This window comes from Mytilus californianus, unplaced genomic scaffold (genome assembly GCF_021869535.1).
Source record: "Mytilus californianus isolate M0D057914Y unplaced genomic scaffold, xbMytCali1.0.p SCAF_13, whole genome shotgun sequence".
NCBI lineage: Eukaryota > Metazoa > Mollusca > Bivalvia > Mytilida > Mytilidae > Mytilus > Mytilus californianus.
In genome coordinates this window covers 16,553,721-16,625,809 of record NW_026262615.1, presented here as the reverse complement: position 1 = coordinate 16,625,809, position 72,089 = coordinate 16,553,721, and the positions used below count along the sequence as shown (strand labels likewise).

The following is a 72,089-nucleotide window of genomic DNA, read 5'->3' as shown; positions in this document are numbered from 1 at the left end:
GGGTCATAAACCTTAATGTATTCTGTTCTGGATTTCAAACTTTTAGTTCCAGAAAATTACTTTTAAAGAATTAAAGATTTCACAAATTTTTCATGCATAATAAGGTTGGATGGGAAACACATGATGACTCTTAACCATTTCTTCATGTTGGTTTATTTATTTGAGAAGTATAACATTTTTTCATTGACTTCTTTTAATATTAAATGTTTCTTTTCAGTTCTTGGATTCTAGGAATTTAAAGTCATCTAAATTGGTATTAGATAGGGAAACCAGACACTATATGCCATTATATGGATTTTCAACAATGCTAGACAAGAGTATATACAGTCAGGACAAAAGTGAGTTCCCACTGAAAAAACGTCATATCATTTCAACTAAAATCAATATTTTTCAAAGAAATTGTACTTTCAGTACCTATTTAAAATGCCACAAAGGTCAGTAAAAGACATTTAATTAAACAAGGAGGTTATAAACACCATCTCCTTGAGTTTACTAATATAATAAATTGGGACCATGGTATCTATTTGGAAAGCTTATTATATGTAATTTCCTTTGGTTTTAGTTCATCATAATCATTTGGCAAAGTTGGCTGTGTTTACGCAACAAATGTAATTTTCCTTTTCAAAATCTAAGGACTATGGGTAATCTCATTGGTTGTACACCAAAAAAAAACAACATTATATCATTGATTAATTTCCATTTTTAAGATTTTTTTAAACCAATTATAATGTTTTTTGTGTATGCGTTTGAAAATATTACAGCAAATAGATCACAGAAAAACCAGCTGTGCAGCTGAAAAATGCATATATATATGGAAAAGTAAATTGAATTTTGTATTTCAGAGAATTTAAAAGACTATCCACAACATTCTCATTTTGATGAATTGTTAAACCACAGAAACTTGAAGAAGACCTACAGAAAACCAAGGCTGTATAGTATATACAACAATATAAAAGAATCGGCCAGTTGTGTTCATCTATAAGGTTTGTATTGGTTGAATATTACATTTCCCTTCATCAATTTTCAACATTAAAATGATTTTTTTTTAAGTACAATATTAATTACCTTGCTTATTAAAAAGGCTTTGAAAGGCATAAACATGTTGAAAATATACTGCACAGCCCTGTGTTTTGAACTTTGTAAAGAATAATAGTGCATATGAACTTAAGATTCCAGGATATGATTTTTGTCTCGCTTGACAGAGTAAAAAAGCGAGACATAGGTATGCTGTTTTTGGCGGCAGCGACGTCAACAATATGTATTAGTTTGTGATAAGGTCTAGTTTATGGGGAACCTCTAGTAGTAGGTTAATGATAATAGGTCTGCAGTTGTATAAGCATTGGCATATCTCATTTCCATGGAGACTATTTGGCCCTGCCCCCTTAGTTATGGTCTATTGACTTTGTAATTTTTGCTTAGTTTTCATGTATTAGTTTGTGATTAGGTCTGTTTATGGGGAACCACTAGTGGTAGGTCAATGATATTTGGTATGCAGTTGTATTAGCATTGGCACATCTCATTACCATGGAGATTATTTGACCCCATCCCCTCAGTTATGGTTTATTGACTTTGAAATTTTGCTTAGTTTACATGTATTAGTTTTTGTTAAGTTTGTTTAAAGGAAACTACTTATGATAAGTCAATGGTATTTGGTATGCAGTTGTATTAGCTTTGGTACATCTCATTTCCATGGAAATTGCTTTGCCATGTACCTTCAGTCAGGGTTCATTTACTTTGAATAATTGCAAAACATAATTGTTAAAGTGTTGCTATTTTAACTTCAACATTTGCATTATTGAAATTACAAAAAAGCAAGACATATCTCTATGATAACAGTTTATTTACGAAACTTAATAGTAATTTTTTTTTTATCCTTAAAAGGAGTTCCTTTTGGAAATTGCATTGTCTATATTTACAGAGGTTCAACCTATAAGCTAACAAATCTGAACAGAAAGAAAAAACAAATGACTGGGTTTGACAGTATAAATAATACTGGTATTAATAAGATGTGGTATGATTGCTATTGAGACAATTTCTGTTTATAAACAGCCATAGGTCATGGAACAATAATCATAATCAAAGTCACTTGCATGCAAAAACAATTTTGATCGGTTATTTTTACAGGACAATATTAATATCTTTTTGAGATAAATATACATGTACTGTAAATTCAGAAATTGTTGCGTGCATTTATTATTGCGAATTTGTCATTTTAGACTAAAATGCAATTTTATTTTTTGTGATATTGAGAAAATCCTGTATAATAAAAACATTGCAATAATTTCTAAATTTACAGTATTAGAATTTAAGTGAAAGATAGCAATGATTAAAGGAGATGCATCAAAGAAAACATATGACCATGATGACTGTCTTAGATTGAAATTTTTTAAAGAACCAGAAATAATATAAGTTTCCACCCTTTCAAATATTATATACAAAACTGATATTTTTCAGGAACCCCAAAAATTGAGCAATGACCTTGAAGAGTAAGCAATGTGTACAGTAAGATATCCATCTTTGTAGTTACCAAAGAGTGTGGTAAGAACCTCGTCTATAATTATACATGGTAAATATTTTTTTGTTGGTTAAAAATTATGCATCAGGACACTATAATTTTTTTCTTAGATCCTCATTAGGAAAAAAGGGGATGCAGGTATACATCAATGAAGCAGCAACCCAACGAAAGTATTTTTTTCATATCTCAAAGCCCACCCTAATAGAAATGAATTGAAGAATGCTCAAATTTTTAGACCTGTTGATATGAAAACTTGTGCAATGCCTAAATCAAACTACATAATTTCAAGCAGAATTATTTTTTTGAACGGCTTCAAAGTTTTAGATTTGCTAATTTATGTTCTTTTAAACAAAACTACCAGATGCAACTAAACATTTTTGAAAATCTATGAGATGACACCAAGAGAAAAAATTCAATCCGGTTATTTTTTTAAATACTTTATCATTGGCCTTTAACATTGTTAATTTATCAATTGCTCTGGTACTTTAATTTATTTAAATTTTTACAAGTGAATGGAAGTTGTTTTGATGAAAATCACCTTTTATCAATGGGAGGTAACTTTGATAGCTTTTTCTTGTGTGTTTTTAAATGAAGCAAAATTTCATTTTTAAAAGAAACTGAATTTCTTCTCTCATATGTTCCTATTTGTAATGTCTTTTATATTCATAATTGATAACTGAAGATAAAGAATTACAGAAATTGGTTATATAACATAACCCTTTGCCATGCTTACATCAACACATTTTTTTTTCATTTTCCACAAAAATAAGGCAGTGATGTAGGATGTCATTCTAACAAAACATCACAGCATGGAGACCCACATCATCACACTAACATGTCAAAAGTGTATCCTACTTCATAATGCAAATATTATTTAATAATGTTAATATACAAATTTGTGAAAAAGAATTTTTATTTAAAAGATTTTACTCATTTCTACTCTGTAGAGACTATTTCACCAGAACTTTGACTGATGCACAGAGACTTCTGACAAATAAGTACTGGTACTCAATAGAGTTGAATGCACTATTGGCGACCGGGTTTGAGGACGTGGAAAACACTCAATCATTGTTGGTAGTTTTAAGTGCTTTGATCTCTTAGATGAGGTCTCACATAGAAACATATGTTCCTTAGTTTCATATAAATGTTCAGTGCATTTTAACTGCCAGACATCTGATTGACTTTGACTGTAGACTTATTTTTAGTGTCTGCAGAGTTTAAATGAGTTTGATTAAAATCCTGAGCTTATCTATTCCAAGTGTTTTGATTTCAATATTCCATTAATTTATATTTTTTACTTTTGATAGCAAGGCTGAGGGTTTATGCACTAGAGTAAACTTTTTTGGACAAAGAGGTTGTCACTGTTCCTCAACAAAAATTAACGAACAAATTTGTAAAGCTAAGCTAGAGACACGCTTAGGAAAGACTATCTTTTTCTTTGAGGTTGAAATGGTTATAAAAAACGTTTAATTATATTGTGTATTTTAGCCAGCTTCCACTCTTTTCTTTAAAGTTTGAAAAAAAAAACATTTAGAATATTTATCCCTTAAAGGGTAACAGGATTTTTTTTAAACATTAATTAAAATAAAATAATGAAGTAATAATTTGATTTAAGCAGCCACTTGAGTAAATTTTGTAAAATTGAGCTTAAAAACATAGCTGATATATTATTGTTTTCCAAGACAAAAATTGAACCTCATTTTGGTCTGTATTGCATGCAACATTTAATTTGACCAATAGTAGTGGATGGTTGCACATTATGTACAGCATGGTCAGATCTTTGAAGTAAAGAAATGTCAAAATTTAATAAAAAGGAAGCAACCACAAAAAACAGCATCCCTGACTAATTTGGTCCCCATAGAATATTCTTTCACAGGTAAAACTTAAATTTTTATGCTTCCATTTTTGACTAGCTTGAGAGAAATTTTCTTCGAAAGTAAAAATCTTATAATGTTTTTTGACACAGTGAGTCTTTTCCCTGCAAATTTTATGGTAAAGTGAGGTAAAAAAAACTTTGAAAAAAAATAATTCAAGTTTCTATAAAGGTTTAAAGTTACTTAAAAGATCTAAAAAAAAGGTTGTTTTATATATAATAATCTTTTTTTTTATATGTTTATGTGTAATGTATATTGTATACTTATTGACTGTGTATGAATGTAGTAGTAAGTTTATTGTCCCTCATGGTGCAACTATTGTCCTGAGGCGTAGCCGAGGGCAATAGTTGTATCCGAGGGGACAATAAACTTACTTTTCCACAAATATCCAGTCCGTCAGTGTTTTATTATATAAAAAAAAGACAACAGACAATAAATGGCTGCGATAAATCAACTATCGTAATATATAAAGCAGAAACCCAACCATAACGTTTACTTCTTAAATATTCTGAAATGCTAAGGCTACATCTTGCACTGATGTCAACCCTAGATACAATAGGTAAAAATTTCTCTCCCCGGTATTTTCAAAATCCTCCATTATAGCTGATTGGAAATCCCGCGAAATATAATGAAGCTTGCAGTCAAGTAGTTTCAACGAGGTTAAATAGTTGGATACTATTGACCGGTCCAATAGTTCAAAGCTTGTAAGTCAAAATATTGTGTACTTATTTTATATAGAAAATGATAATTGAGGTATAATAAATATTTATATTTCATTTCAGGGGGCAAAGTTACTTCAAAGAATTGAAATAAGGTTGGTTGATCCATTTTATTTTATGTTTTTATGTGTAATGTTTTATATGTATTTCTATTTCATTTTAAGGTTTACCACAGACATTTAATTTATGAATTTTATTTTTGTTACAGATGCAGCTGGGAGGATGTTTCAGTCATAGACCTTGGATAGACTCCGTTGTAGCAGACTAGGGAGAGTAGCATATAGTTCTCGTAACGCTATACAATAGTAACAAGATCATTCTACTCTGAGATTGTTAAAGGGCCTGTTTGATAGAAGTGACACCAACGTTCTCCAAAACTACTAATTTATGAATTTTATTTTTGTTACAGATGCAGCTGGGAGGATGTTTCAGTCATAGACCTTGGATAGACTCCGTTGTAGCAGACTAGGGAGAGTAGCATATAGTTCTCGTAACGCTATACAATAGTAACAAGATCATTCTACTCTGAGATTGTTAAAGGGCCTGTTTGATAGAAGTGACGCCAACGTTCTCCAACACTACTAATTTATGAATTTTATTTTTGTTACAGATGCAGCTGGGAGGATGTTTCAGTCATAGACCTTGGATAGACTCCGTTGTAGCAGACTAGGGAGAGTAGCATATAGTTCTCGTAACGCTATACAATAGTAACAAGATCATTCTACTCTGAGATTGTTAAAGGGCCTGTTTGATAGAAGTGACGCCAACATTCCCCAACACTACTAATTTGTAAATTTAATGTTTGTTACAGATGGGGGCCAGAGGCAGATTCAGTCATAAACCTTGAATATGGCTAATTAGAGATCTGCTTCGATGGAATTGACAACAATTTTCTCAAACACATCACTATATAATCTTTATTATCTGTTTCCATTACAGAGTTTATACAGAGAATATAGGTATACCGTATTTTTAATTTTTTTTGGGTCCTATGTAAGTTTCTCATAAAGAAATAGTATGTGGTATTAATGTCAATGGGATTAAACACACAGACAAAAGTAAGTTAAATACCTTTATAAGTATGGATGAAGCAAGAGAGACTACCCCATAACCAAAAGAAAGGACAGACAAAAATATACAAAACAATAAAACTAAAAAATGTACAACAACCCAATCAAAGACCAAGGATGAACTCAGGTGATCCAGGAAGTTTGGAACCAAAAGAAATGACAGACAAAAGTCTACAAAACACTAAACTGAAAACTAAAAATGTACAACATCAAGCCAACCAGAGACCAGGGGATGAACTCAGGTGACCCAGGACAGAAGTACTACTAGGATTGGTTTTTTACTACCAGGACAGGACAGAAGTGGGTAAGTAATTGATATGTTAACAAATTTACAAATTGAGAGTCTAGGGTGTTTTTTTCATTCATTCTTCAATTCTAAATTTTAAATGTGACAAGATAAAGATGGCACATAATTTTCAAATATAGTTTTTTAGAATTATCATTCTTTGTTTGTTATTTTGAAGTATCTTCATGTTTGACAAAATTTTAACTTCAATTTAACTTAAAAAAAATATGCTCCAAAATTTATTAAATTGATGCACCTTTTTTTCACAGAAAATATTGGTTATCTATTTTAACATTCATGTGAGTCAAGTTAAGATAATGATGACTCGGTCTTACTCCATGAAAACACTGGTATCTTGCATTATGAGGGGCTTTAGCAAGGGGTGCTACCAAAATTTGTGTAAAAAAACTTCCACTCACTTTGAGTCAGAAAAAATTACTCATTCATTCCAGAGTTCTGATAAGAGTGAATCAAATTCCCACGAAAAATAAAGTCCTTATACTGAATTCCCTTTGGCTTCAAAAAGAATTAACCTTGAAGTCTGTAAAAAATCCTTATGCCCCTCCATGATAGAAAATTTAAAATTTTCACTGAGTGAAGGGGAGGTAACTCATATGAAATGAATTTATAAATTTGAAAGAATTTAAACTACATGATCCAATTGAGCTATACATTTGTAAAGTAAGACCCAGGGACCATGCTCAGAGAAGTCATTTGTGTATATTATTTTACATTAGGGAAGTTGAGTCAGTACAATGTGTGGATACGGCCATTTTGAAAAGGGGCCTTAAGGGGGGTGCCAAACCTAGGAATACCATGAAACGTTCACATATTAAAAAAAAAGAGGAATCAGAATAAAAGGAGGGATTCCAACCCCCAGACTCAAAATTTAGATATTTATGTGAAGTATTTATCAATTGAAAAAATATGACTGGGTTCAGATTATTTAAATTTCATATTTTTACTCTTAATATGTATCGGTATTTAGAACAAAGTTTGAATGCAGTAATTTTTTAAATATCTCAACTTTTGATGATTTGAAAATGCCCACATTTACTTCTACTACTACTCCTATGTGGTTAATCTGCAGGCAAAATTTCTATAACACAGATGTACTGTGTGTGTCATCCAGTACACCCCAAGTTAAAAATACTTTAATTCTGAATAAGTTATTTTTATATGAAAAAGTCTTCTTTTATATTTGTTATAAATATATATTCACCATTAAAATTTCTAATATTTCTGAAGGATTATGATGAGCAATTTTTAATTGTGAAAGTTTACATGTTATTTATTACAGCAGTAGCCAAATGATCATTTGATCCATGATAGCCAAGTACCTGTACTCAAAACATGTCTATCTTTTCTTCTTGAATGCAGTAAAAGATTTGTCCATAATTTTCAATAGTTAAATTATGCATCTATTAATGTGCAACAACATAAGAAGCAAAATATAGAAGTTTGAGATTAACCCAGGGTATAACGCCTTCTTTATATTTGGGGTGTTAATTTAATATTAAAAGTTATCAATACAGAGATGATGATAGTTGCAATAACTTCAGATGAGGTTTATCCTGGTTATGATTAATTTCTCTGTATTTTCACCACTACAGACTGTCATTTGATCCAACGATTGAAAGTTTTTTTTAACATTGTCTTAAAGGTCTATCAGTGCTTTTTTTGTGGTGAAAAAAAAAGTAAAATCACAAAAATACTGAACGAGGAGGAAAAGTCAAAACGGAAAGTCCCTAATCAAATGGCAAAATCAAAAGATAATGAGTAAATGCATTTTTTTTGGTTCTTCGTTAAAAAAAAAAGATGTCATTTAAATTAAAATTTCAGATTTATAATGAAATAATTTTCCTAAGACATTTAAATTAAAATTTAAGATTTCTAGTGAAATAATAATTTTCCTAAAATTTTTACATTTTCAAAGCATTGTAGTTGTCAGATTATAGAATAACATAGTACTTGAAATTGATTTAAACTCGTAGTCTAGTGCATGTAAAGTTCCAAAGCAAAACATTCTTTATCTTCAGAGTTTTGGTGTAGACTTAACAAATATCAAATGATCATTTCAGAAATACATTATGCTTGGAGCGCTGCATGTCTTTACTAACATATAACAAAGTTGTTTATTTGTGTTTAAGTAGTAGGGTTGGTTATATCTTCTGTTTGTTTCAGTTGTTCATTGGATGGTTCTTTGGTTTTGAGGTATTTAGGGTGTGGTGTTTACCATTGGAAGGAATCCATATATGTAATTCTGAAATGAAAAATATTTGATATTTCTAGTCATAAAAAAAATAATCAAATGTTTGAGCATAAAGCTGCTTTGAACTTTGAAAATGTACGATTTTCATACTTCTTTAATTAATTTCTTATTTTCAAAATTGAAAATGAATATCTTCAATCAAAATCAAAAATCTAAATTGTATTTGACATATTATGATGAAATGGAAAACTAGAAAACATATTCTCGTAATTCAGTTGAATTCAGGGGAAGTGGAAAATGATCCCAAAATTTTTTTAGATATACTTTATCTTCTTCAAAATTGTTTCTGGGTATCTACATCTTTAAAGCACTGATCGCTATTAAGATAATAAAGAAGTAAAAATACATTTTTATAACAGTCAAGCCATAACGAAAATTCTGCCATACAAAAAAGAATTTGGATGTTTAATCTACATTTATCATAGAGTTGTAAACATAATCGCAAAAGTTATTAATTCTTACATGACTGAAAGCTTGTACAAGTCTTAATATTTGGTGAACAATAATAAATTTCTATGATATATATATTATTATCACTATTCTACTGAATTTTCCTTTGATCTTACTGATAAATTCCTTTCTCAGCATAGTAGAAAGATATGGAAAGTATCTCTAGAAACTAAGGCTGCACGTGCCATTGTCAATGTAAATTTCAACGTCGTCATAAGCAAAATAGCGATAAACAGATTATCATTGGTCATCTCAACGGAAAATCAATCTCGTTGAGATGACCAACAAATTTATAATGATTTCCAATACCCTCAAAACTTCATTTTGAGTTATCTGAAACTATCATCATCTCCAAGTGAAGAGTTATCTAACTTATAAATCCCGATATCTTACAGTAGTTATCTCCCTTTGCTTCAAGCTTCTCAACCTTGGGTTAATTTTCAACTATCACCTTCAACACTAGGTTTTCATCCCATTTAACAATTGCTCATCGTAATTTGTAAAATTAAATTGTCGAGTCTAAGCATTTCTTTGTAAAAATTTCCTGTTTAATAGAAAATTAATCTTTTTAACATCCCAAGCCATTCTGTGATCAATATATTAAAGGATAATTTTGTCCAGCTTCTTGAAGCAAATTTTTCTTTTTTGCAATCAAAAGTATTGACAGTGAGCAGGATCATTTCAAGATCACAAAAAAGGAGCTGAAAACTGGTCTATTTTATTCTATTTATCATGTGTACATGAAAAGGGGTAGATTGTACAACACAAAAATTTCAAATTTCAAATCATAAGTTTGTTGAAATATAGCTCATTTTATACAATTTAGATCTTTTATTGAAAAAGGTATTAGACTGATCTTAACACTATCATACCGTTTGAATTACAACATAAATTAATTTGCTCCTTGGTATCAAACCATTCTATCTTTTTCAAATTTGGTAATTACAATATAGGTGAAGCACTTGCCATCATAAAATACTTTAAAAAAATAAAATAAGTAAAACCAATTATCAATAACTGACTGCAGCTATTCTTCTTTGGATCCTTTATGAAACTCATGGCCAGACAAAGAGTAATCTAAGAGCTTGACTCTTAATAGGGATCCAACTTTAGCCTCATTAGTTCAAAGGAGTTTTCCATTAGTCCATAATAATTAAGAAATAATTGTTGCAAGCCATACTTTATTGTAGTTTTAACATGGGTAGGCATTATTTACGTTATTATTTTAGCCTGAGCGATAGCTTACAATCAGTTCTGATAACCAAGCAGTTTTAGATTTATATTAGACCCTGTTTCACACTTTGGGGATTTAATCACTAAAAAAGTGAAAGATAACCAGACTATTTTAGATTTAACTGGTAATCTCTTTTCTTTTCCCGGTAGCAAAAAAGAGCTGATTCCTGTAAGTCTGTATATTGGCTGTTTCTGGTTCTTAGATATAAGAAGATGTGGTATGAGTGCCAATGAGACAACTCTCCATCCAAGTCAAAATTTATAAAAGTAAACCATTATAGGTCACAGTACGGTCTTCAACACGGAGCCTTGGCTCACACCGAACAGTCATTATAATCCATTTAAGGAACCAATGATTCCGGAGAGTGCAGTAACCTTGCCTCAGTCCATTATTGTCAAGATATCAATGATTTTCCTTTTTTTCTGACAAAAGTCATTGGAAGTAATCTTACATAAAACAAATTTTGATATAACCAATCAAAAATGCTATCATAAATAATCTGGGAACAAAAAATTTTACTTTTTCAATTGTAAATTTTGCTACTATTTTTTTTTCAAGTATAAAACAAAAGTAAAAAGTAAAAATCTATTTTATTGAAGTATTACGTGCCATTTGAGTTTTGTCATTATAAAGTATTGAAATTAATTTTTATTATAAAGAATCAGTATTTATATCATTTCTTTGAGTTCTTAATTTTTTCTTTCTAAATTTTTTTATTAAATCTAAAGATTTCATACTTGATACACGTAACAACATTTTGCATCATATTTGTATTTTTTCATTTCAGCTTCTTTATCTTGTACCACTGAAACTTCACAGAATAATTGCGTACATTTTGAAGTTGTGTACCTGCTTATATGAAATTGTTTGAGGAATTTCCCCCCATTTTTCCCTTAATTCTGATCTTGATGATTGTTTTCCAAAATTTTCAAAGATGGTACTGATTTTGTGTAATCAACTGCTGCAGTTTTCAATCGCAATCTTTTTAACTTCACACAATGATTGTACAAATATTTAAGTTGTCCACTTGGTACTATGGAATTGTTTGATAATTTTTTTCCTGACTTGGGAACTAAGTAATTTTTCATCAAAGGTAAAATAAATAGTTTTTAACCCATATCTTTTGGAATTCACAGAGAGTTTGCAAATCTATAGAGGCTTTTACAAATTTTGGGACTATACATGACTACTATGTACATGAGTAGTAAACCTTGAAAATGAGATATTTTTGATTAAACTATGCTTCAAAATATTTTTAAAATGTTGATTTATATGTGTTTATTATACTATTACTACACTGTACTTTTTTTCTTACTACACTGTACTTTTTTTCTTACATTTGTAGAAGTATTTTCATATCAGATGTCTGGTTACTTATATAAAAGCTATTATCTAGAGCTCTGTAAATAAAAAAAAATGTAAACATAGTTCTAAAATACACTTTTAATGAGTGGAAGAAATTGTGGGGTACAGAATACATTTTGTAAATTATCAAAATACAAGTTACCTGTTTAAAAGCATGTCTGGTATTTTTACAGTACTTTTTAAATGAATTTAATAAATTATTTGTATTTTAAATTGAGAATTTCTTCAGTTTCCATGATTGGAAAAATAATGTGAGATGCCTTGGAACATTCTGGTGACTATTGTACATTTTATAATGTACAATGGAAAGGACATTTCATTACTTAGATAAAATGGATTCAGTGGACTGATTAGCATAAAAAACTATGATGGAAAACCTTTGAAAGCAGCCAGGATAACAGCTCCAAGGAAGATGGTCAAATAAATCTTCAACCAAGTCTGAGGCTTAACCAAGAAATTAAGAAGGCAAGTTTATTTAAGCCAAATATTTGTATACATTTTCTAGAAATATTCGACAAGAAGTGCATATTAAGACAACATGCCAGCACCCTTAGCTTCTGATCTTCTGCATGCAAAACACCATTGATGTATTAATTTTAATAAGTTTTATAATTTAAGTTACCATTTTCTTGAACAAGATTTTCGATCAAAATATTTAAAACTTCAAGGGGAGACAAGTACAATTAACAGCAAGATTTGTTCATTCAATGGGATATAACTGTTAAATTTGCACATCACTTTTGTGCAGTTAAATTCCAAACAAAAACCTTTGACTTGTTTTATTTTTATTATGTCAAGTTTTCTGTTTAGTCAGGCTAATAGTTACTCCTTGCTATAGATCAATGACATTTTGTATTTATTTGCATTACTAACAAATTATCGAATTAATTAGCAATGTTGCTAATCATCAGATGTTTTTCATTTTCCGCTGCTAGGCGAGACATATCTGTCAACAGTTTATCTTACAAACTTGTGTTGATACTATTGTGTACATTTTGTAAGAAATCAGAACATTATATAGTGACTTCATATTTATAGAGAAATGGATTTGTAAAATATATAATGTGTCTTTTTTAATTCTTTTTAGGTTCTTCTGTGATATGTTTTCATGGTGTGGGAATGAGACTTGGTGGTCTAATACAGCTAATACGAAGGTATGTACCAGTATGTTTAGTCCTGTTTTGAAAAAAGAAAAAGTATTATAAAATGTATTTGGAAATAGCATGTGCTCTAAGCGTGAAGGTTTGTAGGAGTTTGATAAGAAGTCTTTGCTTTCTTTAATTGCCTTTAAAGGAGTAAATTTAATTATCTGATTTGATTATGTAAAAGTTTGTTGGGATGCTGGTTTGCTGTTCTCAACTTCTATTACATATTTATAGACTTTTATTTAATTTGCCACTGGACATTTAGCAACCAACAATCAAATAAATCAATCATTCAAAATATGGAATATACATACAGTATATCAACAATGATCCTTTTAAACAATCTTGAATGACTAATCATTTTATTTTTCAGGTTAGCATCACAGCTTGTCTGTAAAGATTGAAGCTGGGAGTGGGCATTGGAGCTGACTTTTATGGTAAGAACCAATACAAAAAAAAAACAATATGTAAAAAAAGAAATATGTTAGACATCTACCATTGACTTGTATTTCATCCTTTTCTGCTAATAACGACTGGTAGTTCAAAAAATATATCAGCAAATCACTTTTAAACAAAGTAAGAGAAATGTTTTATGAATCATGATTATAATGACCAGTTATTTATTATTTTGCATTTCATATTGTTTCAATTTTCAGATTTTGACAATTACGTTTAATTCTGTATATTTCTTTTTCAGGTAACTGTGGCTGCATAAAAGGGCTATGTGATTTTACTGTAACAGTAAAGAATGTAATTCAGACTATTTTTGTGTATGTTTGAGAAAATGTTTATTATAATTTTTACAAAAAGAAAAAAAAAATTATGTACAGGTTCTCCATTTTCAACAAGATTGGAAGTTGTAGGTTAATAGGTCTTTGAAATTTCAAAAATTACTTTCTATTTTCTGTTCATACTCATGTCTAGGCAAAACACTTCCAGTAGTTTAAGAATGGAGAATCTAAAAAAAAAGAAAAGAAAAAAATGTTCAATTATTGAAATGTTTTTTTATTTTTGCAAATTGTAATATATTTTTTCACCTTTGTGTAATTTTTAGCTGAGTTTATAACAAAGGGTATATTATTTTAAGAATATTTTACAAGAAGCATAGTTGAAGAATATCTTGATGAAAGTAGATTGATTGATTTTTGGTATTTAACACCACTTTCAGCATGATTTGCTATATCTTGGCTGCTAGTTTTTATTTGTGGAGACAGCCTGGTGAAAACATCCCCTTCAACAGAGAAACTGGCAACTCTAGTCAATTAAGATTGACGTTAAACACACCTACAATGTGAGGGTTCAGAGTGTTGACAGGCTAGTGATACAGTAGTTGAACTACTTTGACCATTCAGCCACCATTACTCCATCCACACTAAATATGTTATTGAAATGTGTTGAATTTTTGTAATTTAATAATTTTTTTATTTTGATTACCGGTATACTATTTATGTTTTTTTGTTATATATAACAAAGATGTGGAGTTCTAACGGTGAAATTTAGGTCAAAGGGAGGTAATTTATTATACTGTGTTTAACTTCAAATACTTGAAATTCCCTCAATGTTAGATTTTTATTTACTTGGATACTCACATTTTTACATATCAGATGTTTTCTAGATAAATAGAAATTTAGGGTGGGAAAAATTATGTCACTTAAAATAATTACGTGAAATTTTTCAAAAAGTTTATTAATTGAAAGTGCATCTGATATTTTTTATGTATGTTACTTTATTTTCTAAAAAAAAATGGAAACAACATAGATTGACAATAAGATATTGAGAAGAACCACCTTGTCAGCCAGGATAGCAGCTCTTAGGAAGATGGTCAATTAAATCTTCAACCAAGTCTGACTCTTTACCATGAAAATAGAAAAGGCAAGTTTATTTTAGCCAGATCTTTTAAGATAACAGACCCTTCTGAAATATTGCATTTAAAACACCATTGATGAATTAATTTACCAGTTTAGAATTTAAAGATACAAGATACATGAACAAGATTTTCTATTAAAATATCAATAGTAAATCCTAAAAATAGTCATTAAACTTCAAGAAAAGACCAGTACAATTTAAAACACGATTTTGCATTCAATGGGAGATAACTTTGTAAAATATTCAGATATTTTTTGTGCAGTTAAATTTAAATCTTGACGTTTTTTTACTTTCTATCTTTTAAATTGATTTAAAAAAAAATGATTTTATACAATTGTCTACCTGCAATAAGAAATCAGAACAAATTATTTAGTAAATTTTAGGTTATCGGTAACACATGAATTGATTTACAAAATGTATAATGTGTTGATTATAATTTCATTTCAGGTTCTTTCTGAGACATGTTTTCATGGTGTGGGAATAAGACTTGGTGGTCTTATACAGCTAATACAAAGGTATGTACCAGTATGTTAGTCCTGTTTTGGAAAACTCAAATGTATTATAAATATTTTATGGAAAAACAAGATTTGAATGCTTAAAAGATTTTTTACAGGAATCTACTCTTATTATTATATCAGTAACCAAATAAGAGTAAAGTTAAGGATCTGAGTTGTTTACATAAAAATGTGTTGGCTTGTAAGATTGCTGTCTCATCCATATGTTCTTGACATATATAACACATTTTAAGACTATTTCTATTTAATGATTTGCCACTGGACCTTAAGCAACCAACAGCCAATCATTCAATCTATTCAATATACATACATAATACCAACAAAGAACCTTTTAAACAGTTTTTAATGAATTATCATTTTATATTTCAGGTTAGCATCACAGCTTGTCTGTAAGGATTGAAGCTGGGAGTGGGCATTGGAGCTGACTTTTATGGTAAGAATCAATACATAGATTTATGAACTTTTCATCCAAGAGCATTTTAAAGCCCAAGATTTTTGTTAGGCACAGATGTAAATCTTACATATTAATGTCTTCTTTACTTATAGTTGAATAAACAATTTAGGAGGAGATATAAAGATATATAAGGGAAGTCAAAAAGTATAATGTATAATGCGAAATCTTGGGATTTCAGTTTTTTTGTTATCTATAGTTGTCCCCATATATTAAAATATGTAAGTGTGGTATGTATGCCAATGAGACAGCTATCAACCAGAGACCAAATGATGTGGATGCAACTAAATGTCACCCTATGCCTTCAACAATGAGCAAAACCTATATTGTATAGTTAGCTATAAAGGTTCAACATGACTAAATGTTAAAAAATTCAATCAAGTATGTTAATAGCCTGATATACTATAAAATAGTGTAATCAAATCGTACAGTTTTGACTAACCGGTTACTCAGGTAATCGTTCGACCGATTAACTGGTTAACCGGTAGTTTAAGTTGATGCTTGAAGGTCTTAACTATATATATATATATACCCTACAAATGTATGTTTTTATAATACGATAAAATTGAAGTTGGCATTATAAGACTTGTCTGTGAGGATTGTTGGCGAAGTTTGACTTTAGATAATCCAATACACCGTATCAACTAGGGCGTTTGTACTAACTTCATATTGAAAAATAAAAAACCTATTTGATCTCGTCGAATTGAAAATGTCTGAAACCGATAATTCTTTCATTTTATACGACCGCAAAAAAATTTTTGTGGTCGTATATTGGTATGACGTTGGCGTCGTCGTTGTCGTCGTCCGAAGACACATTGGTTTTCGCACTCTAACTTTAGTTTAAGTGAATGGATCTCTATGAAATTTTACCACAAGGTTCAATATCACAAAAGAAAGGTTGGGATTGATTTTGGGGGTTATGGTACCAACAGTAAAGGAATAAGGGGCCAAAAAGGGGCCAAAAATAAGCATTTTTGTAACTTCCAGACATAACTTGTGTGTTAGTGTATGGATCTCTCTGACATTGTACCACAAGGTTCCATATCACAAAAGGAATGCTGGGATTGATTTTGGGGGTAATTGCCTCAAAATTTTAGGATTTAGGGGCCAAAAAGGGGCAAAAAACAAGCATTTTTCTAGTTTCATGACAATAACTTGTGTGTAAGTGTATGGATCTTTCTGATATTGTACTACAAGGTTCCATATCACAAAGGGAAAGCTGGAATTGAGTTTGGGGGTAATTGCCGAAAAGTTTAGGAATTGGGGGCCAAAAAGGGGCCAAAAATAAGCATTTTTCTAGTTTCCAGACAATAACTTGTGTTCAAGTATATGGATCTCTCTGAAATTGTACTGCAAGGTACCATACCACAAAGGGAAGGCTGGGATTGATGATGGGGGTAATTGCCTCAATATTTTAGGAATTAGGGGCCAAAAAGGGGCAAAAAACAAGCATTTTTCTAGTTTCAGGACAATAACTTGTGTGTAAGTGTATGGATCTTTCTGAAATTGTACTACAAGGTTCCATATCACAAAGGGAAAGCTGGGTTTGAGTTTGGGGGTAATTGCCCTAAACGTTTAGGAATTTGGGGCCAAAAAGTGGCCAAAAAACACATTTTTCTAGTTTCCAGACAATTACTTGTGTTCAAGTGTATGGATCTCTCTGAAATTGTACTGCAAGGTACCATACCACAAAGGGAAGGCTGGAATTGAGTTTGGGGGTGATGAATCATAAGGGGGTTCAAAACATTTGGGGGGGGGATTTTTTTTTTTTTTTCATTTTTTTTTCTTTTAAAATTTTCCATTTTAAGTTGGTTATTTCTGATTTATATTTAAAAGCAAATAATAATGATATGGTAGGAGATACACACCAAACAGGATGTGTAAATTATTATATAATAAGTATTGTGCAATAACAAGAAATTTTCAATTGCACAGTATTGCACAATAACAAGAAATCTTCAATTGCACAGTATTGCGCAATAGCAAGAAATATCCAATAGCACAATATTGCGCAATAGCAAGAAATTGTCAATTGTACAGTATTGCGCAATAGCAAGAAATATTTAATTGCACAGTATTGTGCAAAAGAAGATACTTCGTATAAATTGCGTATTTCTTGACCAATTTCAATGGGGTTTTATTCTTGAATTCTTGGGGTTCTTTAATATGCTGAATCTAACCGTGTATTTAGTTTTTGGATTTTGGGCCCCGTTTTTAAATTGGTCCACATTGAGGTCCAAAGGGTCCAAAATTAAACTTTGTTTGATTTCATCAAAAATTGATTTATTGGGGTTCTTTGATATGCCGAATCTAACCGTGTATTTAGATTCTTAATTTTTGGTTCCGTTTTCAAATTGGTCTACATGCATTAAGGTCCAAAGGGTCCAAAATTAAACTTAGTTTGATTTTAACAAAAATTGAATTCTTAGGGTTCTTTGATATGCTGAATCTAAACATGTATTTAGATTTTTGATAATGGGCCCAGTTTTCAAGTTGGTCCAAATCGGGGTCCAAAATTAAACTTTGTTTGATTTCAACAAAAATTGAATATATGGGGTTCTTTGATATGCTGAATCTAAACATGTATTTAGATTTTTGATTTTTGGGCCCTGTTATCAGCTTTGTCCACATTGAGGTCAAAAGGGTCCAAAATTAAACTTTGTTTGATTTCATCAAAAATTGAATTCTTGAGGTTCTTTGATATGCTGAATCCAACCATGTATTTAGATTTTGGATATTGGACCATAATAGGTGAATGTCCAATTTAAAATTTTTAAGTTCTTAGACCACTTTCATTCTGTGTTAGAAACCTATGCTGTGTCAAATATTTAATCACAATCCAAATGCAAAGCTGTATCAAGCTTGAATGTTGTGTCCATACTTGCCCCAACTGTTCAGGGTTCGACCTCTGCGGTCGTATCAAGCTGCGCCCTGCGGAGCATTTTATTTCTTGATGATTAAGAAAATAATGTGGGGTGTTTAAATTTGAAATAATTAAGCCTGTTACTCGTAGCATCAAGTATACATTAATTACATTCACGTTGATTTGCATTTCACAATTTTTGAGTTGGTATTTCATTTAAAGTATGACACATTCAGATGTAGGTCTACGCAATATCAAATCAAAAATAAAATAATGGAGTAAATCGTAAAACTTAATCGGATTACTGATTAAAAGTTAATTTTAAAAAAACATGTATGCTAATTATGTTTCATTAAGATCTTGCCCCGAGGTGATAGACAACTTGTCTAAATCTAATTAATATGATGTTTTTAGGATTATAATTTCAATCAATATACTGGACAATTGATCTGTCAATTAATTACGACGACGATAATTTGTTAAATAGAACAAAATTATTTAATGATTTCAATACTCATTTATATCAAATCTATTAAAATTGAAATAAGCCTGGTTAACCGGTTAGCGTTTTTGGTATTCAGTATTCGGTACTTCCTATGGTTAACCGGTTAACCGTTGACAACACTACTATAAAACAATGTTAAAAAGATATTTGTCAAAAACCCAGCCAATGACTTGTTTTTCATCCTTTTCTTGCTAAGAAATACTGGTACTTTAAAATTTATGTCAACAAATCACTTTATAACAAAGAAAAAGAAATGTTCTATATCGGAATTAACACATTTATTCTAAAACCAGTTGTTGGCATGACACGGGTTATGTTCTTCTCATATATTTTATGACGGTATAATACTAAACCCCTAACAGGAGGGATTGTGCCTGATATTCATATGATGAAGACATAATCTTTCAATCAGTTTAATTGAGGTCTGGAGCTGGCATGTCAGTAACTGCTAGTAGTCTGTTGTTATTTATGTATTATTGTCATTTTGTTTATTTTCTTTTGTTTCCTATTCTGACATCGGACTCGGAGTTAATCTCTTATACTGAGTTTTACTGTGCGTACTGTTGTGCGTTTGTTTTTTCTACATTGGCTAGAGGTATAGGGGGAGGGTTGAGATCTCAAAAAACATGTTTAACCCCACCGCATTTTTGCGCCTGTCCCAAGTCAGGAGCCTCTGGCCTTTGTTAGTCTTGTATCATTTTTAATTTTAGTTTCCTGTGTATAATTTGGAGTTTAGTATGACGTCCATTATCACTGAACTAGTATACTTATTTGTTTAGGGGCCAGCTGAAGGACGCTTCCGGGTGCGGGAGTTTCTCGCTGCATTGAAGACCCATTGGTGGCCTTCGGCTGTTGTCTGCTCTATGGTCGCGTTGTTGTCTCTTTGACACATTCCCCATTTCTATTCTCAATTTTATACATTATAATTGTAATGCTCAGTTAATTATAATTGTTTTGCATTAAATATTATTTCAATGTTCATGACTAATGTATATTTCTTTTTCAGATAACTGTGGCTGCATAAAATGGTTGTGTGATATAACTGCAACAGTAAAGAATGTAATTCAGACTATTTTTGTGTATGCTTGTGAAAATGTTTATAATTTTTTTATGTAAAGATTCTCCATTTTCAACAAGATTGGAAGTTGTAGGTTAACTTGTATTTGACATTACAAAAATTCTTTCTAATTTCTGTTTATACTCATGTCTAGTCAAAACACTTCCAGCAGTTTAAGAATGGAGAATCTAAAAAAAAAAAAAAGAAAAAGAAAAAGAAAAAATTTTTAAAAAAATGTTCAATTATTGAAATATATTTTATTTTGCAAAATTGTAATGTATATATTTTTGCCATCTTTTTGTTATTTTAGGATTTGAGATACTTTCACATTTTACAAGTTACTTTTTACATGTAGTTAATCTGCCGATGTGAATATTCCCACTAAATTTCTTAGCAAAAATTTTACTTATTTTTGGTATTTTTAGCAACGTTTCAAAATACCTTTCCATAGCAAATGCCTCTCTAGTGTAAACTAAAAAGATGAATAATGGTCTGCAGTAAATATATCCCCTTACAACCTTTTCTTTCATGCTAATTTTAATATCTTTAAGATATGTGACAAGGGTGCTCTAATGCAGAGGAATTTACGAAGTTAAGAAGTTAGAAATATATTTTTTGCACTTTTTTTGTCATTTTTAGCTGATTTTGGTTTGTAACCGAGGTGATATTTTTTAAAGAATAATTTTACAAAAGGCATAGTTAAAGAACATCTTGTTGAAATTGGATTGGTTGGTTTTTGGTGTTAAACACCACTTTAACATGATTAACTATAATTTTGGCTGTAAATTTTTATTTGTGGAGACAGCCAGAGTGCCTGGTGAAAACATCACCATCAGGGAAACGGGCAAACCCTAGTCAAATTAAGAATGAAGTTACACATTTCATGTGAGGGTTCTCAGTGTTGACAGGCTAGTGATACAGTAGTTGAACTACTTATAGGACCACTCTGCCATCATAAGTCGATCAGTACGAAATATTTTATTGAAATGTGTTAGATTTTTGTTATCAATCTATTTTTTAATTTTAATTGTACTATTTTATTTATTTTGTTTAATATAACAAGGATGTGGAGTCCGAACAGGGTGAAATTTGGGTCAAAGGGAGGCAATTTATTATACCCCTGTTTAACTCCACATACTTGAAATTCCCTCAATGTTAGGATTTTCATCTAGTACTTGGATATTCATGTTTGTACATTTTTTTTTTAATATCAGATGTATACTAGCTAATATTGACTATTATTAAGAGATCTGTAATAAAAAAAAATAAATGTAAGCAGAGCTCTAGATAATAAGTATGCAGGGTGGGAGAAATCTTGGGTCATTAACAATTGATTTGCTGAAATTTTCAAGAAAGGGGATTTATTGGAAATGCATCTGATATAGTTAATGTATATAACTATATTTAAAAACAAAGATGTTAAGATGATGAGGAGAGCCACCTTGTCAGCCGGGAGAGCAGCTCTAAGGGAGATGGTCAATTTAATCTTCACCAAGTCTGAGGCTTTACCATAAAAAATATGTGGTAAGTTTATATATTCCACAAATTTTATGGTAATAATATTTATATAGGAATTTAACATTATTTTTTAAGGGTTCTTTTCTATCAGTGTTTGATTTTTAGAGTATCTAGTCTTACATTTGTTTTCTGTCTGGTATTGAGTGAGCTGTGTTGGATAGAAACCAACTGTATGCAAATTATTATCAATGAATTTGTAAACTTTTTGATTCGAACAAATTTTTATGCAAAGTCTGTTACTGTTTGAATATTGAATTGATATAGAATCATTTTCATAAAAGCATGGACAAGATGATTTCTTGGCGCTCTTATGTTATCTATAGACTGGTTCAGATGAGGTGAAAGTTTGTCTGTAACGCCCACTTGTCACATTGTACGTGTTATAGACATTCAAACTGGGGTCGCCAAAGGTTCTAAATGCCTACATCAAATAGTACGAATTACTAGCAGAGGACTAAACCTTGTGTGTTGATTTAAATGTTGAATAATTATTTTCTTTTTTTCTTCTCTTGTGCCTACATGTACTTTGCTCTTTTATTCTATTTAAATCCCTATTGGAAGGCCTCTGAGCATAAAATCACTGTTATCAATAGCCGATGGCAAACATGTTAAAGGTACTGTAAATTCAGAAATTATTGCGATTTTGTAATTGTCTTGCTTGACGGAGTCAAAAAGCGAGACATAGGTATGCTGTTTCTGTCGTCAACAATGTATTAGTTTGTGATTAGGTCTAGTTTATGGTGAACCACTAGTGGTATTTACAATAGTCAAAGTTATTGGGTATGCAGTTGTATAAGTATTGGCACATCTCATTACCATGGAGATTATTTGGCCCCATCCCCTCAGTTATGGTCTATTGACTTTGAAACTTTGCTTAGTTTTCATGTATAAGTTTGTGATTAGGTTAGTATATGAGGAACCACTAGTGGTAAGTTAATGATATTTGGTATGCAGTTGTATTAACATTGGCACATCTTATTTCCATGGAGATTATTTTACCCTGACCCTCAGTTAGGGTTTATTGACTTTGAAATTTTGCTTAGTTGACATGTATTAGTTTGTGTTTATGTTTGTTTAAAGGGAACTACTTATGATAAGTTGATGGTATTTGGTATGCAGTTGTATTAGCATTGGCACATCTCATTTCCATGGAGATTGTTTAGTCATGTACCTTCAATCATGGTTCATTGACTTTGAATATTTGCAAAACTAATACATGTTAGTGTTGCTATTTTAATTTCAACATTTGCATTATCGAAATTACAAAAAAAGCAAGACAATCTCTGTGATAACAGTTTATTTTAGACTGAAATGCGATTTTTATTTTTGTGATATTGAGAAAAATCCTGTTTAATTCATATAAAAAATTTCAAAATGCTAGTTGAGTTATTGCCAATACAACCATGTTGCATTTTTTGCAATTATAAAGACATTGCAATAGTTTCTGAATTTACAGTAATTGAGTTAGTATTATTACCAACATAAGTATTGGGGTTGTCTACGCTGTTATGAAAATGATTTTAAGAACCATCAAAAGAGAACAAAACCATCCGATTTTGTAATTGAATGTTCCAAAATCATTGTCTTATACATATACGTGCACTTGCACAAGGTCAATTTCTATCTCTAGCAGCTTAAGTTTATATAGTGAAGATGATAATGTATAACAGGTTTTAATAAATGAAACATAGCATTATTTTGTTAGTCTTCTTAGAGACAGATTGATCTGTAAAACAAGTAATTATTTTTTTATTTTTTTTCATTTTTAGGTTGTTATAATGATGATGTTTTCATGGTGTTGGGAGTAAGACTTGGATGTCTGATATTGTTAACATGTTGGTAGGTAATCAAGCATTTTTTTAGTAATATAATATTTGAAATCAATTTCATAAGGTTCTTTAGTACCAAAAAAATAATTTTACTCTGATGAGATACCAGTTGAATTGTTTTGGTAAATATAAATCTATGAGTTTATAATTCAGAATACCAAATATTTTGTCCATGATTTTTTGTTATCCTAGTGCAATTTTAAATTTAGTACATGTGTAATAATTTTTTTTAGGAAAGTTTAGTATAACTGACTACTTTTATATTCCAGGTTAGCATCAGGTTTCCATTGGGTTACTTGCTGGGATAAAGCTGTTATAAGGTGAGAACTTATTCATCAACATACAACTTTAATGTGTTTATGTTATAGTGTGATGAATGTCACTAAATAGATTTCAAAATTTTTATTTTTTTTTAATTTACAATTAAAAAAAATCAGTATTCAATCTTTTCATTTAAAAATAATGTACCCTTTAAAGCAGATACTAGATCTGAAGAAGATATATGAAGGGGAGATAACAATAAAATCTGATTAAGAGATAAGGGGAGATAACCTAATAAAATGATAACCTAATAATTTATAATTAGGATAAAACTAGTGAGGTCATCAAAAAAGATGTATGATTATCTTTTCATTTAGTCTTTGTTTTTTTATTACTAATTTCAAAAGAATTTATTCCTAAATTTTATCTGGGAGAAACTAATTTTGGAGTAAGTGTCCATAAAATAGCAGAAAAAACCAAAATAGACATTAATTTTATGTTTGTCTCATGTGAATTTAGAATTTATAAAGTAAGCATTAGCTGCTAAATTTGTTCAAAATGATTGTTCAGACATTTTGGTTCAGTTGTAAAGTCCTGACAAATGTACTTTAATGCATCAAGGTTTATCATTTTTACAATCACTGCATATTTTTGATACTATATATTTTTAAGTAATCAATATAAGTAATAAACAAAATTATTTAAAATACACTGATGTCTGTTTCTTTATTCCCATTAGACTATTTTAAAATTACGAATCAACAATTGAAATTTAACTTTGTTTCTTTTTCAGTCGAAAGAGTTGCTGTTGCTGCCTTCCTTGTATGGTAAAATCCTCAGACTGCAATCCTGCAAACCATTGGATAAACTGTTGCTATCTTTTGTAAAAAAATCAGCAGATATTTGTCTTATAAGCAGAGTGAATTATAATTGCAATTAATTTTTAATGCTTTGTTATTCAAATTATAAATATTTATTTCATTATTTTTACTTGCATTCAATTATTGTTTTGTGATTGAAGAAATATAAGAAAAAAACTGTGAAATTATTGTTATTTGAGAGGTCCCAAAGGTATGATGTATGGTTTCACAAGATACCCATAAGACTTGCTTCAGTTTACATATATTTTTTAAGTTATGTACACTGGTTATGAATTATAAGTCCTTTGTGAAATGATTTTTTCTGGTTAGAAACCTATTAAGTAGGACTTTGATGGCCAAACACTAAAAGGGAATAAAACAAATCCCCCATTAAACAATTTAAGTACTGAGTTTTTGGTGCAATATGAACTAGAAATAAAAATGTTTAGTTAGATGGTTTGTTTTGACTCTGCATTCTTTACATTCATACAAATTAATGGCTGTCAGTTTTATTTATTGGTTTTGTTTATATATTATAAATGCATTATTCAGCATCTGAGACCACTCAAGTGAAAATAGTTACATAGTTTTTGCAGTTTGTCATATTTTCTCATTTTTGTGTGATTGATTTCTATATTTTTTCTCATTTATGATTATTTATATTTTAATGTTTGATTTTTGAGGCTTGTACTCAGCTTCTAAACAATTACCTCCCCACTCCACATGTATAACCAGGATCATGTAAAAGAAGTTTTGATTTTGAAGGATGGGTGGATAATTAAAAATGCAAGATTTTTTTAATGTGCTAGTTCATAATGTAAAAGTCTGCACAAGACATCTAACCCTACCTGAACACATTATTCTGACTTCCAGCTGACAAGTCTTTGCTCCTACTCCTAATTGCTGAATGCTTAGCAGGGGACATCAAATACCAATTTTCAATTCTTTGATATGACCCAGGGCAGGACCAAATCCCATGCCCATCTGCACTCATGTTGAGCATAAAAAGTTTATTAAAGAAGATTTGTATGTCTGTTTGTCCATCATCATCTCTTATCCACAGCTTATAAACTATTGGAAGGTTTTCATTTAAACTTTCAGATTATCTGTGTCTAATGGCGGTGTGTATTTTATTTTATTATAATGAAATTTTAGGGTTCTCAATTGTAATGAATGGACCTCCTAAGTATTTGAAAAAAGGGAAAGAAGCTTCTCATACCACCATTTTATCATGTGAAGGATAGGTTGGTTCAAATATATTTGTTTTTAATCATGTTTTTAGTAGTTGGATCTCATTATGACAAAATTTTAATGACTTAAATTCAAAATAAATTTGGGGTTCACAATGATATATATTACCACTGTAGCTTTAATGTAAATTTTATAAGGCTTTGCTATAACAAGATTTGTGTTTTATCTTGTTTTATCTGATTTTAGTGGTTTTTATGTGATTTTATTTGTTTTTACTGTCAAATCTTGTTATACCAAGTCTTAGTATGATTGAGTTTATATATTTTGATTATACATGCAATTCAAAATATAGATTTACATAATGAGATCAGACATTTATTATGCTTTTAACTCTTATTAGTGGATAAAATAGAAAAATGAATTGGTCGTTGAAGATTGACCAAATTACAAGATTTATAAATGCAGAATCTTGCTCTAACTAAATCTATGTTCTTATCAGCTGAACCAACCTATCCTTCAATATGAGTAATAAAATTTTGAAAGTTTAGGCAAAAACAATTCAACCCTTTAATTGTGATTGGAAGTTGTAGATGGATGAGCAAACAGGTGATATACTTGCTTACTATGGCACATTTCCTAAAGGATATGGACTATGGGTATGGGTTTTGCTCATGGTTGAAGGCTGTAGGTGACTGATAGTTGTTAAATTCTATGTCATTTGGTCTCTGGTGGAGAGTTGTCTCGTTGGCAATCATATCTCCTATTTTTATTTTATATGAAATAATTACTTATTACTTCCTGGGCAAAAAGTTCTGGTTCCAAGAAAATAATAAAAAAAAATACTTTTATCATACATGTATTGTTAAATAACTATCCTACTTTGATATAAAGAATTGACTTTGGTTAGAAATTGGGAGGAATTATAAAGAAACTCGATATACAATATAAGAGCTTGGGGTTATAAATGTTTAATGAAATGCAGTTAACTATTTCCTTGGTGATCTAATTATTTTTGCACAGATCACGATATTAGTTTATTTAAATAACCCAGTAAATAAATTGAGTACACCTCATAAATGAATTTGATTCATGTATTTTTATGCATTTTTTATCTTAGTATTTACCATTGTATTCCTTGTTATATTTGTAAATGCCTCTTCGTATGTGACAAACTGAGGATTCATATATTTTATGGAATTATATAAATTTATTTTAAGTTTGGTATTTAAAAGTATTGGAAAGCACCAAGTTTAATATTGAGCAAAAAAAAATATTCCTTTAAGACCTAAGGATATTAAAATTCAAGACATGTATCTCAGAACAGAATTGATTTTCTAAATTCTATTTAAACAGCTAGTCTGGGATTGATTGATTGTTGGTTGCTTAGCTAGTCTGGGAACTGGTATCAAGAAACTAAAAAGAATCCTCAGCTCTGTCAGTTATTTTGTATAATTGTAATATTTAACCAATGATACCTTACCCATGATGCAGATCCTTTTCCTCCTTTTACTTTTACTAAAAACTTATTATTATTACAATTTCTTTGGTATTTGTACACACTTGATGGAGCAGAATGGGTCTGGTTTCATTTGGATATTTTATATTATGATGCATGATAATGATATAAATAAATAGGTAAATAAAAATTTAATTGAGAAAACCTATCTTATACTTTATTTGAGTCTGAATGACAAATAAAGGGGGAAGAGGTTTCTGTGGTCAAGGGTAACACACAGCTGATTTATTGTATGGTATGGACGAAGTTGAAAAAGCAAGACTTCTTGGGCATACTTTTTCCATAAGCAACAGCTTCAACAATGTATTTGATTGTGATAAGTTCCAAGTTAAAGAAAACTAGTGGTAGGTCAATGATATTTGGTATGCAGTTATATAAGCATTGAAACATATTTCTAAGATTATTTTGCTTCTCTCCCTCAGTCATAGTCGACTTAAAACTTTTAATTAGTTTACATGTATAAGTTTGTGATTAGGTCAATTGAAAGGGAACTATAAGTGGTATGTCAATGATATTTGGTATACAGATGTATAAGCATTGACAAATCTCAGTTCCATAGAGATTGTTCAGCTCCAGCATCAGTCATGGTTTATTGACTGAATGTTTTGCATTATTTACATGTGATTTGTGATTAGATCAGTTTAAGATGAGTGACTAATATCTGATATTTGGTATGCAGTTGTATTGGCATTTGCAAGTCTCATTTTCATAGAGATTATTTGGTCCCACTTCCTTATCATGGTTCATGGACTTTGAAACTTTCACAGTTTAACAAGGAACCAATTGATAAGTCAATGGTGTTGGGTATGCAGTTTTATAAGCATTAGCATTTCCATGGTGTTTTTATTTTGCCCTGAAACGTCAGTCATGGTTCATTGCATAGATAACAGATGTCAATATTGCAAGTTAATTTCAACATTTGCATTATACCACCAAAAAACGCCAGACATCTCTCTGTGTCAACAGTTTATATTTCCATCTCTTGGTATCTTTCAACATCATGTTTTGAGTTTTAAATGTCTCAGAAACTTCTTTGCTAGTTTAAACAAGACTTGACACAAATGATACTTAGGAATTACATGACAGAAATGTTCATTGGACTTGCTAATTACCTGATTGGCTGCCAAGTCTTTAAATAGATCTAGAATTCTAAAATGATCTAGTTTATATAAAGGCTCATCAGATACAAAACACAGGGATACAGATCTAGCACTGGATGCTCCTGATATAAAACTTCATAATCCAGACTGAAGAAGAATAAGTTAATCCATATCTTGTATGCAGTTGCCTTATGGCCTGGTTTAATCTGGCATATGAACATTATCTTGATTCCATTTTTGAGGGTATGTGTACATTATTTGTTTTCAAATTAATTTGACAGTTTTTATGTGTAATAAGGACAATTAATTCTCTTATGGTTATTGCCTGTGATCTATTTCTCACATGAAGAGCTATATTTTGTATCACATTGCATGGATTGGGATAAGAAAAAGGTTTACGAAAAATTTGTTGAGTGGCTTATCCTGCACCATTTGGTCATCATTTAGGTTCCATGATTTGGTCTGTTCTCGGTCAGATTCTCTAGGTCAACAATGTATGGTGTACAGAATGATTGTAATGTGAATATGATTGTCTGATGAGATACATCTGACCTTGGATTTTTTTTTGAAGTGTGGTCAACATTAAGTTTTTATAGACTGCAAAACTTTTGCCATTTGATAATGGTGTGGATATGTCGTCATTGTGGTCTGTAGACATATGTTTTCCAGACAATAACTTGAGTATAAGTGTATAGATCTCAAAGAAATAAAACCACAAGGTCCCATACCACAAAAGGAAGGTATGAATTGAATTTGGGGTTATTGCCCTAACAGTTTAGGAATAAAGGTTAAAAAAAAGATTTTCCGGGGTTTCCAGACCATAACTTGAGAATAAATCCATGGATTTGTATGAAATTATTATACAAGATTTCAAACCAAAAAGGGAAAGTTGGAATTGATTTTGGTGATTATGGCCCAAACTGTTTATGAATTAGGAACCAAACAAACACCAATACCAATATAAATTATTTGTTTCTTGACCAATTTCAATTTCGATGAGAATCATGTATTCTTTGGGTTCTTTGATATGCTGAATCTGTTACCATGTTTGTGTATTTCTGTTTTCGAATTCGTTCACATTCAGGTCCAAATGGTCCAAAATTAATCTAAGTTTGATTTAAACCCAAAATTGAATTCTTTGGGGTTTTTTTATATAATGAAACTGTGTATTTAGATATTGGGCCCATTATCAAATGGTCCAAAATTAAACTTTGTTTGATTTAAACCAAAATTTTAATTATTGTGGTTCTTTGGTATGCTGAATCTACTGGTAACTGTGATCTGTATTGAGATTTTGGATTTTTAGCCCTGTTAACAAACTAGTTCAAATCGAGGTCCAAAGGGTCCAAAATCAAAAAATTAAATTTTTTTGAGTTCTTTGAAATGCTGATTCTAACTTATTTTAGATTTTGGATATTAGAGTATAGGTAAATGTATTTTTGAATTCTTAGACCACATTCATTTGGAGTCCGAAACCTATGCTGTGTCAAATATTTTATCACAATCCAAATTAAGAGCTGTATCAAGCTTGAATATTGTGTTCATACTTGCCCCAATTGTTCATGGTTTAACCTCTGTGGTTGTAACAAACTGTGCCCTGCAGTGCATTTTATTATGATAAGGTCAGAACTATAGTGAGTGTATAGAATGATTGTAAGGTGTAGTATGGTTTATATTTGCATCTGACAGGGTTTATCTGAAATTGACCTTATATTCATGGGAGGGGGGGGGGGGGGGTGGCGGCTATGGATTTTTTTGGAAAAAAAAGTTTGTTTCCAGTTTTTGGAGAAAAGAAAAAAATAATTTGTTTATGGCCCTGAGAAAAAAAAATGTTTGTTTCACCCTCAGCTGCCACTATATGTAATGCTAAAATTGAAAGAAAAAAATTGTTTTCTACTTGTCGCCAAAAAAATAGATTGTTTTTCGCCAAAGTTTGTCCGGAAAAAAAAATCGGTCAAAATAATCTAAACAGGTCCATATATATAACGTATTGACCTCGTCAAAAGTCCATAATTTGTATAGCCAGTTAAGGTCGTTAAAAACTTCCATTTGTAAAGTCCATAATTGATAAATATTTCGGCAAATGACATCTCTAATATGATTGAACTACAAAAAAGTATTGGTTTGTCTCCCTTGCAATGCATATGATATTATTCCTTAGATATTATTTTAAAGTCTGCAACATTTTGTCATTGAAGCTGTAGCTTCGTCAACAGTTAACGTCAACGCTCCGTGTAAAATATCGATGTAGATATAAAGTGATTCCCTATATAATCAACCAAAAATTGCATCATTGACTTTTTCATGAAATTCGGTATATTATAATTAATCTTCATACGTAATCAAACCGAATGTCATTTTAAAAAATAGGGGTCCATGAACTCGTTTAAAAGTTAAATCAGTTTAAATGATAAAAATCAGTCGAAAAATGCATCTTTACCCGATATGTCACAGTTTGACGTCGCGAAAATAACATTTCACGTTAGCAACGTCAGAAATTATCAGAAAGGATAAATTTTTTATTGAATTTTATGATCAGAATTTTGGGATTATTTCATGAGGAGAGTGACATTTTTCACCATCTTCCGGGGTCTGGCAATTTGTGAAAAAAGTAATCTCACTTGCCACCCCAAAAATTTAACCAGACATGTATAAATGTATCAGCTTTGATATGAGCCACCATATATATTCAAGTAAACGATATGGACTGAGCAACGGAGGAAAACGTTACCATTACCGCCTATGGAGAATTAATTAAAGATCTTGACCCAACTATATTTGTTGTATGGAAGAATTGTTAGCTGTACATGGCTGCCTGGCATGGTTCATCTGACCTTGACCTCATTTTCATGGTTCATTGGTCAATGTTTAGTTTTCTTGGTTAATGTTAAGTTTATGTGACAGTTATAATAAAGCTTTATATTTAGGACTATCATGGAAACATAATATCAATGAATAGTAAAGAAGGCGAGACATTTCAGCGTGTGCACTCTTGTATTGATAAGATATCGTTTAATTTAATAGAGATATTTTTTTAAACTAAATAAGATATCTATAAACGAAATAAGATATATCTTATAAACTAAATTAAGGGGGTATAGTTAACTACATTTGTAGTTAACTCTCAGACAGTTGATGAAACCTGACTAAAAATAAATATCAATCTAAATGATAAATACTAAAGCGTATTAGCTACACACATTAATTCAAGTTTTTGGTATTTCTTCCTATGTTTGCATTAACGCAAACTGTTGCGATATAAAGCAAACATAGAAAAAAATATATAATGCGTGGCGCTCGTACATTCCCTTCAGTAGAAATATACCTGTTAACTACCGGATTTTACAGTTTCATGAAATAATTAATTTATACACAAAATTACAGATTTATGGGGAAAAAAGTCACGTGACGTCATATGTTTTGTACCGTTTTTGTATTCCAGGGGTGAGGATAAATGTCATTTATATATTTAAAAAAAATGTGTAATGACTGCCAATGAGACCACTCTCCACATGGTAAAGACTTGTTTTTGTTTTGTTTTATAGGTTCCATCATCTGCATGCACATGAATGGTTAACTATTGCAAAAGATTTCAATGAGAAATGGAATTTTCCTAACTGCTTGGGTGCGGTTGATGGAAAACATGTGGTTATCCAAGCCCCAAATAATAGTGGGTCGTACTTCTACAACTATAAGAATACACACAGTGTAGTACTTATGGCAGCTGTTGACGCAAGCTACGGGTTTATTCACGTTGATGTTGGAACCAATGGCAGAACCAGTGATGGAGGTACTTTCCAAAATTGTTCATTGAACCAGGCTTTAGAGTGCAATGAATTGAACATTCCTGAACCCACACCATTACCAAGCCGAAATAAACCAACACCATATGTTTTTGTTGCTGATGAGGCATTCCCATTAAAAGAAAATATCATGAGGCCTTATCCCCAACGAGGAGGACTTGATGATTCGCGGAGAATTTTTAATCATCGTTTGTCCAGAGCTCGACGCATTGTGGAAAACGCATTCGGTATTCTTTGCAACCGTTCCAGGGTGATGCGTGCCCCTATTTTATTATCACCTGAAAAAGTAACACATGTAGTCATGGCATGTTGTGCTTTGCACAATTATTTAAGACCTGAAAGTTTCCTGGGATTACAAGAAAACTGAAAATATTGAAATTAACAATTTAATGCCACCAATGGCAAGGGGAGGATACCACAGCTCATCTAAGGCTCGTGATATTCGGGAAGAATACAAAGAATATTTCACAGATATAGGTCAGGTACCATGGCAGCACAAAGTTCTTTCTTGAGCTAAAGTGTTGTATATTCAATTCATTGCAGGTTGGAAATTGACTGTCCAGTTACTTCATTACATTACTGTTTTCTTGTACTACTATTTGTAATAGCTACATTTGTACTGACCTAAAGGTATTCATACATATCTGAGAAAACATTTCTCTTTTCTTGTCACCAATAATATATTATATGACAAAAAGTTTTCATGTAACATGATTATTTTGAATATAATACGTTTATCTACCAGTGTGTGTTTCTGTGTAATTTTAATTTCAGTGGCAATCTTTGCCGGGTGATGAGTAATAAACAAGATTAAGAATTGGCTGACTGGAGGAATGACTATTCAATAAGCAGTAGGAAATTAAATGCATATTCAGGATTAAAACTTGATAATGGTATATGAATATATTAAAGCACTGCTTAAGTTAAAAAAATAAACGCATCTCAATCAAATACAAAAAAAATGAAATGCTTTTTTTTTCTCCATCTTACAGTATTTTACTAAAAATTGGACTCAATTTTTGCAGTCACCATTTACTCAAGTCTAAGACTAAATTTTCAAAATATTAATTTCTTCAAAATAAAAATAAGGCATCTATGTGGGGAGAGGGTGTGGGTGGGTGGATATTTTATGAATGAGTATTCATGAGGTTAGAATGTTTGCAAAGGAGTAGGCCCGGTAAGACCCGTTTTTGGCCCCAAAATATAGCATTTTTACAAATTTGTCAAAATGTTATTTTTAGCTATTTATTGGAAATTAGAATACTTGTGATCCATAAATATGGGCTGTTTTTTACAAAACAATGCACATGCATTAGGTAAAAGCATCATAAATCCATGCAATATTACTGAAATCTTCACAATTTGACCATTTGCGCTAATTTTAAGACGTTTTTTGCTAAAATGGAAGTGGCCACATTCGTGTTCATTCTTAATATTCAAATATATGTTGTATTTGGGTGATAATACATAACATATATAAAGGTTGAGACTAACCTTGGACAGACATATTGACAACATAGTGGGTAAAGGCAACAAAACACTAGGCTTCATACGAAGAAAATGAAACTTAAAAGATTGCACTAAACCAGTTAAAGCAGCAGCATATTCAACAATAGTAAGACCTTCAGTTGAATATGCATGCACAGTATGGGACCAAGAAAGGTACAGTTTGAGCATATCTGACTTGCTGAAAAGGATAAGCAGGACAAGTTCTGTCTACAATAACACTTTTTTACTTTAATATGGTGTATAATTAAGTCAGCATGACCGAAATCATTAATTGACCCTTTAGAGAGGTTTTTGCTCTCGTAAGAAGATTTTTACCAATTTTTGTATTCATGTGGAAACCAAAATAGAATGAGAGAGTTTATTTCAGCACAGTAAGATCTTCAAATAAGACTGACTGGCCTAAATTGTCAACAAACTATTTACATATTTATATTGCAATTTTAACACATTTTGGGGCATTTGAAAAAAATATAAAGTAGATAGAGAGAAACTTTATATAGCAAAAATAGTCAGCATAGTGAAATCTACAAGAAAGACGATATGGTTGAAATCGTCAGGTTCCTTTCAGGAAGTATGATTTTATCAACTATTTTGAAAACAATAAAAAAAAAACTTTAAAAGATAGGTAGAAACAGAATTCACTATCACTAATAGGAAATGTAATAAAATGCTGCAAAATAAGAAGTTAAAAAAAGCCAACATAACGGATCCCAATAGATTTAGAATAAATCTAAAAATTAACTGGTCTTGAACATGCATGAAATATATGCCACTTGACGTTTAGTAACCACGATCTATCAATTAAAATGAAAATTTTTTACCAGGTGAACGATTCAGGTTCTTGTTTATTTGTTCAGTGCTCTGGGGTGTCCATCTGGTATAAGTCATTTGTATTTGACCTCATTTTCATTGACGACTTTTAGCATAAATCTTCCCCAAGATTAAGTCATTGAAAAACTTTAAAGGGACTACCACTAACGGTAAGTCAATAATAAATATTTTTCAGTAAAGTAAAATTTGGTATGCAATTGAATTAACATTACCAAATCTCGTTCCATAGAGATTGTTTGGCACTGCCCTCCACTTTTCTTCCTCAGTCATAAAGAGAGAATTGTTTGCTTCTAAGTACTAGTCGATCCTTTAAATAAACTTATTCTAAAAGGTTACCAATTCAACACTGTAATTAGATCATTGAATATTGTTTTAATTGGTATTAATATTGATTTTGTTCTCAGTAAATTAAAAGCAAACTAAATATTACTGTTATATACATATACACATTCATGGATCTTCAATCTGTTGATACCTGCACTGCACTAGGTCTTGTTTTTCTCTGACTGTTTATGAAATTTTACACTAAATCTATTGGCTGTTGGATGTGTACTGATTGATAATTTAGTCTTAAATGCATGATTTTTGTCGAGCCTGCAACTTTTGTCGCAGAAAGCTCGACATAGGGATAGTGATCCGGCGGCGGCGGCGGCGTTTGCTAACTTTTTAAAAGCTTTATATTTTAGAAGGTGGAAGACCTGGATGCTTCATACTTAGTATATAGATGCCTCATGTTACGAAGTTTCTGTCAGTCACATGTCTAATGTCCTTGACCTCATTTTCATGGTTCAGTGACTACTTGAAAAAAAGTTAAGATTTTTTGTAATGTTAAATTCTCTCTTATTATAAGTAATAGGATAACTATATTTGGTATGTGCGTACGTTGCAAGGTCCTCATGCCCGTCAGACAGTTTTCACTTGACCTCAACCTCATTTCATGGATCAGTGAACAAGGTTAAGTTTTGGTGGTCAAGTCCATATCCTAGATACTATAAGAAATAGGTCTAGTATATTTGGTGAATGGAAGGACAATAAGGTGTAAATGACACCTGGCAGGTGTCATCTGACCTTGACCTCATTTTCATGGTTCAGTGGTTATAGTTAAGTTTTTGTGTTTTGGTCTGTTTTTCATATACTGTATATATGCAATAGGTCTACTATATTTGGTGTATGGAATGATTGTAAGGTGTACATGTCTAGCTGGTACGTGTCATCTGACCTTGACCTCATTTTCATGGTTCAGTGGTCAAAGTTAAGTTTTTGAATTTTGGTCTTTTTATCTAATACTGTATGCAATAAGTCAACTATATTTGGTGTATGGAAATATTTTATGATCTATATGTCAGTCGCTCAGATTTAATTTGACCTTGACCTCATTTTCACGGTTCATTGCTCAGTGTTAAGTTTTTGTGTTTTGGTCTGTTTTTCTTAAACTATAAGCAATATATCTGTTATATGGAAGAATTGTTAGCTGTACATGTCTGCCTGGCATGGTTCATCTGACCTTGACCTCATTTTCATGGTTCATTGGTCATTTTTTTTAGTTTTCTGGGTTAATGTTAAGTTTATGTGACAGTTGTAATAAAGCTTTATATATAGGACTATCAACATAATATCAATGATTAGTAAAGAAGGCGAGACATTTCAGCGTGTGCACTCTTGTTTTAATAGGTTGTTAGTGGCTTTTAACTACCTGTCAGTAACTGCGAGTACTCTAAGATCTGTACTTAGTTTCCTTATGTTGTTGGAATATACAAGTACGGCCACTTCCACCCTGTGTTTTTGTTAGATGTATTTTTATTTGTATCCATCTGATGAGCTAAACCTTTTTCAACTGATTTTTATAGTTCGTTCTTATGTTGTACTGTTACACCACTGTTCCAGGTTAGGGGAGGGTTGGGATCTCGTTAACATGTTTAACCCAGCCACATTCTGTATGTATGTGCCTGTCCAAAGTCAGGAGCCTGTAATTCAGTGGTTGTCGCTTGTTGGTGTGTTACATACTTGTTTTTCGTTCATTATTTTTGTACATAAATTTGGCCTTTAGTTTTCTCGTTTGAATTGTTTTAACATTTGTCATTTCGGGACCTTTCATAGCTGACTATGCGGTATGGGCTTTGCTCATTGTTGAAGGCCGTACGGTGACCTATAGCTATTAATTTCTGTGTCATCTCTTGTGGAGAGTTGTCTCAATACCACATCTTCTTTTTATACGCCCGTCAAAATTTTGACAGGACGTATTATGGTATACAAATGTACGGCGTCCGTCTGTCCATCTTTCGGCGTAAGTTTTCGTTCTTTCTTGCTGTGTGGAAAAAAATCTCAAAATTGTTCCAAAGTTTTTATAATCTATTGTTCATGAACAATGTAAAATGCTTTTTTTAAAGGCGATTTATTTATCAAAGACAAACTATGAATCGTATAAAAGAGCTTTGATTTAGGGACGACATCAAAAGATCAACGTAAGATAAAAAAAAAACTTAATTCAAATATTTAGGGGTGGAGTAAAAAGTGCTGCAAGTTTTGTTTATTTGACATCGATTTTACATATATCTGTATTGGTCAATCAACTTGATTTTTCCAAAATTAAGTTAAGAGGGGGTTGGGGTCAGTGAAATAACTATGTGAATTAATAAAATTGAGAATGGAAATGGGGAATGTGTCAAAGAGACAACAACCCGACCATAGAGCAGACAACAGCCGAAGGCCACCAATGGGTCTTCAATGCAGCGAGAAACTCCCGCACCCGGAGGCGTCCTTCAGCTGAATTAAGTTTGTTTATCCTACATTGAACTTTTGGTGTCGTCCCTTATTGTCCTGTGAATTTTTATCCATGACTTAATTCAGGCAAATTATTTGCCTTTCTTGCACTATTGAAAATAAGGACAGAGGGACATCAGATATAAATACTGTTAGTATTTAATCGCACTGGTAGCAGTTACAAAATTTTAGATAAGTGAAAATAAGTTGAAATATGAAAGAAAACTTTCAAATAAGAATTACTCCTAAACACACATAAAAAGGGAGACCCACTATAAAAGCGCTTGCGACCTGACTCGCTTCATGATGATGTCTTTAGTTATTGCAATTGATTAATCTTCACTTATCAATCAGAGAGAGAGCTCTACTTATCAATATCAATAAAAATATATTTTAACTGTTGAATGATTTATTCTTCAATTATTTAGTCTTAGAATTTATATCTTTAATTTTCACCAATTGTCTAAATTTGATTTATTGAACCTTTTTGTCTGCTTACGCCTTACATAACTAAAGATGATTGAGATATGTTTAGCCGTTTTTACATAAAACATTTAAAAAATTAAAAACATCTAGCTTGTAAGTTATTTCTTCAAAGACATATATAGCATCATTTTAAAGCAAACTTATTTGTCCAAGGCATAAATGAATGATTGTACTGAAATGAATGAATATATATAGCCTATTGTTAGAAAGCTGGACAAAATTCTGTTTGCTGGTGTTTATATGTTTATAAAAACACAGCTGGTATTATGCCATATAATTTCATTACTAATAGTGATTAAAATGCGTAATCTACGGTTCGGTACCAATTTCGTCGTCAGTGCTAATGAAAATATTAAATTTCTTGGTAACAAGAATGTCATATAACCTCCTAGATGGTATTTTTTAAAGATATATGAACATCAAAACTCATGAGATACGTTTTATGAGTGTTTTTTTTTTAAAATGTCATTGAAGATCAATTAACAAAAATTATGGATTTTTTCCCTATTTTTTCAAAATAATTTCCCCTTCGTACATTGATTTATAATCTCGACGCGGTTTTGATCTCAATATCATAGCCCTTTTAAAGACCACTAACTCAAGTATCGTAATTTATAACTCCCGTGAAGACGCTAATTAATTTTTATCAGTAAATGCAACGACGTCTATTGGAAGGAGTTAAGAGTTATCATTAATTATCTACTGTCCAATCTAAACAGATTGGGTTATCTCGCTTGGAAATGTGACATATTCTAGCACATGAATCCCACGCATAAACTGCTAATTTTCAGACTAACTATACCACGTTTTTGTATTTGGTTACATTTTAAGTAGTTAATTAATGCCGCGATATGAGAGTAATGTCTACCCTGTGTTCAGTTTCCTAGTATTATAATTTTGTGGGGTGGGACTTTGTTTACCGTATATGTCTGTGGTGTATCCATGTAATATGTCTACATATTTTCAGTGTTGTTTTTCAAACACAAATGCAAAGATTAAGGGTTTTCCCTTTTTTTGTGCACCGTTCGAAACCTTTTCCACCTTCTAGCGTTACCTCTGTTCAACTGGTTTTCGGTTTAAATCCTGTTTAGAGCTTCGCTTAATTTCATAATACATCTAAAAACCAGATTCCTCGGTGTTCGAACTTTTTCTGCGAAACTGTTTCCTGATATAAACGTGTACTGTAAAAATCCTTGTATAAATTCAAGAAGAAATGGGTAAATCCAATAATTGTCTTTTTAAACGTAGTCCGAGATTACTCTGACGTCCAACGGCTGTTTTGCCAGACATGCTAGGGCCGTGGGACCACGGCCCTAGCATGTCTGGCAAAACAGCCGTTGGACGTCAGAGTAATCTCGGACCACGGCCCTAGCATGTCTGGCAAAACAGCCGTTGGACGTCAGAGTAATCTCGGACTATTTTAAACGGTGCACCTGTTACATGTACCTATTCTGTAAATTATACCTTTGTCATGTTTGTCAAATGAAGTACTTCTTGAAGTGTACTGTGTAGAATTATATATTTTTCTTATACTATAAGGTTCACCAGAAGCAATTGAAAAATATCATATATGGCCTTGTTCACACCTGGGACTATTACACTAACTATATTAGCCCCACCGGACGCAATTACAACTGGACACAATTACGAACGATTTCAAATGTTTGCCCTCTGAAATCATATTTATTTATGATTATCAATAAATGTTTCTATAAATAAAAACCCTATTAAAATTCCCTTGTTTTCATGATAACACAATTTATGTGCACTTTGTGAATGTTGATGACGATGACAAAATCATTCTGAAAATATTATAAGAAGAACAATCCCGCCTGGAACGTGGAACATTATATAAAAAAAACATAAAGATAAGTGCATATTGCCTTCTTTTGTTTATATATAGAAAGAAAAATATCTCCTGATTCTGTTCATATGCGTGATGCCTTTTATCTTGGCCAAATTACCCCAAAATTGACGTTTTTTTAGACTCTTGTGACCCTATTTACAGTCAAAAGAAAATACGTTAACTTTATTGAAAAGTCCAGAGAACTCCGAAAGAAATGTTGACCTATTTAAAAAACAATCATAGATGAATGATAGGTTCACCAACGAAATGGAAAAATTGAATTTAGTGCTTCTTAAAAGGAGGAACTGACATAAAAACAAAAAAATTCCGAAATCTTTCCTTTTCATATGACCGACATTTTGTCTGCAACCACAGCTGAAGTAATTGAAGTAAAATACAAACTTGCGCATCTTATTTTCCTCTGTAAATGTGTTTGAGATTAGATTAATGTATGTTTTATCAATTAAGGTTGTTGTCATTACTTTCTTTTGCAAGATATATTAATATAGTGCTGTTCGTAATTGCGTCCATATGTGGCTCACTTGACCCGTAAAACCAGGTCACGTAAATCTTACTAAAATATCCTAACGTGAATAGAAAATTATGTGGGATATGATGCAAAATGGAAAGCCTTCATAAATCTTAAATTCTATGGCATAAACAATTCAAGAAAAGTAGTCTACATAAAAAAATATTAATCACAGTTCAAAAATCGTTCGTAATTGTGTCTGGTGAGGCTAGTACAATAGTCCCAGTTTACACCACCAAATTTGTTCTGGGTACAGACAAACCTGTGTACCTGGAACACAGGCACTTGTTTTCTATCCATGGCAAGATCTACCATACATGTGACAGAGTTGTCAGGTCACAACTGGAGATTTGAAAATTTTCAGCTGGAGTTTGGGCCTCATATTTTTATCGACATATTTATCGACGTTTTCAGTGTTCATTTTGATGATAAACATGATAAAGCTACAGATTTCATCCTTTTTTAAGATGACAGTACTATTATCAGTCAGGGGTACTACTTGTACAAGTAATCTTTATTTACTTGAAGAAGTAAATAATAATCAGTCAGGGAACTTACTTAAATGAGTGATTTTTAAATCACTGATTCAAGTAACATTTATCCATAAATGTTGGAAGTAAGAGTTGTCTTTCTTTAATAATCACTTATTTAAGTAGTACAAATAAATCACTAGACTAAGTGATTTAATTTTATTGTAGCTTTAAGGTAGATCATAGGTATATATTTCCTCAGATAGAATTTTTTTATACTTTGCCAAAATCAAGTTTTTCCTATGCTTTTTCCAAAAATATAATAAAAAGTATGGGTCACCGTGCTATTTTTCAAGCTACGGGTCGTACGAAATTGCACAAATTTGCTTAGATTGTTCATTAAAAAACACATTTTTGTGCATAAAAAGAAATCTATGAGATAGAATTTTGAAATAAAATATGAGAAGATAGGTTTTATAATATGCTTTAAGAAAATAAAAAGAAAAAATGGTGTCACCGAACTTGTTTTCTTGCTACAAGTAAAAAATCAAAATTTCCCTATCAGTCCAGTATAATTTTTTTACTAAAAGAGTTATCTCCTCTTAAATGGCCAAGTTGAAAAAATGATTCTAAAAACACAATTATTTGGTATTTATTTAAACATTTTTAATAATGCCTTAAATCACCAAGTTTTCTTTCATTAAATAAACAGTCTAACCTATAAATTGCCTATCTGTCTCCAAATTTGCAGATTTGGGCGAAGATCTAGACCGATTGTGTACTGCAATTGTACAATCCAAGATGGTGGTATACCATGAATCTACCTTAAATATACAATACTAATGATCCAGGTTCTAATTATGTTGCTAAAGTTATCAGAATCAACATCTGTGTTGATAGGATGACTGGTCAAGTCAGGTGATGACCTTGTACTGAATCTGAATGACATGAAAATCACTTGTTTAAGTATCATACCTTTATTTTCTTCCAAAAAATCACTTCTTTAAGTATTATTATTTTAATTACCCCCACTAATTTCAACACCCCAGAACAGTGAAATTTTGATCGCGAACAGTAAAATTTTATTACATAATCTGTAAGATGAAACCTTGAATTTTACAGGAAAATTACTCCCACTGCTGGGAAAAATCTGATAAGAAAGTATCAGTTCATTATGTTAAGCCTTAATTAGGGCCCGCCTAATGGCAGCCGCCCTATAGTGATCAGTCTGTCCGTCCGTAACATATTGTGTCCGCTCTATATCTAGAGAACTGTTATGATATCAAAGTTTATACTTGACATGTGTATTAACCAACACCAGAGGGTGTGTCATAATGTATGTACAACTTCCTAGGTCAAAGGTCAAGGTCAAAAACTTTGGTTTTAGTTGACAACCCCATGTCCTATGGTAAAGATGGTGTCCGCTCTATATCTTGAGAACTGTTATGATTTGAAAGTTTATACTTGCCATGTATATAAACCAACACCAGAGGGTGTGTCATAATTTATGTACAACTTCCTAGGTCAAAGGTCAAGGTCAAAAACTGGTTTTAGTTGACAAACCCATGTCCTATGGTAAAGATTGTGTCCGCTCTATATCTTGAGAACCGTTATGATTTCCAAGTTTATACTTGACATGTATATAAACCAACACCAGAGGGTGTGTCATAATTTATGTACAACTTCCTAGGTCAGAGGTCAAGGTCAAAAACTTTGGTTTCAGTTGACAACTCCATGTCCAATGGTAAAGATACAAATTGTTTACCACACATTATTCACAGCGGGGCCCACAGAGATGGCTCCCATCTCAATGATATCTAGTTATAGCATTTTTTCAACAAATATAGAATTTACAGCTAAATGATTGCATCAAATGCATAAACCTTGATATTTATAAGAAGAAAAAGGTTCATTTTTTCCAATTTTACTAATAATAAAATATAATCTAAACCTATATGTTTAAAATTTATGTAAAACCACAAAATCACAATTTATGACAAAATTTAGAATTTGCTTCTTAAATAAGTGATTTTATAAATCACTTATTTAAGTATGTCCCCTGACTGATAATATACTTATATAAGTAAATTATAATGTTTGAATAATCTCCCCTTAATTTTCTCAAAAATTTACAATCCCGAAAAATTCTCAAGTTTTGAGATGTAAAAACATGCCTTTAACACATGTTTAACAAAAGTATTTGCGCAAGGCCTTCAAAAATTGCCCCTTGGGGTCTTGTAAATGAGCAGTGTTCTGAAGATAACAGACAAATGAGATTTTCATTGTCCATGAAATTGCACTTAAATGATTAGTAAAGACATCTGCAAAGGACAGACAATTAAAAATTCTATTAGAGCAAAGAAGTCCTAAGAAATTCCAGAAAAGAAAATATGATGACTTTTTTACTTGTATAAGTAAAAAAATCTGAATGTTTAAGGGACATAACTAAGCCAAAAAATAATTTACCTATACAAGTAAATAAAATACACTTGTATAAGTATCCTACAAATTTACTTATATAAGTATATTAATATCATGAATATTTACTTCTTCAAGTAAATAAAAATTACTTGTACAGACTGACTATACAGGGTTTCCCCTGCGTCAATTTTCTTTTTTCGCTGCTTCTTTCGCCAAAATAATATATTTTTTGCCACTTTCAATTTTTTTTCGCCAACTAACAATGAACATGAATATATTTTTCTATAAAATTTTCCTTCTTTCTAACAAAAAAAAAAAAAATCAGTTTGCCCCATTGTTGTCTATGATAATTCTACAAATCTTTTTTTTTTAATCTAGATTGTAATGAATAAACACTAAACATTTACTTTTAAAAAGATACTGTAAAATTGCAATATCAATCATGAAATCATAATTTTTTACTTCTTGGAACACGAGATTCAACTTCAATAAGTTTATAGGATATATATTTTCCCGTCTAGTTGAAGGATAAAGACTAAAATCAGAGATTTTTCTTTCTTTTGAATATATAATATTTCTTCGTAGCAACAGTTTTCTTTTACGGACCATCTTAAAAAGAAAAAGTCGAGACTTAAAAGTATGCTTGAAACATGTGCGTCGCCAAAACGGTTGTAAAGTACTGGTACCCACTTCAAATCAATTATTTCTATCAAAGTAAAAGGATAAAGACTAAAGTCAGAGATTTTTGTCGAGCCTTCGACTTTTGTCGAAAAAGCGAGACATAGCGATCCTACATTCCGTCGGCGTCGTCGTCGTCGGCGGCGTCCACAAATATTCACTCTGTGGTTAAAGTTTTTGAAATTTTAATAACTTTCTTAAACTATCCTGGATTTCTACCAAACTTGGACAGAAGCTTGTTTATGATCATAAGATAGTATCCAGAAGTAAATTTTGTAAAAAAAAATTCCATTTTTTCCGTATTTTACTTATAAATGGACTTAGTTTTTCTGCCAGTTAACATTACATTCACTCTGTGGTTAAAGATTTAAAAATTTTAACAACTTTCTTAAACTATCCTGGATTTGTACTAAACTTGGACAGAAGCTTGTTTATGATTAAAAGATAGTATCCAGAAGTAAATTTTGTAAAAAAAAAATCCATTTTTTCCGTATTTTACTTATAAATGGACTTAGTTTTTCTGCCAGTTAACATTACATTCACTCTGTGGTTAAAGTTTTTAAAATTTGAACAACTTTCTTAAACTATCCTGGATTTGTACCAAACTTAGACAGAAGCTTGTTTATGATTAAAAGCTAGTATCTAGAAGGAAATTTTGTTCCATTTTTTCCGTATTTTACTTATAAATGGACTTAGTTTTTCTTCCAGTTAACATTACATACAGTCTGCAGTTTAAGTTTTTAAAACATTTATTAGATTCATAAACTATCCTGGATTTTTACCAAACTTGGACAGAAGCTACTTACAATCAAAAGATAGTATAGAGAGGAATATTTTTATTAATTTTTTTCCTCATTTTTGCTGAGCCTGTGATTAACAGCAAAAAGTAGGCGAGACACTGGGTTCCGCGGAACCCTTACGAATTTTTCTTACTTTTAAACAGTTTTCGTCATAACAACAGTTTTCTTTTCTGGACCATCGTTAAAAAGAAACGAGGAGACGTAAAAATATGCTTCAAACACGTGCGTTGCAAAGTTGTAAATAAATCCTTTAGGTGACGTGGCGCCATTTAAACCCATCATTTCGTAAAATAATACAATCAACACCTTTATTAATTAGTCTATTGTTGCCTTCAGCTATAAAATGCACTCAGCTGATTATTGATTTTCTTTCACAGTCGTAGTTCAAGGTTAATTCCGAATATTGTCTGATCAGGTAAAGTCTGAGAACCCGAAAAAAGTAAACAAGATGGATGAAATCGAATTGTTATATTTCTTTCGCCAATAATGAATTTAAAACACCGCAATTTTTATTTTTTCGCAAAATGCGAAAAATGGCGACCACCAGTGGAAACCCTGCTATTTATGTATTCTCTCTGTATTGTTACCATGTGAAATATTTGTCAACTTGAAGCTATTGCTATATTATTGTATTATGTATGTGAATTTTTCCTTTAAAATTATTTAAAATTGAATTATCTAGTTCCTGCCATGCCTTGCAACTTTTCCTGGTGCACATGTTTGTCTGTACTCGGAGTAAAATTTGTGGTGTAAATACGGCCATATTAGCCAAAAAGGATGATGAACATTAAAGTCAAAGGCCGGCCTATAGTTATATGTTATAATAAACAAAAATGAGTTTCAAAAATAGTTTTTAAAGGCAGTGCTTTAATGCCTTTCTAGTTGCCGGGTTAATCCTTCCTTCCGCGATATCCAACTTATCTACGTGGGGGGTCATTAGACTCCAAGTAGATCCGGAAATTTTGAATTCTCTCCTCTTCTTATTGCGATATAAAATGTTTTTTGTTTCATTTCATTTACATTGGGAAATAGAGAAACGATCATTGTGTTTTGTTAGTTTTAAAAACTTTTGATATATTAGTATTTTGCATTATAAGCAGTCAACCGATTGACAAACTAGAATTATTTGAATTCCGTGTGGAAAGAGCTCGGGTTATTTTCGAGTGTTATCTGCAATCTAGATGTTTATAAATCATTTCAGTCGTTGATATAATAATTAAAGGTCGACTGAACATGAATTATATTATACAATTTAAAGCGCATTTCTGTTTATGCAAGTGAACCCGTCTAACGTTATTTTCGCAGTTATATAAAGTAGCAAATTATCGTTCCTGAATAGGTGGCGCCGTGGTAGCGGATCCTGTTCCTCTTCTTCCGGTTTCTGCACTGTGCAACTATTTCAGTTATATTTTTAATTAACGATGCCAAGTACTTGTTGTTGTGTACCTGGGTGTCATTTAAGAGGAGGACATGCATTTCCAAATGACTTAAAAAGAAGGAAAAGTTGGATCAACGCCATGGCCCATACAATGATTGGACGAGAACACGATGATATCGTGGAGTCCATCTCAATCAGCTGTTGTTTGCAAGGCACGTTTTACTGAAAAAGACTACGTGCAGGAAACTATTCATGGTAAAACTCTATTTTCTTTGTGAAATATATAGTTATATATGTAATCTCCATGCGAATAAACCAAAGTCTGTTTACAACCGCAATTATCGTTTTAGAATAAAAGGGGGTGGGTAATTCAAGACGTCATAATTTTTTGGATTACGATTCAATGTGATCTGTTTGAGATTTTTTGGTGATTGCTACAATTATAATGATTTCTTACAAGAGGTATATCATACTGAGAATTATTTTAGCAGTAATTATGCTAATGTAGTAATGACAGGAATGCATAAGCTATGCCTCATAGACTTTCTTGAAAAATATCAATGACAATGTTAACAGGAACAAAACAATGACATGCTCTCATCTATATTATAGTTATTTAGGTACAAACAATGTACGTTTGTTGCATAAGTCTCTCATTGTTTGTCCTTTGGATTTACATAACATACATTGAATCAGGCAAACATAGTTTTATCCAGATTGTAATGAATAAATCTAGTTAATATTTCGCCAGGTAGTACAAAGTATACATTGCTAATGGAAGTTCATTTAATTATAAAAAATCTAATGTTTTATAACCTTTTTCAGGGCGCAAACCCACCATACAGAGACTTAAGACTTAAGTCTACTGCAATTCCCAGCCTATTTTCCTGGACCAAGCAAGAGACTGAATCGTCCGCAAAAAGAAAAATCAGGGCAGTTTCCTGTGAAAACAAAAGAACTAAACTTGATGAATATTGTAGTAGAAATCTAGAGGAAAGTTTTGATTGTAAAGTTGGTTTTCCTGAAGAAGTCATTCATACTGCAGAAAGGATTTATGACTGTCCACCACCAACTGCTGAGCTAATGTTGAGCTTCACAGATGGAATTACGCAAACACCATCAATGCCTATGTTTTCAGTAGAGAATTTTGAAATGAAGACACGTGACACAGCCATGCATTTTTATACCGGTTTAGAGTTGTATAGTAAATTTTTATTTGTTTTGACCACACTTGGTCCAGCAGCACATTGTTTGAGATACATATATTTTCAAATTGATAGGGTGTCAGTTGAAAATCAGTTTTTTTTATGACTTTGATGAAATTGAGGCATCATACAACCAACTTTGAACTGTCTAGATTCTAGATTGAATCTAGTGTTAAGAATATTGTGTATACATGGATTGTTTTTATGTCTAAACAGTGGTGTGAGGCTAACACTTGGCCATCTAGTGGTTTAGTCAGGTATTTTTCACCATCCAACTTCAAATTAAAGTTTCCTACGACTTGGATTATTATTGACAGCACAGAATATCCCGTGATAAAACCTTAAGCTCCTAGAGCTCAGGCAACCTTTTCATCAAATAAAAACAGAAACACTGAAAATTCTTGAATGTTCGACACCTGGTGGTTTAGTCAACTATGTCTCTATGTCACATAGAGCGAATTATTGGACTTGGCAAAACATACAAAATTCTAATAAATCCTATGAATGGAACTGAAACAAAACTTTCATCTGAAATAACATTTAGTTGTTTTATGTTGTGTAATTTTAGAACTTGTATTGTGCCAAAGGATGCATAAATAAAAGTGACGCAATGAATTTTGTTCTGATATATATATATTTACAATTACATGCACATGTAAATTGTAATGCATATAAAAATAAGGAGATGTGGTATGATATTCAGTGAGTTTATCAAACTAAAGTGCATAAGAAATGGGTTTAAGTAGTTACAGGTGTTACTGTCACCGTACAATCTCCAACAATGAGAAAAACTCGTACCCTGTAAAAAATTTCAGAGATCTTACAACTAAGTTTTGTTGTCTCACCTTGACTTTGGTGAATTTTTTATATCTGTTGATGTAAATATAAAAAAGAAGATGTGGTATGATTGCCAATGAGACAACTCTCCACACATGCACAAGAGACCAAATGACACAGAAATTAACAGCTATAGGTCACAGTACGGCCTTCAACAATGAGCAAAGCCCATACCGCACAGTCAGCTATAAAAGGCCCAGAAATGACAATGTAAAACAATTCAAACAAGAAAATTAACGGCCTATTTTATGTAAAAAAATGAACAAATATAACAAATATGCAACACATAAACAAACGACAACCACTGAATTACACTTTTATAGGCTCCTGACTTGGGACAGGCACATACATGTACATACAGAATGTGGCGGGCTTAAACATGTTAGCCGGATCCCAACCCTCCCCCTAACCTGGGACAGTGGTGTAACAGTACAATATAAGAAAGAACTATAAAAATCAGTTGAAAGAGGCTAAACTCATCAGATAGATAAATACAAATGTACAAATACAAGTGGACGTGGTCGGGTAGTTGTACATCCAAACAACAAAAAGACACTAAGTACAAATCTGAGAGTACTCGCAGTTACTGACAGCTAGTTCAAAGCCACTAACAACTGATAAAAAAATCTGTATCTAAGACTAAATTATCAATTTGTAAGCTCCCTTTAGAATTTTATAAATTTTAGATTTTACATTTCTGAGTTATGGGGTTTTATTCATTAAAAAAGGGGGGATTTGGTGAATTATTTATAGCTATTGATGTAATCTCCCTATTGATTTTCATAAATTTCAAATATGACATTGAGAAGAAATTGAACTTTATTTGTTTATAGTCTGGCAACAGATTTATTAAGTATTGCACAACAGCACAGTGTATTGCACAACAGCAAGAAATCTTTAATTGAATATAAATTCAATTCATATAACCGATTTCAAGTTCATTGACTACATTTATTCAGAAACTATAATATGTCAAATATTTAATTACAATCCAAATTCAGACCTGTATCAAGCTTGAATATTGTGTCCATTTTTGCCCCAGCTGTTCAGGGTAGTACCTCTGCGGGTGTATCCAGCTGCGCTCAGCAAATCAGTTTATTTCTTAATTAAGAACTCCTTTTTATACGACTGCAAACAAATTTTGTGGTCGTATATTGGTATGACGTTGGCGTCGTCGTCGTCCAGCGTCGTCATCCGAAGACACGTTAGTTTTCGCACTCTAACTTTAGTTTAAGTGAATGGATCTCAATGAAATTTTAAAATAAGGTTCAATACCACAAAAGGAAAGTGGGGATTGATTTTGGGGGTTATGGTACCAACAGTTAAGGAATTAGGGGCCAAAAATAAGCATTTTTGTAACTTCCAGACATAACTTGTGTGTAAGTGTATGGATCTCACAAGGTTCCATATCACAAAGGGAATGCTGGGATTGATTTTTTGGGGTAATTGCCTCCAAATTTTAGGAATTAGGGGCCAAAAAGGGGCAAAAAACAAGCATTTTTCTAGTTTCATGACAATAAAGAGTGTGCAAGTCTATGGATGTCTCTGACATTGTATCACAAGGTTCCATATCACAAAGGGAATGCTGGGATTGAATTTGGGGGTAATTGCCTCCAAATTTTAGGAATTACGGGCCAAAAAGGGGCAAAAAACAAGCATTTTTCTAGTTTCATGGCAATAACTTGTGTGTAAGTGTATGGATCTTTATGAAATTGTACTATAAGGTTCAATATCACAAAGGGAAAGCTGGAATTGAGTTTGGGGGTAATTGCCCAAAAAGTTTAGGAATAAGGGGCCAAAAATAAGCATTTTTCTAGTTTCCAGACAATAACTTGTGTTCAAGTGTATGGATCTCTCTGAAATTGTACTGCAAGGTACCATACCACAAAGGGAATGCTGGGATTGATTTTGGGGGTAATTGCCTCCAAATTTTAGGAATAAGGGGCCAAAAAGGGGCAAAAAACAAGCATTTTTCTAGTTTCATGACAATAACTTGTGTGTAAGTCTATGGATCTCTCTGACATTGTATCGCATGGTTCCATATCTCAAAGGGAATGCTGGGATTGATTTTGGGGGTAATTGCCTCCAAATTTTAGGAATTAGGGGCCAAAAAGGGGCAAAAAACAAGCATTTTTCTAGTTTCATGGCAATAACTTGTGTGTAAGTGTATGGATCTTTATGAAATTGTACTACAAGGTTCCATATCACAAAGGGAAAGCTGGGTTTGAGTTTGGGGGTAATTGCCCTAAACGTTTAGGAATTTGGGACCAAAAAAGGGCCAAAAAACAAGCATTTTTCTAGTTTCCAGACAATAACATGTGTTCAAGTGTATGGATCTCTCTGAAATTGTACTGCAAGGTACCATACCACAAAGGGAAGGCTGGGATTGAGTTTTGGGGTGATGAATCATAAGGGGGTTCAAAAAATTTGGGGGGGGATTCTTTTTCCTTTTTTTTCTTTAAAATTTTCCATTTTAAATTGGTTATTTCTGATTTATATATAAAAGCAAATAATAATGATATGGTTTGAATAGGTAAATTAAATTTTTTTAAGTATCTTAGACCACTTTCATTCTGTGTCAGAAACCTATGCTGTGTCAAATATTTAATTACAATCCAAATTCAGTGCTGAATCAAGCTTGAATGTTGTGTTCATACTTGCCCCAACTGTTCAGGGTTCGACCTCTGCGGTCGTATCAAGCTGCGCCCCAGCGGAGCATTTTATTTCATTCATAAATTACTTTATGCTTGGAAATATAATTTTGCTTGGAGTTGAAAGAGTTGACATGTTGCAATGTACATTTACTCTACATAGTTCTATGGTACCAAATCAAAAGTTTATATAAAGAAAGAAGTCAAAGGTTTCCCATCATAGTTTAGTTACATACATTTTTTTTTGTACCTGAGGTCGTTGAATATAGATCATTATATAAATAAGGAGATGTGTTATGATTGCCAATGAAAAAACTAAGGATTTTCTTATCCAAGGAATAGATTTCCTAAGCCGTATTTGGCACAACTTTTTGGAATTTTGGGTCCTCAATGCTCTTCAACTTTGTACTTGTTTGGCTTTGTTACTATTTTGATCTGAACGTCACTGATGAGTCTTATGTAGACGAAACACACGTCTGGCGTATTAAATTATAATCCTGGTACCTTTGATAACTAATTTGACTATAAACATAGATCAAAAAGGTACAAACTGGACATAATGCACTAGTTCATAAACAAGTGAGAACAATCGCCTTCATATAGTGCTCAGAATATGACATTCATAAAACTTATTCAATATCATTAGAGAACTCTAAATCTTAAATACTGAAAGCCACCTCTGATAAGTACACTGTACTATGCAAGATAATGATATAACTGGACTTAAAATACACACAACCTGTAATTAACTGCCTTTACAGCGCTTTCGTGCTTTGATTGATTCAAGTAAAAAAATGGCTTGTCCCTAGAAACACGAGAAGAAAAGCCTAAAGAAAACTAAATTTTTGAACTAAAAAAATTGATTTTATAGCAATTTTTTTTTTTCATTACTTGAAGCACATACATACATTGACTAGTGCTTATTAGTTTTTAGCTTTGCAAATTTATGTTTCAACTCTGCTGTTATTCCTTTGCTAGGCATGTGTATGTTTTTCAAAACTTATGTCTGTGATTTTGCTAGCTGTGGATCCGTAGCTCTTAGGTCCTTATGATATTTTTTGACAATTTTTTCTGCAGCTATGATTTTATATATAAAAAGAAGATGTGGTATTATTGCCAATGAGACAACTCTCCACAAGAGACCAAATGACACCGAAATTAACAACTATAGGTCACCATACGGCTTTCAACAATGAGCAAAGTCCATACCGCATAGTAAGCTATAAAAGGCCCCAAAAGGACAAATGTTAAACAATTTAAATGAGAAAATTAACAGCCTAATTTATGTACAAAATAATGAACGAAAAACAAATATGTAACACAGCAACAAACGACAACCACTGAATTGCAGGCTCCTGACTTGGGATAGGCACATCCAGAATGTGGCGGGGTTATACTAGTTTGAAGGCACCAACCTTTCCCCAAACCTGGGACAGTGGTGTAACAGTACAACATAAGAACAAACTATAAAAATCAGTTGAAAAAGGCTTAACTCATCAGATGGATACAAATAGAAATACATATAACAAAAACACATAGTGGACGTGGATGGGTACTTACAACATTACCATAACAAAAAGGCACTAAGTACAGATCTGAGAGTACTCGCAGTTACTAGTTCAAAGCCAATAACAACTAAGAAAAAAGAAATTATGCATCTAAGACTAAATTATCAATCAGTACACATCCAACATCCAATGGATTTAGTGTAAAGACGTCATAAACAGTCAGGTAAAAACATGACCTTGTGCAATGCCAAGATACAGGTATTGACAGATTGTAGAGCCATGAATGTGCATATGTATATAATAATAATATTTAGTTTGATTTTAATTTACTGATAACAAAATCAATATTAATACAGATAAAAACAATATTCAAAGATCTAATTACAGTGTTGAATTGGTAACCTTTTAGAATAAGTTTATTTAAAGGATCGATAAAAATCTTTATATCTATGGAAGAATTTAGTAAAGGTTTAAAATAATTTGTGGTAACGAAATCCCTGACTTAATAATTTATCAGTAATACATAGATTACGTTCATTGAAATCAAAAACGTCACAACAGACTGAAATATCTAAATTGAGGAAAGGACAGAAAAATCTATGTATTAAAAATTGGAAATTTGATGATTTTAAGACAAATTTAAGAACGTTTTTAGCTAATTTTATGTGCTTTCTATACAAATGTGCACCTATTTTGAAAGAATTCATTTAGTAATATTTCTGAAAATAAAAAAGGTAAATGCATTATTTTTTCAATTTTCAGTTAAGACTCATCGAGCCAAAGTTGTATGCAAAATTTTGAGAAAATCTGTGACATAGTCCATTTACTGTAACTTGACCTTATAATTAAGGAGAACAACTAATGAGAAGTCAATGATACTTGGTATGCAGTTGCATTACAATGTAGTATGGCACAGCTCATTTGAAGGAGATTGTTTTGCCCAACCCCTTCAGTCATGATCTGTCAACTATAAAATTTTTACCTATATTAAATGTCAAAGTTTGTGTTTAGGTCAGTTTAAGGTGAACCACTCATTGTAAGTCAATGGTATTTTGTGTAAGTTTGTATTAGCATTTGCCTATCTCTTTCTGGGGAGATTATTTGGCGCTGCCCTTCAGTCATGGTTCATTGAATTTGAATGTTTGGCATATTTGTTAACAAAGAGGTTTACATGTTAAAAAATTGCCATCATAATCTCAACATTTTAGTTCTCAAAATTAAATACAGGCAAGACAAACATGTATTTTTCTGTCAACATTTTTTACAGTTTTGTACAATCATAATGAATTTGAAGGTACAAAACAGTTTTAAGAACAAACATGACAAATACAAAACTGATCATCTACTCATTTGTTGTTCATTATGTTATTTTTTAACTTCAGATTGCAAGAAATGTATGGTATTGATAATAAAGATTAGCATAGTTGCTGTTGTAATGGGAGATAACTCCAGCAATGAAGGGTTACAAAAGCAAGTGATTATTGTTGGAGGTGGTATCGCTGGTCTTGCTGCCGCTAGGAAGTTACAAAATACGGGTCAGTATGCTGTCAATGTCTTAGAGGCCAGGAGGGAGAGGTATGGAGGCAGGATTTTTACTGATCGTTCATCATTTAAATTGGCAAGAGGTAAGTCATGTATGTTATAAGAAAGGAATTACCAAATTAATCACTGTTTAAGGTTTCTTTTATTATGTTGTTAAATAGTCTGTAAACTTAAAACATTGTAATGATTTGGATATATCTAAGACTAAAATATCAATCAGTACACATCCAATGGATTTAGTTAAAGACGTCATTAATAGTCTGAGAAAAAAATGACCTTGTGCAATGCCAAAATACACATGATACAGGCATCTACAGAATGTAGGACCATGAATGTATATATGTGTAAAGCAATAATCATGATAATATTTAGTTGGGTTTTAATGTTAGTCATCACCCAAACTTGAAGCCTAAATCATCTGTTACCATGGTTACTAAAAATTTCAGATTGGTTTTAACAAGTCAATATAGTACAAGCCTGTGCTGTCTGTCATGTCTGTGCTTGACTTTGAAATTTGAGTTTGAAAAGAAACTAAATACATATGAAATATGAGCAGTTCACAAGTCTAGAAAATATACATATGATATACCGTATACGTTGTCTTCTATATTGACAATAATAGTGCATTGACTTGACATATCAACGATATAAGGATGAGGCTTAGAAACGGGGAAATGCGAGGCTCTGCCGAGCTTTTTCCCCGTTTCGGGCCGAATCCTTATATCGTTGATATGTCAAGTCAATGCACTATTATTGTCTTTATACTGCAATCTAGAAAAAAAAACATTTTCAATTGTTGTTCAATGTGTAAATGTTATTTATTTGATTTAAATATTGGAAACATCCCCCTTTAAAAAGGCCTTATACCGGTATCAGGCGGAGAAATAGACAACGCAATGAAATGTACATTACCTGTTGAAACCCGCAATCAATGGTGAACGAATTCGTTTGAGTATGGACTAAAATATCAACAATAAGCATAAAACATAATGATTTATAGGTTTCAAACAAAAAATATTAACAAGTGAAATATGTTTTTCCAAAAATTGTAAAAGAAATAAGTTTGGGTCGTTCCACGCTTCATTGTATACATTGGAAACGAGAACAGGTTGAAGAGGTCGTATGAATAATTAAATATAGTTTCGGCAACTTTCTATTTAAATATTCATGAGGAAAAGTGATATCGGGTCAGTGACTGTATATGACATAGCAATATACAGTCAACGCATTTTGACTGCTCAAATAGAACGAGTGCAGTATAAATGTCTATATGAATTTAAACATGTTAAAAACAAAAGAAAACAAAAATCTAAAAATAGCAACCAAGGAACTACCATTCAAAATGTGTTTAAACAACAACAGAATTTGCTGGTTTAGTTTGATGATTCCTGTTATCCTTTTTCATACTATTTTTTTTTTAAACAACTGATGCAGTGTTTCCTATTCACTATGCAAGTCACACTTAATTTCTTTTTAAATTAATTTTTTGTGTATAAATTACAAATATACATGTATGTAAAATTTATCACTCACAAAAGAATAAAAGTCAGAATTTTAAGTTTTAGATTGACATCATCATGATCATCACATGAATTGGTCCAGTTTATGCATAAAAAAAAAATTGGAAAAATGCATTTAATTATTTTAATTCTTTTAGTTTAATTTATTTTCACAACCATCAATTTTAGATAATGATTTTCTTCGAAAGAATGTTTTGAACGTGTTATATGAATTCTAGTCCCCATAAATTCCATACTGGTTATAAAAGTAGTCCAGTGAACATGATCTATTGTAAAAAAGAAACTACCAAAAATATCAACACCAAAGCGCTTAAAACCAATCATAGTAAAGGATTCCTAATTATGCAAATCGTATGAAATTCATATGAAAAACATTATTCACAGTAATAATAACTACTGTGGATTCATTTATTTTCGTGGGTACCAATTTTCGTGGATTAAGGAAAACTTACATGTTCGTGGATATTTAATTTCGTGGTTTTGCCGAAGTCTGCATACAAACCTATAGAAAATTTAGTATTCGTTGAACATTTAATTTCGTGGTTCACCTGTACCCACGAAATCCACGAAAATTGGTATCCAACGAATAATAATGAATCCACAGTAACTTGTTTTACACTTGGCTAAAAGATACAATTGACAAGTATTACCTCCTTTATTTCAGGAATGGAAGTAGATTTAGGTGCTAACTGGTTGAACTCCATGGTAAAAGACAACCCATTGGCCAAGATAGTATCTGACGGGGAACTAGAAGTTAAATCCGCAGGAAGTGTCCAACTCCACTTTCCAGAGAAGGGACAAGTTTATACAGGGGATGATGCCAACAAAATATTTACAGAATTTTATAAAGTATGGTTAAGGTATTATGAGTAATAGAGAAAAAAAATGAAATAAAGAGGACTCTAAACACAACAGCTCCAATGGAGCTTTCATTTGTTAGAGCCATATTAATTAGGTGTATCATCGGGGGAAAATAAAAGGTACGTAATGTCAAAACACATAATTAACAACGCCTGGTGATAATCCATCGTCAGGATCGGTTCATTATGTGTTTCAGCATTACCTATTTATTTTTATGGTAAAGATATAATAAAATCAAATCAATTTTAAACATTTTAGTACCAGTTCATGTTGTATGAGGCAAGATCAGGGTTGACAAAGAATAACCATCACTTTTATTTGCTATTAGCTTGTCTTTATATGTTATATGTACCAGTATTGAATATTAATTTTCATATATAGCTAAGAGCTAAGATATTTGTTAATTTTTGGTGTAAGAGAATTAAAAAAAGCAACACTAGTTAAATGTATGTAAACAATGAACAACTGGATAAAATCTTATCAAAATACTGTGTTAAAAGGATAAATAATATTGCTCATCTCAAAAGCGTTTATTTGTTACTTTATTTGTTACTTTATTTGCTACTCCTCCATGATATAAATTTATAGAATCAAGAGAATGCAGTAGTAATGACATACAAACTAAGGATAACAATTATAACCTATGATCCTGTGCGTAGGGATATACATATTTATGGAATTGAACAAGGGGAGATAAATCCATAATCTGTAGAAAAAATGCATAAAATAATTTAAATTGTAGCCATCATGGTTATAAGTGATTTACGTGAAGTAAAAGAATTAAATATTATTAACGATTTCTTTGTTGTCATCAATGATACAGCTGAACGGCAAATTTGAAAATATGTACTATTAATATTTAGCATCTTTAGCTATATTCTTCATATTCTTTATTTTGAAAATTGTATGAATCTTCTACATTGTGTTCTATGTGCAGTCAAAGCATATATAGTATAGGGACTAAATGACTAGGGCCTTCAACAATGAGCAAAACCCATACCATATAGTCAGCTGTAAAAGGTCTGGACCTGACAAAATGTGAAAAAATTTAAAACTAAATAACCAACGGGCTGAATTTTGACAAAACAATAACATTCATTGTAATATGACCATTTTATTTCCTATTTGTCCATGCACACACCCCCTTTATGACTCTTACTTCAGATTTCTGTATTTTCATTTCAGATAACTCTGCAAGCCTTGAAAAAAGCAGCAGACAGCGGAAAAGACCTGGATTTAAAGAAAGCCATACAAAGTGTTTTACGAGATGAAGAGACGGTTGCTGACAAAACTTTGCTGTCGTCTGTATTGGAATCACATTACACAATGTCTCTATCTGGTCACTCCACACAACTGTTCGATCCTAAAAAAGAATTTGGTTGGGATACAGGTGTTATTGATGGCTTTGATCAGATTGTTGACATGTAAGTGTGTGTGACAAAACATGTATTTTGTTTCTGTGAATTCACTTATATTTCATGGGTACCAATTTTTGTGGATTGAGGAAAAATTCAGTTTTTTGGTAGATATTTGATTTTGTGCCCTTTCAAAATTATATATGAAACTGTATACTTCGTTTAACATTTAAATTTGTGGTTCATGATATCCATGAAGATTAGTATCCAACAAATGATAAGGAATCCACAGGACAAAATTTTGTAATTTTTTGGAAAGTTTGCTATAGCTTGCTATAGCAAAAACTTTTCTTAGGCATCGGCCTCAAACCAGAAGTGACAGACTATCTTACTTTAGGATGTGTGTTCTACTCCTAGATAATGTAGTACTGGTGTTTGACAACTAATTCTAGGAAGATGCTTTTGAAATTTTGAGTTACTTCTATTTTGATTAGCTTACAGTTTGAATTAAAATGTACTGAATGTTCATCGATAATTCAAATAATTCAATTTCATTTTTTGAAAATGGCTATCACAAACACTTCTTCGCAGATCTGCCCTGCGCGGAAAGTAAAATCAAAACACATCTACACGAGACAGCAGTTTCTATGTTATGTTTTTATCGGTATTCCCCAGACATGCGTGAGATCCATATCAACGGGAGTACTATAATCCTGGTTTCAGGGGTTTCCTCCTGTCCTCCGGTTGAAGAGAAAATGAATACCGTGTTTAAAATATTTCATGAATGAACATTTTTCGACGCTTACTACGATTTTTACAATGTTTATTAAAGACGTAAAAGCCAGAGTGTATCGAAAGTATCCCGGTATCTCATCTCGGCCCACAACAAACTCTGACTATAATAAACTCGGCCTATTTCATAATCGGCATCAGAAAATCGGACTATAACAAAATTCGTAATTATACTATATATAGCTACTTGCTATTAAGTCTCCCAAACAAAGTTTGGAGACTTATTGTTTTGCTCAGTTCTTCTTATTTTTCTTCTTGAGGTCTATTTAGGGGTATTTTGAGGGGCCAACAGAAGGGAGGGATTTACTATAGAACCCTATGGGATTTATTTTTTTTTAATTTTCAAATGACTTTAACTTGAAAACAGTAAGTGATAGACACACACAGTTTTCAGTAATGATCACAAGATCATAAAACAAATTAAATGAAATATAGCAGGAGTCCCTCTGGATCAGCCCCACACCACCTGTTTGAGCACTTGTAAACAGTTGAGATCCCCACCCCTAAACCATATATATTCTTGTATGGGACAATAAAACAAGTCGAATGATATATATGGGGAGTCCCTTGGTGTCACCCCCACCCTATCCTGTTTTGAGAACTTGTAAACAGTCAAGATCCCCACCCTGAAACCATATATATTCTTGTATGGGACAATAAAACAAATCAAATGAAATAAAAGGCGAGTCCCCTGGGGTCACTCCCACCCCTTTCCTGTTTAAGAACTTGTAAACAGTCGAGATCCCCACCCATAAACCATATATATTCTTGAATGGGACAATAAAACAAATCAAATGAAATATAGAGGAAGTCCACAGGGGTCACCCCACCCCCCTTTTTTTGAAAACTTGTAAACGGTCGAGATCCCCACCCCTAAACCATATATATTCTTGTATAGGACAATAAAACAAGTCAAATGAAATATAGGGGGAGTCCCTGGGTGTCACCCCCACCCCATCCTGTTTTGAGAACTTGTAAACGGTCAAGATCCCCACCCCAAAACCATATATATTCTTGTACGGGACAATAAAACAAATCAAATGAAATAAAAGGTGAATCCCCTGGGGTCACTCCCACCCCCTTCCTGGGAATGACTAATTATGTGAGCTTTGTTTGGGAGACTTCGTAACAGCATCATGTTACAATTATTTCTTGTATTAAGTAATTTTTTTTTAAAGTCGGATAAAAAGTTAAACACCCAATCTACACATTAACAACAACAACCTATTTGAAATATTACACATCTACCGTTGCAAACTTTCCACAGGTGCTATCCAGCACTTTGATTATATTTGTGGTTAAAGATTTTTTTAAACCAATGTATTTAAAATAGCACCTAATTTACTTAATGGTTCATGAATACAGATTTCCCTGACTAGTTTGTGCTCTAAGCCACTCATTTTCAGGCTTGTGAATTCACCACTGGAAATGTAGGCTTTTTCAATCTTAAATCCCTGGCAGGGTCAAACATAAGACCTGAAACCCGATATTTAGGGCTGTTCATATTCCCATGCATTCAACAGCCCTATAAAAATGAATTAGAACTATAATTGCAAGCTTTTTTTCAAACTTTAGCAAATTTTCTAATGCCTCTAGGTTCATGCATGTGTCTTCAACTTTTTACTTTTTATGCATAATTGATATGACTAAACTCATAATACCATTCAAATACTGTAAATTCAGAAATTATTGCGAGGTTTTTATTAATGCCAATAATACGACTGGGTGAGTATCGCAATAATAAGACCTCACATTCTGATATCTGTATACAACTTTTATTGAAATCGTAATAATTGATCTCGCATTTATGTCCATTTTTCAAAAATCGCAATAATTTCTAAAAATACAGTAGTGCTTTATAGCTTTAGATGGACACAGCTCATTTTTGTCGAGCCTTCGACTTTTGTCGAAAAAGCGAGACATAGCGATCCTACATTCCGTCGTCGTCGGCGGCGTCCACAAATATTCACTCTGTGGTTAAAGTTTTTGAAATTTTAATAACTTTCTTAAACTATCCTGGATTTCTACCAAACTTGGAAAGAAGCTTGTTTATGATCAAAAGATAGTATCCAGAAGTAAATTTTGTAAAAAAAAAATTCCATTTTTTCCGTATTTTACTTATAAATGGACTTAGTTTTTCTGCCATGAAACATTACATTCACTCTGTGGTTAAAGTTTTTGAAATTTTAATAACTTTCTTAAACTATCCTGGATTTCTACAAAACTTGGAAAGAAGCTTGTTTATGATCAGAAGATAGTATCCAGAAGTAAATTTTGTAAAAAAGTAAAAAAAAATTCCATTTTTTCCGTATTTTACTTATAAATGGACTTAGGTTTTCTTCCAGTTAAGATTACATACAGTCTGCACTTTAAGTTTTTAAAACATTTATTAGATTCATAAACTATCCTGGATTTTTACCAAACTTGGACAGAAGCTACTTACAATCAAAAGATATTATAGAGAGGAATATTTTTATTAATTTTTTTCCTCATTTTTGTTGAGCCTGCGATTAACAGCAAAAGTAGGCGAGACACTGGGTTCCGCGGAACCCTTACGAATTTTTAGTTAAAACACCTATGGGTAGTCGATGTAAGAAAAATGTAGAACTATTTATAATACTGTTTTAGCCTTGTAGGAGGACAAAGAAAGGAGAGTACAGTATCTGTAGAGCTAAGGAAACCAGTGAGACAGATAGAGGTGAACAAGACAAGGAACAAAGTTTTGGTAAGAACCAGAGATCTGAAACAGTATGAGGCTGATGCTGTGGTGGTTGCCCTACCTTTAGGAGTATTGAAGACAGAAACAGTAATATTTGATCCTCCCTTACCTAAAGGATGGAAGAAAACTATAGAAAGTATCGGTAATATTATAGTATCATTAATATTTACAAATAAAACTTTGAAATTAAAGGTTTCATAACAAATGAGAATTTTTTATCGGGAATAACGCTTGATATCAACTTGAGCTATTTAGTTTTAATATAATTAAAAATGAACCTTTTGCGACTTTATTATCTCTATTCAAATTAAATAGACTGTGTTAGCGGTAAAGGTCGCCACACTCGCCATGGGCGAATGATTTTATTATGTGGCTAATAAAAATTCAGTTGCAATCGCCACTTTGGCGAACGAAAATTTATATGAACGGAAAAAAATCTTTGTCAAATTTCAAGCCAGAAGCGTTGATTCGAACAAACATTTAGCTGAAAAGATGTTAACAAAAGTAATTTGCAAAAACAAACACAAAAACGGGTCTTTTTAGTCATATCCGGAAAAAAAAACTTCCACACTTAACGGTTCTGGGCGGGAAAATCCGTTTCCGATATCGGGTTTTCTTTTACTTTTTAATGTTTTTAACATGGCCGACGAACCTTGTAGGGAAAACGGTACTATTTATTCTGCCATAGGCGACAATACAAACATTTTCTAAATTTACCACTTTTTATAATAAAAACCCCGATAAAACAGTTATGTGTGGTGTTAGAACTTTATTATTCTATTTTAAAAATTGAAGCCAAATAGTATCATGACCAATTTCCAACGGAGCTTGTTTATGTTATCCATGCCCACAGTCATTTTACACTAAATTTATGAAATTTTGGAAGCCTTTTCGAATAATTCTCTAGAAAATATTTCAATAGGTTTTAAAATTTATATTGTAAATATACACACTGCATTTATTCATAGATAAATAAAAAAATATATTGTACCCTTACATCCAATTACAGCGCTCCTAATTTGACTTCCTTCACCTGCCTTGGGTACACAAAAGGCCAACCTAATGCTGGGAAAATGTAATAGTACCGTTTTCCCTGTAAAGGTCCTCGGCCCGAACGAAGCAAGAAAACGAAAACTTCAAGGGACATTGTCATCATATTTTAAAAATCTGACAGACTCAACAAAATAAAAGTAAAACGGACATCTGACCTGGAGAAAAAAACAACATTTTATATACACTTCCAGTTACAAAAATGTAACCTCAGAATGCAGGATTTCACATCTAATTTTCCAAAATTTTCAAGGGGGGGCATGCCCCCATTGCCCCCTAGCAGGTTCGGATCACTTCGTGATCCTCACCTGTGACACACAAGTTGTGGCTAAGCGAAAAAAATAGTTATTAGCCACTTTGGCTATTGACATTTTTTGACTACTGCTAACACAGATAGAGAATAAATATCAAGAAGTTGTTAAAACGATTTCTCTTATGGTAAATGTTCTCTTTGTGTTAAATAGAAATTTCTGCGACTTGAACAAGTCTTTTGCACATACTTGTTTGATGTATTATGTCCTGTCTCAGCTTCAAACTTTAACATCAGGCTTCATAATGTAAAAAAAATTGACAAAATGAAGATTTTGAGATGGAAAGTGTGACTATTTTGTGCATTATTGAAGAAATCCCATATCTCCCTTGCCATGAAGGAAATGTACATGGCTTTCACTTTTGATAGTCATTAATAAACTTACAAATAGCCAATGAAAACGTTGCAATGTCACATTTTTTGTCTCGCGTTGACGAAGTTGAAAAATTGAGACTTAGGTGTGTTGTCAGCGTCAGCAATGTATTAGTTTGTGATTAGATCAGTTTATGGGGAACCACTCCTGGTAGGTCAATGATATTTGTTATGCAGTTGTATAAGCATTGGCACATGTCATATTTCCATGGAGATTATTTGCCTCCCCTCTCACTCATGGTCTATTGACTTTGAAACTTTTGCTTAGTTTACATGTATTAGTTTGTGATTTGGTCAGTTTGGGGAAACCACTAGTGGTAGATCATGATATTTTGTATGCAGATGTATTAGCATTTAATAGCACATCTCATTTCCATGGAGATCATTTGACCTTGCCCCATCAGTCATGGTCTATTGACTTTGAATGTTTTGCATTGTTTACATTATACTATCAAATATCTCTGTATGAATGTTAAATAAATATATGGTTCTTATTATTTTCCAGGAATTGGATTTAGTAATAAACTAGTCTTACAGTTCAACAAAGTATTTTGGCCAGAAGATATAGGTATATTTACCATGGTAACCAGTTACCAGGACGACATGGGCATGCTTCAAACTTGGGTCAATTTACATCGCTATGTCAACAAACCATTACTGATGGGCATGTTACATGATAAAGCTGCTGTCAGGTTTGAAAATATGACAGACAATGAAATCAAAGAAAATGGTATGTTAAGATCTTAGTTTGTAAACAAAAATATTCATAGCTGTGTTTTGGATGTTCCCAAAACCAATCAATTGTGAATTCAGAGTTTGTCGTTATATATTGCCTAAGATGCAGCAAGCTGAATGTCAAAAAATAAATATCAATTGAAAGTACTGTAAAACTATATATTTATCTGGTACAGGCTCCTGACTTGGGACAGGCACATCCAGAATGTGGCTGGGTTAAACTAGTTTGTCTGCCTGTTGTGTATCAGCTTAAAGTTCTGGTTTTAAATAGTTTTTGGTCGCATCAACATGAAACTGAAGTGAACTGTTTACTATATATGACAATTTTGACCTAGATTTTGTGGTTCACTAAACTAATGATAGTGTAAGCAGGCCATGGTGTCTTATGTACTCGTATATTCTTATTTTTTTTTTTTTTTTTTCATTATTTTGTGTAAAGGTACAAAATTAACCTCATGCTATTTTTTTATTCTGTCATGGGTCGGAAGCCCTCATTTGACCACAGAGTCATTGCTGTCATTGTTTCAAATGATTGATTCATTACTGAGGAAATCCTCCAATATTTTTTTTTAGTTTATATTGCTTGTAGTTAACTAAGGAGTTAAAATATCTTACTTTGTAAGAGGTAATATATAAAGGAAAAGTGTGTAATATCCCCTTTCTATTTTTCAGCGATAAATATTTTAACAAAATTATTTGGTGAAGAAAAAATGAAAGATATCACAATTACCATTGTAACAAAATCAAAGTGGATATCAGACAACAAAGTGTTGGGAACTACTTCATATCCTAAAGTTGGTAAGTACAGTTTAAGTAGTTACTTTTATGCCCCCGCTGCAGTGAAGGGAGCATTAAGTGTTACCCTTGTCCGTTTGTATGTACGTTCGAACGTCACAAAATTAGTTTCTGTTTTCTAACTTTAGTTTGCCTCAACCAAATGTTATGAAACTTATACACAATTCTTATTACCACATACTCAGATCAAGTTCGAATTTGGGTGGCATCACTTTTACCGTTCTTGAGATGTCCCTTCATAACTTTATATGCAAGCGGGGGCATCATCCGTGCCCCATGTACACATTTTCCATTTATTTTTAATAGATACTTGTTTATTCCAAGATTGTCCTGTTTACAATTTCCTGAGTTGCCCAGGATGCAGACTTAGGATCTCTGTTTGTTATTAAACAAGTGCCTGGGAAGCAGAAGGCTAAAAAAGTCCAATGTGTTCTATAAATTGAAATAAATTCAGTATTTGTTACACGAAAAATCAGTAGACCATATAATAATAAATATTCTATTTTATGAAAAAAAAGTTTCTAGATAATTAATTAATGTGATGTTACATCACTATATTATATAATACTGTATACCAACTAATTTTCGCGAGCGATTTATTTTCGCGACTTTCGCGAGTAGGAAAATAATGCAAATTTAAATCGTTGCGAATATATGAAACTTGGATTTTCCCTTATATGAAAATATATAATGAAATTAAGTAGATTGCCAAAAATAAATCGCCACGAAGATGGCTAGATCTTAACGCGAAATAAAGTATGTGCGAAAATAAGTTGGTTTACAGTATTATACATGATATAACATATTGGAGTGCACCACTGAGAACAGGCCAGGACCACTTAATACAAATTCTGTTTTTACTCTAAAGTTTTCTCCAAACAAATCTCATAAAGCATCCTGGTAAATAGGAAATACAATCTTGGTTCTAGAAATTATAGTATTGCATCAACAATACCATCTTAAACTTTTTCCTGTGGAGAAAATGGTTAGTCTTTATAAATAGCCATTAAAAATCAATGTTCATGCCTGATACAAGCCAGCATTGTACACAATTTAGATTTGAAGCATGTTAGGAATTTAGAGTTGTTTATCCTAGTCTTGTGTGTTACAATTGTAAAATCATGATCATGGTTGATGAATTATCACTTGCAAAATGGTTAATATAGGGTCTAAGAAGAAAAACCTATTGCTTATGTCCCTACGTAAAAACATAGAAGACAAATATATTCGTGTTAAATTCAGTGACTGGTTTACTTAGGCTAAGGATAATACATGCCTTCTGCAAAGTCTGCAATAGAGACTTAAATATGACCGTGGTGGCATGAATGACGTTTTAAAGCAATACTTATTTGAATATCTCCAAACTCACCACACTACCAAGTCTGCCTCAACAGACCAAAATTATGAACATATATTCTCAACCATAACGAAGATACAGACAGACACTAGGTTTTTCTATTTCGTTTATTATACTTTTTGGAAGCATATTGGCTAGAGTGCGGGAGGTTGTTGGTTCAATCTGAAGACTTTAAAATTTGAATTTGCTGCTTCTCCACTAAGCACAGGGCATTAAGGAGTAAGAGCCAAGACTGGTCAGCTTGGAGTCAGAATAATGTTTCTATGTTGAAAGACATGTCTCTCTTCCCTGTTACCTTGTGAACTGGCACATTAAAATTCTGCTCCGTATGTCAGTCTAGTACAAATCAGGGGTTAGCATTCCTATCATGCCTATTGCATGGAAATGTTCTCATCTTGAATATGAATACAATTTGCCACTAGACTTTAAACAGCAATCTAAACATTTGTACTATGTAACATGACAACATATTTAACATTATTTTATTTTTCAGGTATTTTACCAGAAATGTTTGATTCATTAACAAAACCTGTATGTCCTTATATTTATTTTGCCGGTGAATATACATCATTAGAACACATGAACACAGCTCACGGAGCTTATTTGTCTGGTATAAGAGCTGCAGACCAAATCATTTCTAATTATTGTGCAAAGGAACTGTCAAAAGGAAAGAAAAGAGAGACCAGTAAAGAAAAAACAAAGAAAGATAAAAAATCTGAAAAGAAAAAAGAAAATCAGAATGGTGATAAATTAAAGGATGAGCTGTGATCTTAATTGTAAATTGTTGGGATTTTTTTTAGATGAATTATTATTTCTTAGGTTGTTGGAGGGACTTGTTCTCATGTTATGTGGTTTTTATGATGGTAAAATGTAACAATAAAAGATGAGGCCAAGCATTTGTGTTTATATGGTTTCCTGTCTGATATCTGAGCTTTTATGAAACTTTCTCAGCTGTTTTTTTAACAACATCAGTTGGCTAAATGTTACTCAAACAGTTGGGGTTGCAATTCATAAGTTTACAATTAATCCCTTAGTCAAAACTCACAAATTTTCATCCAAAAGGGGTGCATTGTGGTAAACTTTGCCATCCATAATGTAAATTTCAACTTTTTGTTAAAAGTTTGAATTTGTAAACGTTAAAATTTAAATGTTTTTTCCTGGAAATTTTCTGTCGTTTGACTGTGATATCATAAAAAGTATTACAAATCTAAGAATAATTTGTCAACTGCTAAAGCAGATCTGTAGGCTTAAATTATTCATTAAAAGGAAAATACATAAAGAGTTGTGTTTCATTTGGCATTCATATATTTAAGGTGTTTACAACAGATAAATGTTTATATTAGACTTGTCCTGAGAACAAAATATCCTATTGACTTTCTACAAATTAGAACATTATTGGGGGTCTGGGTGAAATTTACAGAATAGAGAATAATACGCCAAGAAAATAAAGAAAAGAGAATAATGGGGTGCTGAAATATAAAGAATAGTGAATAATGGGCAAAAGAGTAAAATGGCAGAAAAAAATAAAGATACAATGACTTTCCTTTCCTTTATGTATTATTATTACATTGGTTGCAATGAATTACCGTGATTTCCCAGTTAAATATAAACCGATAATTTCGCTCCTCTGACATCATACAACATCAGGAATTGTCAAGACATTGTCGATGACATTACATCAAAACAAATTGTGAACTTTATTTCCATTAAAAAGCCCATTGTCAATGTAATAAAAAGAATGACTGCACAACACTGATAATTAACTCATGCGCTATGCACATTCGTGAATGAATGTGTTGTTGTTCACTTTTTGAATATTTTTCTATATTTGAAATCTGCGATTAGTTTTTCTATAAATAATACATCAGCAGAATTCTATCCAGATGACAAAACAAACCAAGATATTACTACTGTAAATTCCGAAATTATTGTGGGCATTTATTATTGGGATTTTGACCTGACCAACTAAAAGTTGAGATAAATTATTGCGTTTTAAGGAAAAGTTGCATACATAACTATACATGTCAGATATCAGAATGTGTGGTCTTATTATTGCCATAATAAGCCAGCTGCATTATTCGTTCTAATAAAAAAAAAACTTGCAATAATTTCTGAATTGACAATATTTGATGAAACACACTTAATGCAAACACAATTTAAATCAAAGATGATATGTGAGTAATAGTTTATCCTAACATGATTAATATGTAGTATCTATTGGAAACATTTTCATGGAGACACTGTCTGACAGTATATCATTTTGGGATCATTATAAATACAATTGACCTGTTCATAATGGAAGAATTCATACAAATGTTTTTATGTCTTTTTTTTTTCATGTGACACAAGGTTATAGCTTGTCTTTTTTTTTTTATAGTAACTGATATAACAATTATTGAAGTTCTATTGTGAACACATGTGAAAAATAAAACAAGTAGCACAGTTGGTTAATGTATTTAAAAAATACAAGTAGAACAAACACATGTGATAATGAATTTGAACAGGTGCTACAAACAGGTTTTGTTGTCAACAGATGTAGTACATCAGTTAGTGTATTTGAGCATAGTACATCAGTTAGTGTATTTGAGCATGCATAGTTGGAAATTCTGTATTTTTTAATACTATGTTTTTTTGTCTTGCCTGCGTAGAAAGTCGCTGAAAGCGAGACATAGGGATTGCTTTTCTGGTGACGACGGCATCAACAATTGTTTTCTGCTTAAGCTAGTTTGAAAGGAATTACTTGTGATAGATCAGTGATATTTTGTATAAATTTGCATTACTATCAGTACATATCAGTTTGATGACTATTTTTAGGCCCTGCTCCCTAAGTTTAGTGACTTTGAATTAATTAGCAATTTTAAATGTTAAGTTTTCTGCTTAAGCTAGTTTGATAGGAACTACTTACAATAGACAACAATATTTTCTATAAAGCTACATTGCCATCTACATCTCAGTTTGTCAACCATTTCGAGGCCCTGCTCACTAGTTAATTGTCGAGCGACTTTAAATTAATTAGCTATGTTGCTGTCTATCAGATTGTCTTTTTTCTGAATTTTATGCGGGCAGGCGAGACATCTCTGTGTCAACAGTTGATTATTCATTGGATACCAATTTTTGTAAAGGAAGTACAAATTTTCTATAGGCATGGGGAATCGGCAAAAATCGCATAATCAAATATCAACGAAAATTAGGGTCGATGGAAATTAAAGAACCCACAGTCATGACAGTATAATGTTTTTAAATTTTTCAATGGATTTTCATAAAAGAATGCTTAATACACTGTTGATATTTAACTTATATACCCAAAAACTGTTTATACCGTATTACTAAATATTTATGCAATAGGTTGTGAAAATGCAGCATTACCATGTAAAGACTAAGGTGCTTTGTTGTTGTTTTTTGTTGTAATTTTCTTTTACCAGTTGTGTTCATATCATTATGTATATGAAAGCCATATTCAAATTTATTTTTGTATTGGTTGGTGAGCTAGCATTGTCATAACATTGTCCTCAGTAATCTTTTAAGTTTAAATTTAGGTGATTGAAATAAGGGAGCTACCATTTGATTTTTAGGGGGGGGGGGGGGGGGGGGGGGGGGCTAGGATGAAATTTGAAAAAAATAGGCAGGACAGGAGTTTTGAGTAAAAAAAAATTCAGGATGAGCAACTTGGTAAAAAAAAAAGGCAGGATGACAATTTGTGTAAAAAAATTCAGGATAAACTAGTAAAAAAAAGGCAGGACCGAATAGAGTAAAAAATAAAAAAGCAGGACAGAGATTACAACTAAAAAAAAAAAGCAGGACAAAATTTTTCATCCTAGCCCCCCCATAAAAATTAAATGGTAGCTCCCTAACAGTAAAATTTTATTCTGATTTTAATGCATGCATTTATTATTTCAAATCTCCGACAACTGACAAGAATGTTAGACTTTGGTTAGTGCAATTCCTGTATAAATTTTATTGCAATATTGCAATTAGAAATTAAAATATGGGTTTTAATTATTGCCAAATTCATCTTATCACATTTTTGCTGTTAGTTAAAACATTGGATTAAGGATGTTAGCTGGTCATGTTGGCCGTTGTGTTTCTGGTATTTGGAACTCCTCTGGATTTTACTATGTAATAGTATCTGAAAATTTAAGAAAAAAACCCACTTTTCATTAATTAGTTTAGTTAAAACACATTTTAAGCTACACCCTTGAAAAATTTGAAATCCTTATTATTTCTAAAACGATTTTAACAATGAAAATATCTCATTTCAATATATATGAAAAATCTTGATAATTTTAGATTATTCATGTTTTTTTTAAACATGTTTCTGTTTTTTCATCCTTATGGAAAGGTGACAGCTTTGAGATGAGATTAGGACAAGAAAAAATATGGGGTATCAAAAAATATAAATAATCTGTTTATTGCTATTTTCCTATTTCCCAGGCAACATCAATGACATATATTTTATATCATTGCAATCTCTTTCTACTCAGGCAAATTTTGCTCACATGAAATTCACCTCAAACAAGCTAATATGAGAAACTCATGTGAATTTCACATGAATGGAGATTTACATGAAACTCACATGAAAAATTTATCATGATTTTTACCAAAAACCTTCAGAGGATAGTTTTTAGAAAAAAGCAATAACACCAGTTTCCCCTCTAAACTGTTCAATGTCTATACCTCAAAAATAATTGTGCAGAAATATATTTTTTTCAGCTGAGTATTACTTCTTGGAAAATGTCTTGGCTGTTTATAACAAAACTAAACAAATATTTTGGTATCTTGTTAATTTGAAGCTCACAGCAAACTCAATATCTGGTTTAACAGTACCTTGTAAAAGAGGTATATTAAAATTTTGTTATTTTCTAGTTTTACATATTCAATTGGTGTAATCCTCAGGGTTTTTTGTTATATAGGTTTTTTTTTAACATATTTTGTTAATACTAGACACAAATTGATCAAACTTATAAAGTCTTCTCCCAAAATTTTATCTTTATCATGGGATATTGAATAGATTCACCTTGTGTGTCGCAACATGATGTTATGTCTAATGGTATGTTGATACATTTAAACATATTGAAATAAATAACAGTATTCATCAACATATTTAAATTTACAGAAAAGAAATACAAACAACTTTAGTATTTCTCTAAAAACAAACTCAAGTTAAATTTTGAACAAATTTTATTTATTTTTCTATATTAATCTTATCTATTTATAACATTTTACTTTCACTTCTCATTGTTTCTCTCATCTGGACAACACACATTGTGACATCTGATTTAATGTACCACTTTTAATACTTCAGTAATTAATTTCTGTATGTAAATTGTCCTGATGATGTCTGCCTGGCAGGCAGAACATGTCCACCAGCTTAATATTGCAGACTCTTTGAAGTGTTGTTGTCAATTTTAATTATTTTAATTTTATTATTTGTAATATAAAAAAAATAGAAAAGAAAATCAACGGAAATATGTAACCAAGGAATTAAAAGAATTGCTATTGAAAATTAAATTGTTTTAGAATACAGGAGGTTGTGGATGGGGGTTTACAGAATAGAAAATAATGGGAAAAAAATAAAAGAATAGAGAAATATGGACAAAAAAAATAAAGAATAGAGAATAATGAGATTCTAAAATATAAAGAATAGAGAATAATGGGCACAATGTATAAAGAAAGAGAAACATGGCGTAAAAAATTAAAGAATACTGAAATGAAGAACACCTATCCAGACCCTCACACAGATAGTTCATATAAAATTATATATGCAGGTATCAAGATTAAATAAATACTTTGTCCAAATGATTATATATTGTGCCATGTATAGATAGAAAGATAATATATGATTATTTATAATGTGTTTTTTTTTTCTCACTAAATTTTCCTCTGAATTTTGGATTCTGAAATAGTACTAGGACCCTTAAGTTGCTTCCGTGGGCAACTTAGACACAAAATTGATTTATTTAAAGTTAAGATTTTTTTTTCCTTTGACAAAATCAATTTTGTTATATATTATATAATTGGATTTGAGTGTTATTTTACTTTTCTTTATAATATATATATGTTTGAAACATGCACATGTACTTTTTTTATAATAAGCTTACAACAGGAACAGCTGTGTCATAATTTAAAATAAAAAAATCATTACCACAAAAAATTTAAACATGGTTTTAACTTTTTTTTTGTCGAGCCTTTGACATTTTGTCACGAAATTGAGACATTTAGCAATCCTATATTCTGGTGGCAGCTGCCCATCATTTGCATTGTCAACATTTTGGTTCAATATGTGGTTAAAGTTTTTTTAAATTTTGTCAAACATTCATGAAATTTTAAGAAACTTGAAAGAAGCTTTTTTATGATCAATACACAGTATCTAGTGTAAAATTTTGAATTTTTTTTTTTTCATTTTTCCCTATTTTACTGATTTGGTTTTCAATGCAGTTTAATACATTAAAAAAAATACATTCTAAGGTTAAAATATTTCAAACTTCAATAACATTTTCGAATCTTCAT

At 31.7% G+C, this 72,089-nt stretch overlaps 1 protein-coding gene and 3 long non-coding RNA genes across 4 annotated transcripts; all 4 read left to right on the top strand.

The window, feature by feature from the left end:
• Positions 1-12,876: 12,876 nt before the first annotated feature.
• On the top strand, positions 12,877-14,517 carry LOC127723288 (uncharacterized). The gene is made up of 3 exons (XR_007991981.1): positions 12,877-12,939; positions 13,304-13,367; positions 13,628-14,517. It is a non-coding gene; the product is annotated as an uncharacterized LOC127723288 (long non-coding RNA).
• A 712-nt stretch (positions 14,518-15,229) lies between these two features.
• On the top strand, positions 15,230-20,307 carry LOC127723291 (uncharacterized). Its single transcript, XR_007991983.1, has 3 exons — positions 15,230-15,311; positions 15,681-15,744; positions 20,137-20,307. It is a non-coding gene; the product is annotated as an uncharacterized LOC127723291 (long non-coding RNA).
• A 2,863-nt stretch (positions 20,308-23,170) lies between these two features.
• LOC127723287 (uncharacterized) lies at positions 23,171-24,708 on the top strand. Its single transcript, XR_007991980.1, has 3 exons — positions 23,171-23,544; positions 23,804-23,854; positions 24,589-24,708. It is a non-coding gene; the product is annotated as an uncharacterized LOC127723287 (long non-coding RNA).
• A 14,235-nt stretch (positions 24,709-38,943) lies between these two features.
• Positions 38,944-71,739, top strand: LOC127723260 (uncharacterized). The gene is made up of 8 exons (XM_052229824.1): positions 38,944-39,068; positions 53,557-53,799; positions 55,901-56,085; positions 57,283-57,521; positions 60,873-61,105; positions 63,201-63,425; positions 64,103-64,228; positions 66,076-71,739. The coding sequence occupies exons 1-8, from the start codon at positions 39,065-39,067 to the stop codon at positions 66,348-66,350; spliced, it is 1,530 nt and encodes a 509-aa protein (XP_052085784.1). The 5' UTR covers positions 38,944-39,064; the 3' UTR covers positions 66,351-71,739.
• The last annotated feature ends 350 nt before the right edge of the window (positions 71,740-72,089 follow it).

Excerpts from the sequence above, each read along its gene's own strand:
- LOC127723260 (XM_052229824.1), top strand. Across the intron at positions 61,106-63,200 it reads GAAAACTATAGAAAGTATCG|GAATTGGATTTAGTAATAAA; the intron begins GTAATATTATAG and ends ATTATTTTCCAG. Across the intron at positions 64,229-66,075 it reads TACTTCATATCCTAAAGTTG|GTATTTTACCAGAAATGTTT; the intron begins GTAAGTACAGTT and ends TTTATTTTTCAG.